The following is a 63,091-nucleotide window of genomic DNA, read 5'->3' on the forward strand; positions in this document are numbered from 1 at the left end:
CGACCTGGCCCAGCAGTGTCCCAGATAGCAGTGAGAATGCAGTGCTCAGCCAGATGCCACCGGAAGAGGGTGTCACCACGTGATCCTCCCCTCTGCACCTGCTGTGCTGTCTGAACTTGCTTTTTACTTTTATTGAATAATTCAAGTCCATGAAGGCAGTGATCTCAGACAGTCCAGGAGAGGATCCTTAGAGAGACAGAAGCTGAAAAGCAAATGTGGGCAGACACAGCAACCTCGTGGGTCTGGAGGTGGGGGTGGGGTTGGGCAAAACACTCTTATGTGAATCATGCAACTTGAGTTTGGAATTATTTGAAATTTAAAAATATAGAGAGATGGAAGGGGGGAAAAGATAAGTGAAGGAAACCTACCAGCAGTAGGCTTTGTTTCATTTTAAAAAACAGCATTGTGTAATTTCATACATGATCGATTCCTAAATCCTGGACTTTCTAGTACTTCAGAGCAAGCCTTTCTGATTAAACTAATTTCCCAAACCTGCTTTGCGAAAGAAAATTATTTCCATTTCACAGATGGAGGCGGTCAGCATGTGGCAGGGGGAAGGCAGAGGGAAAATGAGAGGACTGTCAGGGCTGACCCCTCAGAGGATCTCATGGGGTCACCAGGGGTCTCCTGGGAGCACTGGGGGATCTCTGAAAGGGCCAGATAGCCCCAGAGATGGGGTGGGGGGACTGTTGGGGTGGGGGCCACTCTGGGATTCTGGGAACTCATGTAGAGATAGGTCCTGGTGCTTCCGGAAGCTTCCAACATTGTTTGGAGAAACGAGGTCATGAAGACCCACCTGTCCCTCCATCTTATACAGGAGGGGGAGGACCCCCGAGCCTCAGCCTGGGCTCCCCAGGGCTCCTGGCAGCAGTGGAACCCACTCTGTGATCCTGGGCAGTCCCTGCCCACTTGGAGCCAGGACAGTGCAGGCTGTGAGTGTGGTTGGTCCCAGGATGGAGCGTAAGGTGGGGGCTGTCCTCAAATAGCCCCATGTTACCCGCCTTATCTGGGGTCCTGGTTAGGACTCCTGCCCGCCTCTGGGCACTCAGCTCCTGCCAGCATCAGTCAGGGCAGCTCCTGGCACATCCGAGGAGGCACAATGCAGGATGGCTGGGATGGCCCCAGCGGGCAGGTTTCCACATACATTCTCAAAGACAGCATTGAGGCTTTGAAAACTCCATGAGAGAGCTCATGCCCATCCCGGCTGGAGGCCTTTCTTCCGTCCTGCATCTTCTCCTTCATTTGTGTGTTGGGGGGCAGCAGAAAGGACCCTAGCTGGCTCAGGTGTCAGGGCTCCCAAAACTGACAGGGAGCAGGGGTGCTGGGGTAGGTGGGGTCCCCTGCTCTCCACCTCTGTCCCTCCAGTCCAGGCCCCCATGCTGGGAGGGGGGGTCACACTGACTGTCACCAGCTGGATCAGCCTCAGCAGGTGGGACGGCTGCCCCCTGGGGAGTGGGTGGGAGGGCTGAGCTACTTCCAGGAAGGGTCCCTATGCAGCTCTCTTCTGAGAACCCCCCATTGCCAGGGCTCCAGTTCTATAACTGGGTCCCAGGGCCCCTGCCCTTCCTTGTCAAGGGCACCCACACACGCCCTCCTTGATCTCAGGTTTGTGTGAGGTTGGGGCAGGGCGGCCGTTCGTGCAGAGCTGGTTAAGTCAGAACAGATGGCAGTGTCAGGCCTTCCCGGGATCGAGGTGAATGCCGGGCTCAGAGCCCAGCATCTCCTGGCGTCGGTCTGTCCAAGCCAGGCGGTGCCCCATTACAGACCCTTTGGCTCCTCCATCTGAGGCTCGGGGTCTGGGAAGTGGAAAGCAGTCCCCCGGTCCCAGGCAGGGTGGTGGGCTGTGTGCCTGTCCCCTCCACGGCAACATGGGCTGCTTCCTGTCTGTGGGGTGCGGGAGCCTGTCTGGCCCCAGCCTCCCTCGCTGTGATGACTGTCCTCGCCAGGGATGCAGGAAGTTGGGCTTTGCCTTTGTCTGAAATCTCCAAGTAATTAAGGAGAATCTACTTTCCGGTCATGGAGCTGGAGGAGAAAGACAGGTATTGCTGTCTTCAGAGGCCTCAGGGAAGCTGTTGGATCTGTCATCCTGGGGAGGCTGGGGGAAGGTGGGGTCCCCGTGGTCTGAGCCTGGACACAGAAGCCCAGTTCCCTGGGTGTACCAGGTGGAGGAGGGGCTCAAGGAAGAAGCCCATCCCTGGCCAGCTGCCCCCATGGCCTTGGTGCTCTGGTGCACTGTGGTTCCTCCCAGTTCCTGAAATTCCTGGCACATCAGCCTGCCCAGCCTGAGACAGTGAGTAGCGATACTGTGACTCCTCTGGGGGAGATTTCAGCACTTGTCATGTTTTCCCAAGAACCTGACACATCACAACTGACTCACGAAGTCCTCAACAGATACAGCCTTCCCTGAGGCCCCACTGGGGGCTGTGGGGGAGGTGCCTCTGTTTCCTGGTCGGGAGCTTCCCCAGAGAAGCAGCCACAAGGGGGAGCCCCCAGACCTGGGGGTGGCTGCAGTGGACGTGGAGCTGCCCCTCTCTCCTGCCTCCTCACCTGGTCCTCCGGCCAGGATGCTGGGGGTGCTCAGTCACCCTGTCCCACCCCCCATCCCCCCCATTCCTCTCCCACTGCATCAGCACCTCCCTGTCCCCCATCCCCTCCCAGCACTTACGTCCCTACCAGGCCCAGCTTTCCCTCCTGCTGTGTCCTGATCTCTGACCTCCCAGCAGACTTAAAAGAAAATGCAGAATTTTTTTATTCATGATTGTTGAATCCAGCTGGTGTGCATCCAGGTTCCCACTGTACACTCTCTCAGCCTTTCTATATGTTTGACATTTTTCATCATAAAGAACTGGAGAATATAAATAGTGTTTCTATGCTGATGAAGATGATTTTTATAAAAACAAAAACAAATAATCACTACATGGCGAAGAACATTCTGGCTACAAAAGTCCATGTGGAGAAACCACCCATTCCCTCTGCCTGGAAGCTTGGTTTTCCATCTGTAATTCCCCTAGTTAAAGAAAAAAAAAAAGCCCAAATGGAAGCCCACTCTGTCTGCTGCTGACCCTTCACTTACTTTTAACACAACCATTGATCATAAATAGGCTCCATTTCAGCCCATATAGATTTGCCTCATTTGGCAAATATTTGCTGAATGCCGGTGATGGGCCAGGTCGGCTCCTACCTGGAGAGGCCAGGGGTGGACTGGGTCCCTCTGCTTGGGTGTCTGAGTGAGGAACACCCCAGATGTGCAGCTGTCCTGCCCCAGGCTTGCTCTGTACACCATGAATGCTAACAGCTGGAGCAGATTTTGCTGCTGCTTGGGTCCTTGGTGCAAGCCCCTGCTCCCCCACCCCTAGATAGGAACTATTGGCATTCCAGCACCATCTCCGAGGGGTCCTTGGTGGAGCCCCCAGGACCCACAGATGTACTCACTCCCCCCCGACCTGCTCCGGGCTCACCCCCAAAGACACCTGGCACCCTTTTCTCCAGCTGCATCCTGGAACTAGCAGGAGTGTGTGTACATGGCCACGTCTTCCCCTGCTGCCCCCTCACTGCTGACTGTGCTGACTCAGGCCTGCCCTGCCCTCCAGCCATCATCCTCGGGAGTGCGGTGGAGAGCAGGGCCTTGCTGGTTTGGGAGCTCAGAGGTGTCCCCTCCCTGCAGATAGGGAGCCAGAGACACTGTCCCATGTCCCTGGTAGCCCCCAATCCAGATTCAGGATGCCACCAGCTCAGGACAAAGCAGGTGACAGCAGATCAGCACCCAGAATCAGTCAGCGGTCCCTGCGGGGAGAGTCCTGGGGTGGCTGAGTCAGCGCCCCATCCGTGGCTGGTGGCCTTGTGGAGACGCAGCCCCTGCAGGCTCACAGGAGAGGGTTAACTCAGGGCTCACGAGCAGGCTGACCTGCACAGCAGGCTCACCACACAGGGTGCAGGGACACATTGCAAAAGTTTCTATAACAGCAAAGAAACGGAAAAGAACGTGGGTATGCAGGAGCTGTAGTGAAGCACACAGCAGGCTGTGTATCAATTCCCTGATTCCCCAGCAGCCATAATGATGACCGTGACATGGCAGCACCAAATAGCATTATTTACCACCTCGTGTTTTGCGAGGCTGACGGTCCCTCTGCTTGGTCCTACAGGCTAAAATCACAGGGTTGCCCGCTGGGCTCCACACGGGAGTCTCTGGGAAGAAGCCAATGCCCTTCATCCAGGCTGGGCTCCTGAGGCCACGCTGGACCCACTTGGGAGTCCAGGAGGCTCCCCTCACCTTAACCTCACCTGCCAAGTGTCTCCGCCTGGGACCTGGCTCCAGGAAGCAAGCCTGTCATGGAGGGACCTGAGCTGCAGAGAGAGGCAGAGGGCTGGGTGCTCACAGAAGGGCCAGCCGGTCACTCATGTCCCTGTGGGGGCTGCCTCCAGGGAGAACCAGAGGGGAAGAAGGCAAGGGCCACGACGTGGTGTCTCTTCATCAGTTTTGCACCTCTTTCCTGCTGCATGGTGTGCATGTACCACCTATTAGAAAAATTGTTCATATATGTATGAAAAAGGTGTGTTTTAAAAATTCATGTCTGACTCTTCTGCAACCTCATCGACTGTAGTTTGTCAGACTCCTTTATTCATGGGATTTCCCAGGCAAGAATTACTGGAATGGGTTGCCATTTCCTTCTCCAGGGCATCTTCCTCATCTAGGGATCAAACTCACTTCTCCTACATCTCCTGTATCGGATTCTTTACCACTGTGCCATGTGGGAAACCCTTGTCACATATAGTTCATCCTAAATCTACTTGGTAATGGGGGTGACTGTCTGTGTTAACTAATTGGCTTTTTCCAAAAGGAAAAAGACACCTCTAGCGTCTCTATAGCAGGAGGTAGTTTGGGGCCAGGTTTCTGCCTCCACAGGGGCTGGGAGAGGGGCGCCATTGTACTTCGTGACTGCATCCAAGACAGAGATCGCTCTAAGCCCCTGAGGAACACAGACTGGGCTGGGAGCTGGCAAGAGGCTTATTCTGCTTTTAAAGAGAGGCTTGTTCCTCTCAAAGGGAAGCATGATATCAAGCTTTCTAAAATAAACACTTGAAGAAGGAGTGGGGGCACTTTTTCCCTGTTTGCACCAGGGAATTTCTGTTTTCTTTTTCAGTGGCTATTCACCCACATAGGGGCCAGCATGAAGGTGTCCGGCTGGCCCTCTGCAGCACGCATGGGCCATGCTGAGATCATGGGGGTGCTCAAGGCACCAGAGGTCCTGACTCTCGTCAGGACACCAGATGGTGTCTGGGGGACCCCAGCCTGCCTCTTCTCCAGCCAGACCACCGCCCCCCCCCCCCCCGCCCCCCAGCCCCAGCTCTGCACAGACTCGGCGCCTGTGAAATGGCTGTGCTGACAGTTCTTTCCTTGGGGGTGCAGCTGGGGTGAATCCACAGGTGCACGGAAGATTCTGTGGTCATGAATGGGCCTAGGATGCACTTGAGGAGGAAGTGGGGCACATGGGGGCAGCAGATAGCCTGCTGCTCAGAGGAGGAGTGGTTGGGGTGGGGGGGTGCCGGCAAGTTTTAGCAGCAAGTGAGCAGTAGGAATGGGGTGTCCTAGGCCAGGCTGGGACCCCTAAAGGTGGGTGGGAGATGGTCAGGATCCTTTGTGGTCACCCTCCTGGTCACAGATGCCATCTTGCTGTGGAAGAATCTGCCTCTTTAGCTTCTTGGGGCCCTGAAGGCTGAGGCCGGGGTATTCTGGCTAGGGTTGGGGTGGGGGAAGGAGACTCGCAATCCCAGGGACCCGAGGGTGGAAAGCGGGCCTTAAAATTCACCCCCTTATACACTGAGATTGGATTCCCGTACCTGATGGTGTCTGGGGGACTCCAGGCCCCTCTCCCACCAGTAAACTAGGACCAGTGAGGGGGCATTTCTTGGCCCTACTGGGACATTCAGCAGTGGCTAGTCCATGCCAAGCAGGCCTGAGAAATGCTGGGTAAGTGCTGCATCCCAGGCCCCCTCCTGGAGCCCTAATGCAGGGGGTTGAAGGACCAGAGAGACAGCTTGTTAGTGGTGTTGGGGCTGCACGGGAGGGGACTGGGCTGAGGACAAGCTGGCCTCCACCCTGAACCCCTGACCAGCAGCTCCCTCCGGGCCAGGTGCACACAGTAGGTGCTTATTAAATGTGTTGAGTGATGGAGACAGGTTCAGACTGGCGTCTCGGCCTTGGGGACCATTCTCAGCTGTGGGGGGTCTGTGTGGGTGGCACTGGGTCTCTTCAGCCCCGGGGTCACCTAGGGTCAGGGGTCTAGGCCATCAGGCAGGAGTCACAGAGCTGCCCCCTAGCCCTGCAGGAGTGCCTCTTTCTAATGTAGACATATGGCCAGGCTGCTCAGAGGAGCCTGGCTGCCGGGAGGAAGGATCAGTGATGAAGGGTAATGTGGGCTGAGAGAAGTGACTGATGAGGATGGACAGCCTGCAGTGCTTGCCACCTTGCTGGCCCAGCTCTCTGCTGGCCTCCCATCCCAGCCCTGCAGGACACCCCTGAAGGGCTGTCCCATCTCTGAGCTCCCAAGGGGTCAGTTGAACTCTGTTGAGACACAGCATGTCCTATGCTTGGACTCTTGGGGACTTATTACCTGCACAGGAGGGTTGCTTTTAGAAACATCTGAATGTCAGAAATTTATTTTAACTTTGTGTTGAAAAAGCCTGGAGGTAACAACCTAGAGGGGTGAGATGGAGAGGGAGGTGAGAGGGATGTTCAAGTAGGAGGGGACATGGGTAAACCTATGACTGATTCATGTTGATGCTTGGTAGAAACCAATGCAATACTGTAAAGCAATTATCCTTCAATTAAAAATAAATAAATTTAATAAAAAAGAAAAGAAAATTGATAACCAACAAGGACCTGCTATATAGCACAGGAAACCCTGCTCAATTTTATGTGGCAGCTTGAATGGGAGGGGAGTTTGGGGGAGAATGGATACATGTATATGTATGGCAGAGTCCTTTTGCGATGCACCTGAAATATCACAACACTGTTAATTAGCTATACTTCAATATAAAATAAAAAGTTAAAAAAATTTTTTAAATAGATTAAATAGAAAAGAAAGAGGGAGTGCTGTGTGCACTGACATGGCTGTGGTCATGTGTGTATGTGCATGTGTATGCACGCACATGCATGTGTGCACATGTGTGTACGAGCATGTGCATGCATATATGTTTGCATGCATGCACACATGCACATGTGTATATGTGCATTTATGTGCAAGTGTGCAAGTGTAAGGATGTGTGCATGTATGTGTATATGTGTGTATGAGGGTGTGCATGAGTGTACACTTGCATGCATATATGTATGCACATGTATATATGTATGTGAGTGTGCACATGTGTGCATGCATGTGCAACTATGTGTGCATGAGTACCTCCATGTATGCACAGTATGTATGTGCATGTCTATGTATGCGTGTATATGTGTGTATGAGAGTGTGCATGTGTATATGTCGGCATGAGTGTATATATGCACATGTGTATATATGTGAGTGTACACACATGGATGTGTGGTGTGCGGGTATGTGTGTATATAAGTATATGCATATGAGCACAGCATGTATGTGCATGTGTGCATGTATGTGTATATGCGAGGACATGCATATGTTTGCATGTGTGTATATGCATGTATGTCTGTATATGTGTGTTATGTGAGGGTGCACATGTGCATATGTTTGCATGTGTGTATGTAAGTGCATGTGTGTGTGTCATGTGCGTGGTGGTGTGTGTTCTCTTCAAGTACCAATGTGTTTATGTGGTTGCACATGGTGGTGCCCTGGGCGGTGTTCTTACCCATCTGCCAACTGTGGTCACCTCCAGGTGGGACAAAGCTGAGGCTTCACTCTATACTTTGTATTTTTTCATATTATTTCAATTTTTCACGAAAGAGTGAATAGCTTTTATAATAAAAGATAAAGGTTTTGCATCTTGAAAGTTAGTGTGTACACAGCAAGCTAGATGGAGTGGGGAGGGCTCCTGTTGGGGAGCAGGTTCAGATACCCTCTGCAGACCTCCCTCCTACTCCATCCAGGGTCCACTTCTCTCCCCAGAGAGCTGAGCTCACATTCCTTGAGGAGTGAAGGGAGGTAGGGTGGGGGACCATATAGAGTCAGGGCCCAGCTGGACCCAGTGCAGATGCCCGCACACTCCTACCCCCACCCCCATCCCCACCCTCACCCGGAGCATTCTTGGCTGTGGCAGGCAGCTCCCTTGGTTTCTTTGTAGCTTTTCTGGGGATCTCTGAGGGTGCTGAGAGCAGAATGAGGGCCCCCGTGTCTCTCTTCACTCCAAAGAGGGGAGGGGAGGTGAGACTGAGGGGCCCAGGTGGTGGTCAGGAAAGCAGTGTCCAGGTGCTGGCCCCCACCCCTGGCCAGAGCCAGACTGCAGGCTGAGAACTGGCAACCTCAGCCGACAAATGAGGCCTGGGAGGCGGAGGCTGGTGCTGGCTGGGTGCATGTGCGAGCATGTGCATGTGAATGGTGGGGGTGCACATGTGTGGTGGGGGGCCCTCCCAGGTGGAGTGCAGTCCTTTCCCAGCCCCTCACTCTGCCTCTCCTTCTTCCCTGACCAGCCCCCCACCTTCCCCTTCTCCCAGTCTCTCCTTCATCAATTCATCCTGGACATGGTTTCCATGGTGTTCTGATAGAAATTGGAATTCAAATCATAATTGTGGGAAGTGGTGGGGGGCATGTGGGAGGAGGGAGGGGATGGGAGGAGGGAGAGGGAGGGAGGAGGAAGAGGGTGGGGAGGAGTCCGGGGGGGGTGGTGGGGAAGAGTTTCCCTTGTGCTCAAGCAGCCAGCCACTGGATGCTTTTTTCTTTCTTCAAATATATTTCAAAATGTATGGAATTCTCTCCCAGGCCCTCCTCCTGTTGCCTAGTGACAGTGATGGGGCCAGAGGTGCCTTCCTGTAGGAGAGTGGATTCCTCCCCCTTCCCTGTGCTGGAACAGGGACCGCAGCTCAGAAAACCTGCAGGAGGCAGGGAGGGGCTTGACCAGAGCTCTGGCCCTATGCGAGAGTGGCATTGAGGGTTTGGGCCTGCTGCCACTGACCTCAAATTTCTCTCCTCATGACTGGCCTGAAATTCTACTGTTAGAGTTTTATTCCTCTGGCTATTCTTGTAAAATGTCAACATACCTATTGGAGCTTGCCAGTGAGAGCGGGCATCCTGAGACTTCCCTGCTGATGGGGTGGATGGCTCATAAGCACAGAGGACTTGAAGCTCACACCTCAGCCCTGTGTCCATTAAGATGGGGAGGCTTTGAGGAAACCAGGCTCAGAGGGGCAGTTGGCAAGTGAATGAATGAATGAAGGGGAGTGTGGGGAAGGTGGGGAAGACTGCTGGCCAAGGAGACAGAAGGGAAAGACAGAGGCTGGCAATGTGGAGAGAGGCTTTCCATGTTGCCCACCCCCTACCAGGTTGGGGTCCCCAGGGACTCTGCTGCTGCTGTGAGATGAAGGCAGAGCAGGGGAAGAGGAGAGGGCAGGAGCCCTTCTGTTGGAGGATGGCCTTGGCTATGTCCAAGGACAGACGAGTGCCCCTCCCTGGCCCGGCCCCCACCTGCTGGCCCCCAGGGAGGAGCCAGGCTGGTTAGAGGGGCCATGGAGACGAGGGTCAAACAGTCACAGGGCCCCGCACCCCCTTGGATAGGCCTTGCCTGTGCCCAGCCCCCATATCAGGACACTGGGTGGCAGGTGTCGCTACACAGCCAATGTGGACCCAGGTCTCCACATTCAGGCCCCGTGGGACCTCGTGCTCAGGAGGGGCCCCTCACAGGCTGCTGCTGAAAGCTCTGGGGGCAGACGGGACCTGAGCTGGGGGTCCTGGCCCCCAGTCCCCCAGCTCTGGGAAACGGGACCAAAGCACATGGTTTTTTTTGGTAAAAGGGCCAGCAGAAGGCTGTCACCGACACAGTCACTGTCTGATGAGTGAATGAACGGCTGCTGGCAGGCCTGTGGGGCCCCTCTCCCATGTGGGGGTGCATCACAGGCCCTCAGGCTCCTTTACTTCTTTATTGAGGGGGTCATGTCCCCCATGTCACTGCGGGACATTAGGGCGGTTGGGCAGTGCATACCATGGGGTTTCGCCATCACTGGTGACCAGGCTCATGGGCACTGGGCCCTGAGATGGGACATGGACAGCACACAGAGCTGGCCTCTGGCATTCCACAGTGACCTGACCAGCAGCTGGGGTGGTTCAGGAGGGTGTCTGACAGCACACAGACCCGGGTCCCCACTGACGTGAAGTGGGCAGACAGTAAGGTGTGCCCCCAGGAAGGTCTCATCTCATTCCACGTCCTCTCCGCCCCTACCTCAGGGAACCGTCCTTCCATCATCCAGGCTGGGTCCTCCAGAGCTGACATGTCCAGCTCTGGCCGAGTGGGTGGAGTCACCACGCCCACTCCTCAGGCAGGGAAACCGGGGCTCGGGGAATTGCAGTGTGCGCATGGTCCAAGGAGGCCAGAAGGGTCTGAGGGTCTGTCAGAAAGAGTCCAGGTCCTCCGCCTGAAGCCAGCACCTGGGACCAGACTCAGTCTTTGCTGAACTCTGATGCCCACTCACTGAGCAGGGCGGGGGGCTCCCCTCTCCCTGTCCAGAACAGGCGCCTGTGTGGGAGTTCTGGGCTGGCCTTGTCCTCTGCGCCCATGGCCGCTGTGTCACGGCGTGGCTGCCTGCTATGGGGACCAGCTGTGGGCTGACTCTCCTGGCCTGGTTCTTGCTGAACAGCTTGGGGGAGGGTCACGTGACCCCTGATCCATAGCAGAGCGCAGATCTGACATGCCCGTGGACACTGCAGCATCTAACTGGCTGTTTCTGTGGACGGAGGCTGAGACCAGACCAGGAGTGACTCTCAGATCCCGAGTCAGTGCCACCCATGTAGTCGTCTGCCTGTCTGACCATCGGTCTGACTGTCTCCCTTCTGGGCCGATGTATTCCAGGCCCAGGGAGGACTTGCTTTTAAAGGTCTATGTTTCACTTCTGGTCTCTTGGCCACTCATAGTCCAGCTGGTCCAGAGCAACTCTCCCGGGGCTGCCTTCCTCTGGCTCAGGGCGCTTTCCTGGGGCTGGGCCGTCCTGTCTGGGACTGGCTCCCAGAGACCAAGGAGGCGCCTGCCATCCTGGGCATCTGAGCTGGGCCAGGCCCGTCTTCCCGCATGATGGACGAGTCTCAGTCTCTGCCTGGCTGCTGGCCAGCAGGTGGCCTGTACCCGTGGTTCTTCCTCCTCACCTGCGGCCCCAGGGCTGGCATCTCTTGGAGACCCAGCCGACCCTCCTCCACCTCGGGTGTCCACCCTGAAGCAGCTCGGAGCCAGGCTGCAGGAACTCAATTGGACAGCAGAAATGAGGGTGCATGGCAATGCCCCTGTCCTGGCCTGGGCCGCCAGGACCCCGCGGCCCTGGTCTTGCTTCCGCAGAGCCAGGATGGAGAACTGGAAGGCCAAGCCTCCCAAGGTGTCCCTGCAGGGCTTTGCCACCTTGGCCGGGGGAGGACAGGCGAGGAGGGAGAGGCCCAGGGCTGGGCAATGGCAGGCTGACCTCAGCCCTCTGGTGGCATCAAAGCTTCCTGTGACACCACCTTGGAGGGGGTGTCGAATGCCTGCTGCAGAAGGGGCTAACTTGGTCTTGAGCTGACTGGAGGTGTGACAGAGGCCCTCGGCGGCACCAGGCCAGTGGTGGTCCTGCCGGCCAGGCTCTTTTCAGCGCCAGCTCTTGGGGTCATTGCCCTCCAATGTCAACTGGGCTGCCCAATGGCCTGCCTTGATCTGCCCCTTTCATTTTTTTCTCCCTAAACATCCATTAGTTTGAGAACAAAGAAGACTGCCTATCACCCAACATGAATTTCTCCTCATTAAAGGCCATTTTTGGATCTGGGAGGAGAGCAATCTCTCTTGCTTTCAAAGAGGAGAGGAGGGGGGTGGTGGGGAGAGAGGAGAAGCTGAAAAGAAATGGGGCCTCTGGGATATGGGTGCCGGGTCCTGGACCTTGGATACCAGGGAGCAGGCCCTGGAATGACTCCCTCTAGCTCGCAGGTGCTGGGTGGATGGGGGTGGAGGCTGAGTGACTCCATCCTGGTCCCCTCCCAGCTCCCTCCCAGCCTGCCCGGCGCTAGTACAATGTCTCCCGGGTGACGTTGCTGGAGAAGGTGTGGTTGCTGGACACGCTGTTGGCCTTCCTTGAGAAGGCTGGCCCCCTCCTCCTGCGCCCCGCCAGGGGACAGAGACAGACCAGGGTGGACAGGAAGATCTGGCGGAAGTTGGCGGAGACGAGGTTGTAGAGGATGGGGTTGATGGTGGAGCTGACGTAGAAGAGGGCGTTGGTCAGCATGTAGAAGTAGTGGTAGAAGTCGTAGAGGAACCTGGGGGGAGAGGACGCTCAGGTCTGTGGGCCCAGACACACAGGGTGGCCCTGGCCAATGTGGGGATATTTCATAATAACCTCCAGGACTCTGGTTTCTCTTGAGAGGTTGTTCTGTATACACTCCTGCCCAGCACCGGTCAGCTGAGCTGCTGAGCTGAGCTGCGGCCACCCTCCCAAGCAGGGTGTTCAGCTTACTTGGGCCACAGTCTCCACCTTTCCCTGCTGCCCCGTGGGCGTGCCCTTCCTCTGCAAGATCCCAGTCTCCCCAGGGCTGCCAGGCTCAGCTGGGGCTTGGCCTCAATGGAACAGCCAGGGTAGAAGCCCCTCCACACAGTTCAGACAGTTGTGCACCTCACCTTGACTTGCTTGCCTGCATGCACAGGGACCTCACTCCCTCACCTGGCAGCCCTGAGTCTCAGAAACCCTGTGTTTGGGGCTATGTTCCACGCCCTGCACCTTCTCCTCATTCAGCCTAGCTGTGCCCTCCCCAGAGGCTCCCTGTCACTTGGAAGAGCCCATGACCCTTGACCTGGAGCCCGCTGTGCAGAGGAGCTCACCCAGCAGGGTTCAGACTGCCATCATGGGAAGGCCTGTGCCCAAATGTCACAGTGTGGGTGTGATGTTCTTGGAGCCCCAGGTCCTCCTGGTGGATGACTCCTCCAGGCTGGGGGTGGGGGTGGTCCAGGGGCCCTGATGGTTGCTGTCTCTCCACCCACAGCCAGCAGGGCCAGCCCTTCCTTTCGCTCTCCAGACTCCCCCAAACCTGCTGACCATCTTAGGACCTGCTTTCCTTTTCTGAAGCAGCTTCCAGGGGTTTCTGTCCCATCACAGCCTGCTGGGGGACACTGACTCTCACCCCTACCCTGAGCTGCCCCTCTCAGTGCCCCACCCCCACCTGTTTTGGGGAGCACGCCCCCGTCCTGAGCCTCACCCCCTCGGCCCCTGCCTCCTGTACTCACGGGGTCCACTGTTTGTCCGAAATGTAGCAGAACATGAGGCGTCGCACGTGGTAGGGCAGCCAGCAGACCACGAAGGCGATGACCACGGCCCCTGAGACATGGAGACACTGACCTCAGAGAACTGGAGGGAGAGGTCCTGTGCCCACGGATTGAAAGACCTAATACTGTTAAGATGACTGTGCTACCCAACAGATCTACAGATTCAGTGCAATTTCTGGGTAAGTCCTGATGACATTTTTTGTAGAAGTAGAAAAACTCATTGGGAATTTCAATGGATGCTGAATAGCCAAGACAGTCTTGAGAAAGAACAACGCAGGAGGACTTGTCCTTCCTGACTTCAATTCCCCCCGACAAAGCTACAGTCATCCAAATGGAGTGGTACGGTTACAAGGACAGACATATAGACCCATGGGTCAGAATGGAGGGTCCAGAAATAAGCCCTCCCAGAAACGCTCAAATGATTTTCTATTAGGTACCAAGATCAAGGTGGGAAGGACTCTTTTCAACAAATGCTCTGGGAAAACTGGATCCCCACATGTAAAAAATGAAGCTGGACCCTAATCTCACACCATCCACAAAAATTAATTCACAGTGTATCAGAGATCTAAACATAAGAGCTATGAGTATAAAATTCCTAGAAGAAAATATAGAACAAAATTTTCACAACAATGGACTTGAAAATCATTTCTTGGTGATGGCACCAAAGACAACAAAGGGAAAAAATAAATAATTTGGATAAAAATTTAAAAACTGTGTATTAAAGGATACAATTGACAGAGTGAAAAGACAACCTACAGATGGGAGAAAATGTTTGCTTCACACCTGATAGGGATTAATATCCTGGATATATGGGAAACTCAATAACAAAACTCAAGCAACCCAGTTCACAAGTGGGCAGAAGATTTGAACAGACATTTCTCCAAAGAAGAGATGCAAATATGCAATAAGCACATGAAAAGATGCTCAACACCACTGATCACCCAGGAAAAGCAAATCAAAACTACAATAAGATACCACCTCATATCCAATAGGATGACCATTATAAAAAACAGTAAAACACCAGAACATAGTAATTTGGGGGAGGATATGGAGAAACTGGAACTTTTGTGCACTGTTGGTGGGAATGTAAAATGGTGCAGCCACTTTAGAAAATAGTATGGCTGTTTAAAAGTATTTCTTAATTCAAAAACTTAAACGTGCAATGACCCTGTGAAAGTACTATGAAAGTGAAAGTAGCTCAGTTGTGTCCGACTCTTTGCAACCCGATGGACTATACAGTCCATGGAATTCTCCAGGCCAGAATACTGGAGTGGGTAGCTGTTCCCTTCTCCAGGGGATCTTCCCAACCCAGGGATCAAACCCAGGTCTCCAGCATTACAGGTGGATTCTTTACCAGCTGAGCCACAAGGGAAGCCCAAGAATACTGGAGTGGGTAGAATATCCCTTCTCCAGCGGATCTTCCCAACCCAGACATGACCATGTGATTTAGCAATTCTACTCCAGGGTATATACACACATATATATATCCAAAGAACTGAAAGCAGGAACTCAGATACCAGCACCTCATAGCACTATTGGCAGGAGCTGAAATCAGTGGAGGATGGATAAACATGTGGCCCTTGCATCCAGTGGAATATTATTCAGCCTTAAAAAGGAAGGAAATTCTGACACAGGCTACAAGGTGGATGAACCCTGAGGCTATTACATCACGTGAATAAACCAACCAGTCACAAAACCCACAAATACTGTATGATTCCACTTATATGAGTTCCCTAGAGGAGTCAAATTCATAGAGACTGAAAGTAGAAGGTGGTTGTCAGGGGATGGAGGAGTGGTGAGGGCTTGCTATTAATGGGAAGAGTTGCAGTTTTACAAGGCAGGAAGGGATGGTGGTGATGGCCCCATAGTGATACAGTGTCTATACAGGTGCCAAACTGTGCACTTAAAAATGGTCAAAATGGTAAGTTTTATGCTGGGTATATTTTACAAGAATGAAAAAGAGAGCAATAAAAAGTCAACTGCTTGGGAAAGCTTGGGGCTGACTGTGCTGTCTTGGGGAAGAGAAAAGTGTGGTCCCTGAGGTAGTGTCATTGTCTTGGGGTTGTAGAGGCATCTGTGGGGGTCTTGGGTTTGGGGCCCACACCCTGGCTGCTGTCCTGACCCCATAGGCCCTGGAGACCCTCACTGGGGGGTCTCCGGAGACCGCAGGCCTGGAGTGGGGAGGCCCTGTCAAGGGAGCCGCCTGCTGGAAGCAGCAGAAAACAGGGGTTGGAGGCACCAGGAGTTCCAGAAAGCCTGCCCACACACAGCAGATACAGATGCTGTGGTCTTGCCTGCTGGACACTGCCTGCTGGTCACCTGAAACCAGGTTGCAGGGAGCCGAGTCAGGCCAAGGGCTAAACACGCCCGAAGCGCCTCACCCATCAGTTACAGGACACAGATGGAGGCAGAGAAGATCATATGTGGGAAATATTGGAGTAATAAACAAACAAAATGAATTTTACCTGTTTCTTTTTACTGTTTAAAAACATGATTATTGGACCATTTAATATCTCATATGGGGCCTGCAGGCATCATGTTCCTGTTGGGTAGAGCTGCTGGGACCTTTTCCTCTTACGACCAGTGGCTGCAGACGGTGAGGGGCCAGCAGCCTGGGGCAGAGCAGGAGATGGGAGGGTGGCTGCTGGGGCTGGCGGAAGGTGGGGGTGGGTGCTCTGGGGGGCTGAGTGGGCCGGGGCTGCCTCAGGAGAGTGGGGAGGGGTAGGTGGTTTTGAAGACCCTTCCTTATGATGCCACCTGCAGGCCCAGACCAGGCCAGGGAACAGATGGATGGAGGCTGGACCCTCACAACCCACAGAAACAAAGGGTCCACTCCATGTGACCCTTCAGGACTTCAGGATGCCCTGTTAGAAGCTGTGAGGGGGGACGGAACCTCTGGCCTTTCTAGCTGGCACTCGACTGCCTGGCATGCACGGGGACCCCAACTCTGCAGCCCCGGCTTTGTGAGCAAACTAACTGATTTAGAGCCATGACGGAGGCTTGTTAATTGGTGAGTGGGTGGACGAGTGAGTAAATGAAGAGCAGCCCGATCCCCAGAGGAACTGGCACTCCAAGCCTCAGCCTGACATGCTTGGTTCCCCAGGTCTCTAGATCTCCCTGTTCGTGGTACCGAGCTTGCCCCCACACCCACCCCAGGGCCCAGAAGTTACGTACGTAAGACCCGGACGCCGTGGCGCAGGGCCTGGACCCGGCCGGGCTCGATGGACATGTTGAAGGAGCTGTGCTGGTCCCCGACGGTGCACACCTGGCCCGGCTCAGCGGCTTGGCGGACCATCACGGTCAGCTTGTTGGCGATGACGGTGTTCAGGATGGAGATGAGAACCATGGGGAACACGAAGGACATGAAGGTGTTGATCTGTGAGAGAGGGAGGAGGGTGGCTCTGAGACCTGGGTGGGGATGCGCCCTGGGGCCCACCTGTCTGCTGGCCCTCAGAGAGACAGAGGAGGGTGTCCCTGAGCCCCAAGCGGGGATGTGCCCTGGTGCTCGCCCACCCACTGGCCCAGGTTCAGCGGCTGGATGTGGGAGTCGCTGGATCTGCCCATCTCCAGGCCAGCTCCGTCTGCTGGCTTGAGGGTTCACGGACTCTCTGCCACCTCAGGGAGCCCCCAGCACAGGGCCCAGTCTGGGGCGTCCCGGCTGTGGTGAGGGTCTAGGCTCTGCATTTCCAGGTCTGGACAAGGATGCGGCCCCACCTGACCTCTCTTCAGCATGGCCCACCCAGTGTCCCTCATCCTGCACATGGACAGCTCACATTAGGACACAAAGCAAGGACCCTCCCTACTGCCCCACCCCCTACTGCCTCTCAGTGCATTGAAGAGCACTTCCTGTTGGCACCTCCATCTTCGGCGTCTCTCAGCCTCTGGGGAGACCGAGTCTCCAGGTGCCGAGGGTCTTGCTAAAATCACCGGCTCAGATGGGAACCTGAGCTAGGGCCTGGCCCTTTAGTGATACTAGGCTGAGACCCACCTTCGCAGGCACCTGCTCAGCCCGAGAGGCTGTGGCCTCTCTGAGAAAGTACTGTTGTTCCCAATAGGGACACAAACCTCCAGTGGATGTGTGTGACCCTGACCAGTGATGGGGAACAGGTCTCCCATGGTCCTGAATCCGCCATCACCTCCGGTGGTGGTGGTAGTTTAGTTGCTCAGTCGTGTCCAACTCTTGGTGATCCCATGGACTGTAGCCTGCCAGGCTCCTCTGTCCATGGGATTCTCCAGGCAAGAACACTGGAGTGGGTTGCCATTTCCTTCTCCAGAGGATCTTCCCAACCCAGGAATCAAACTCGGGTCTCTTGCATTGCAGGCAGATTCTTTACCTTCTGAGCCATAAGGGAAGTCAGGAGAAATACACTCTGGTGTAAAATCACACATGGCTCTGTCTTTTGAGTGCTCAGCCCCACCGAGTTTGGGGGACAGGTCTGGAGACTTGGACAACGAGGGGCTGGTGAAGCCGAGGGGCAGCTCTGGGCTGGGGGCTGGGTAGGGGTGCAGGCCCAGGAGACAAATCAATTCCCATGAGTCACCACAGCCGGGTATAATTTAAACAAAATGAATGTACCCAACACAGATTTTAAATGTCAAAACATTTGAAATACCACACCTTGCTGAGCACAGACAGTGAAACAGCCACATATGGGGGATGCGAGCGGTGGACCAGGGCCCAGGCTGGTGGGTTGTGGGGTCTAGCCTGAGGCCCCAGCAGATCCCTGAGTTGGAAGAAGTCCAGGCACTGACCCTGACATTCCAGGGTGGGGTGAGGGCCCCACCACTGCAGCCCCCCAGTAGAGGTTTGAGGATGAGGCTCGGCCAGCAGGGGCTTCCAGAGTGGGTGCCTTGCCTAGGCTTCCCTTGCCCCTCCAGCCTGGACTGTGGGGGTCCAGGGGTCTGCCTCGTTTTGCCAGGGTTTCCAGCACAGATGGGGGCTCAGGCTTCACCCAGTTCTGCACTCTACACCCCACTTCTGGGAACAGGGGAGCAGCCCACTCCCAGCTACAAACAAAGAGGAGTGAGTCTGCTCTGCCCTGTGCAAACCATCCAGGAAACACTGGAAGTGCATCCACAGGAGAGACAGAGGGGGAAGGAGGAGCAGCCGGGCCTTTCCTTCCAGACAGAGATGCCTGGGTGTGGAGGGCTCAACCTCAGCCTCATCTGTGCGTTTGTCCCAATGACACATGAGACCATGTGGGGACAGAGAGGCAGACTCTAAAATTCAACTGGAAAAAACAATATAAGAGTGGCCAGGACAGTTCTGGAGGGAAGGATGGTAGGTCAGCAGGGGCAGGAGGCCTTACTCACTATAGGAGATCACTAACAGAGACGGTACAAGATTTGCTTGGTGCAAATAATTCATGGGGGCAAGAGAGGCCCGAAATGTTCCCAAGGAGGCAAACATGGTAGATGGTGGAGGTGGCGTCCAAGTGGTGGGGGAAGATGGTGACAGGCTGCAGAGCTGGGGGTGGGCACTCAGGGCCTGCTGCATCTACTGCCCTTTCCCGGGACCTCCTTCTGCTGCCCAGGAACCCCCCACCCCTCTGGATTTCTGACCAATGGGCACATTCCGTAAGGCCCAGTTGTGTCCTCTTTGGACAAATGCAGGGTGCGTGCTCGCCTCTGCACCAATCATGCTTGTCCTCTGAAGATCAGCCCCAGACCTGATGTTCAGGAAAGAGATCTCATCTCTTGTTGAGGGTGGGAGGCTGCTGAGTAGGAAACTGCTTTTGTGGCCCTTGGTGCTATTTTCTCACCTGTGAGGGAAGGACCTGACTAACAGTGAAACCCCCACAACAGGGGAAAGGAAAGCACCCTGGGGACACTGAGCTCCTGGATCCAGCTCTGCCTGTAGTCATTCTTCCCAGAATTTGAGTCCTTCTTGTGCAAAATAAATATTCCTTTATTCCCCTTAAGACAATCCGAATGAGTTCCTGGAACGTGTACCCTGACTCACAGAGATCTCACACACACACACACACACACAAAATCAAGATCAAGCAAAGATTAGAACACAGAAATAAAAGCTACAAGTCTGCTAGGAGAAATTATGAAATTTTAACTATCATGATATACTGTTGGAATTTAAAAAAAAAGTAGTTTAGGCACAGCTGGAAAATTCTGCTATAAAAGTTAAGTGGTGGAAAAAAAATTCTCTCAGTCCCAGGAGAAATTCCGGTCCCACCATACCCTCCAAACACTCCTACAACTATGGCCCTGGCCTCCTGCCTCTCTCACTTCAGACGGTAGGGTGTGGAGAACAGGGACCAGATCCCCGCCCCAGGGAGCCAGGAGGACACAGTCTGCAGAGCTGGAGGGCCGGGTCCTGGTGCAGGGCCACCCCAGAGCCTGTCTTTTCTGAGATGGTGGCCAGGCACACTCTGCCACATCATGAATGACCACTGGGCAAGCTCCAACCACACCGGGCAACCTGCTTGGGGGTGGATGGTCTTCTGAGTGACATGTTGAGATGATTCCTTGCCCTACTCCTCCTCTGGGGTCTGCATCCCTGAGCTGAAAACTCCTGAGTCGGGCAGGACCACCAGGAAGCTGCAGGACCCCTGACCTGTCCACTGGTTAGCTTTGACCTCAGGTGGTCCCAGAGGGGCATGTTGGCTTCAGCGTTCTCATCACCAACAGAGACAATGACAGTGCCAGGCTCAGGACCAGAAGCAGAATTCACGCTGGGTTACCCAGGACTAGGGCTGCAGCCTGGGGCGAGAGGGGGTGGAGTGGGTGCTCTGAGGCACTGCCCGAGGACTCTGGACCTGGTCTCTGCCCTCCAGCATTTGCAATTTTGTGAGGGACAGAGAGTGAAATGGTTAAACAATAACAAGAAAGTGGAACAGGACACAAGTCTTATCTGGGAGGGGAGGCTCTCCCTGACCTGCCCACAAACAGGTACAAAGTGCCAATGGGAAGCACATGGCCTGGCCCGGCCTCTGGCCCCCCAGAGCCCAGGGTCCTCACATCAAGACAACTCCTCTGCTGCCCCCTTCAAGGCTGTTGTCCTGTGCACTCTTTCTCTGAGGAGCCATAGCTGGTTTTATGCCACCTGTCTCCCCCTAACTGATCCCACTGTGTTTAGTAAAGAGCCAGCCTCTGGACTCCCAAGCTTCACAGCTCAGCAAGCAGCCCGTGGTGAGTGGGAAGGTGCAAAACACTGCTCAGGGTGTTGGCAAAACCCAGCAGCTTGTGCAGCAGCTTCTGAGGCTGCGGGGGGTGGGGGAGGAGGAGAGAAGGGATTTCCTGTCTGAACTTCCACTGTGGAGCCGCTGGGATGGCCTCTTTGGCTTGGCAGAGGTCACTCCCAGCAGGCGACCAGCTCAGCCAGGCCCAGGGTTTAGGGACCACCTCCTTCTAACCTTGGGGAACGAACCCTCCTCACCCAGCAAATGCTGAAAGTCCCTCCCCCATGTGTGTGCATCCTTGTTAAGTTGCTTTAGTTGTATCCTACTTGTGTGACCCTATGGATGGCAGTCCACCAGGCTCCTCTGTCCATGGGATTCTCCAGGCAAGAATATTGGGGTGGGTTGCTTTGCCTTCCTTCAGGGGATCTTTCCAACTCATGGGTCAAACCCATGTCTTCTGCATTGCAGGAAGATTCTTTACCATCAGCACCACCTGGGAAGCCCTCCCCTCCCCTCAGCCGCTGCCAAAGGCAGAACAGTGATGTAAGTCACCCAGGGTCCCTGTGTGTCACCATCACTCAGCACAGCCTTGCTCAGAAAGCAAGAACCCAGAACATCTTCAACACCCACTGCCTGGGCTTCTTGATGTTATGATGTATCCACACAACAGGGCGCTGTCAATACAGAGTGACCGACAGGGAGGGCCAAGGTCATGGTGTAGTGAGGAGAGCAAGAACAGAGCAGCTGGCATCTGTGGGGTAAGATGCCAGCTCTACACCAGGTGGCTCCCTGGAGAGAAGCCTAACAGAGGCCGACCTAGGGAGAGGACTGGGTGCTGGGGGCTCCAGGCATGTCCTCTTGGCCTTAAATGAAATTAATGAATGGAATAAACGTGTATCCTGTGACCACTGCCCAGGTCCTGCACCCATGGTGACACGCCAACCACACACCCCTCTTGCCTCCCTGGGGCAGGATATTGTAGGTGGAGGGGACCAGATTTCAGCACATCCACTCTCACTTCAGGGGCAGGACACTGGGTCTGGGATGGCAGAAAGGTCCTTTCAGGTGACACAACCCATAATCTTCTGGGGCTGACACCATCTAGGGTGACTGCCCTCCATCATCCCTCATCTCAGTGGCTCCCAGATACTCCAGATATTGCTGGGACCCCTCCAAGAGGGTGCACAGTCCACAGCAGACAAGTCTGGGAGAGAAGACAGACCAACATTGAAGCCTGCTGCCCCGTGGGTCAAGTCAGTGCTGACCGCAGAGCAGAACATCTGAGCCTCCCCCAGAATTGCCTGTGCTGCTGAGGCACCAAGTTAGTCATCTTAGTTCCTAAAAGGGCACTTTGGGGAGTGGGCTCCATGGATTGGGTGCACCTTGGGCTTAACTTGACTGCTCAGCCACTGGTCTTGCTTCTCACAGTGCAGTCCCTCACTGTTAGGTGGTTCCAGTAACAGAACTTGGCTCAGTATAAAAGAGGACATTCTAAGTCCCTCTAACTTCCACTTTCTAGATGATACATATCATAACGCTTGACAGATGCTTTCCACCAGCCAGACCCACGCTTAGCACTGTGCACATGGAGTATGCATGGAGAAACTACTGCTATTCTCATTTTACAGAAGACAAAGCCCAGACCCAATCTGACCTGCATCCCGGCGCTCACCTGCATGGTGGGGCTGGTCTGTGAGCAGAGAATAAGTGAATGGAGCACCCACTGGTGGTGGGCAAGTGGAGGGACTTCATCCTCATCCACAAAGCCTCAGGGGGGGACATGCCCCAACCCAGATTCCCAGAGGGGACACTTTGGGTAACTGCAGAAATTTGAGCACACCTTCTAGTGCAAAGGCCATGACTCCTTCCAGGACTGCACCTCCATCCATCACTCTCTTTCTTTGGCCTGCCCTTTACTCCACCCTGGCTCTCATGCATGTCTTCTGGCTTAGAATTTCTGGGAAAGGGTGGACCAGGGTCACCAGCGACTCAGAGTGGACAGAATGCTTGAGCCCCAGAGAGCCTCGGGGTTCAGCACCACGGACAGTGCCCGTTGACCACTGGCCTGGTGGGGGGAGAGACTGGAGAGATTGGGGAGGGGAGGGCCTGGGTGGGGGGAATAGGGCCAGCTGGGGGCAGGGGCCATCAGGAACACTCCACACTGTCCTCACTGCTCCTAAACTCTTTGTGGCCTCTGATGAGGGGCAGATGAGCAGCCTGTAACCTCTACAGGAGCCTCACCAAGTGCCCTGCTGCCTATGCAGGCAGCAGCTCTGTCTGTGTGTCTTTCCCCTCTTGAGCGCTGGAGCCACAGAGACATGCTACCTCCCCCACCCCCCTTCCGGGTAGTCACATCCTGTCTGCTCCTGGCTGTGCTGCAATGATGGCACCAGCCCGGCTCCAGGAGACCCTCAATTGGATTAGGGAAATGGCCTCTCACCACCCCTGCCCCTCCACCCCTGCTGGGTCAGCCGTGCTCATCCTCGAGGGGAGAGGAGGGGACCCCTGCCCTCAGCAGCACACAGGCCAGATCCTGGGGCCTGGACTTGGCTGTGAGCTGGTGGGGGCTCATTCATCACTCTGGGTGTGGAAGCTGGGGTGGCAAGTCACATTCCAGTGATTCCAGCCCCTCTCAAAACTGCTTCAAAACCATCTGTGGGCTGGATGCCTGTTTGCCATGTTTTCAAACACCTCTTGGCTAAAAAGCCCACAAGAATATTCAGACCAGTGGGATGTCTGCTGATTAACCACCAACAGGGCTGTAAAAGTCCTTGACCAGGATGGGCACAGGGCAGGGGGTGGAGGTCTAATCCCGGGCCTGGCCCCCACCTCTGTGCATGTGGGCAGGAAGGTACCTTGGTGGTCACCTGGGCATCTACATGGAATCATGTCTCTTGTCCCCACCCACACCTCACACCACAATGGCAACAAAGTCTGCCTTGCAGGGCTGCTCCCAGACAGTAAGAACTGGCTGCTGTTTCCCCACTATCCACACACAAGCCCCTGTGGTCATTGCCAAGCCTCCTGTTTGAGCTTTCCTGCTGTGTGGGACCACAGCTTGATTCAGGATTACCAGTGGTGCCGATGCTACACATGTTTTGGAGGCTCCATGTGCGCCTTGAAGGAACTTAGCCATCAGAGAACACTCTTGGCTCCAGGCCAGGAAAACCTGGGGGCCTGGTCTTAATTGAGAGCCTCTAGGGCCAGTGGACATGGGGAGTGGATTTCTGGGGAATTGAGCAAATTCCCCAGCTATGCTGGAGAGTGAGTCCTGTAGCACCAGGCACCGCTGTGCTGTTGGGACCGGGGTCCAAGCTGGTGTCAGTGTATTCCAGAAAGGGATTCCTAGGAAGGAGTGGTGTCCCTGCTGCAGGGCAACTGTCCCTCACCTAGTCCTCCACCTCCAGGGGTGGTGAGAGTGGCCCTACCTTGAGTTCATTGGCAGCTGATTCTCCAGCCCCACAATTTTTAGTGTTTTCTGGCCATGTAATTGTGTGGGCAGCTCAGCAAATATCCTGTTCATTTCCAATTTCAAATTACCACCCACTGACGTGTGGTCACTGCGCTCCTTGTGGACATCAGGCTCTGAACTCTGAGTCTCGGCTGCTCTCAATAGAATTAGAGCTCTGTCCTTGCTTAGGGCAATCTGATTACGGTGGACTCGGAGCCGAGTGGCCGGTGTCAGGGAGGGGGCCTGAGAGCGGCCATCCACGTCCCCCGAGACCCCACTCAACCAGCGTTTGGCTCTAGTTTTCTCCCAAGCTGACCACCCCCTGGGAATGGGGGGCACCCTGTGCTCTGGGCTTGGCCCTGGGAAATGACACAGGGGTCCCCTCAGCCAGGCCTCCTGGGGCTTCCACCTGGATGGCTGTGATGAGGAGGGAGGGTGCCTTAGAAGAGATGGTGGGGTCCTGCACTCCCACCCCACTCAGCCCCCACCCGTGCAGGTGGGCCTGGCTGCCTCACATCAGTGAAGTGAGAGAGAATAGCCGGGGGGGCTGGCCGGCATCCCAAAGTTCATTCCCCCACACCTGTATCTGAAGACCACTCTTCCCCCACCCCCCAAGAGACCCCTGGCTGCATGACCACATGGGGTCCACTGTGCTGTCCTCCTTATGGCGATGCAGGGCCCTCTGCAATAGGGAGCAGGCTTGGCTTTTGCGTGTTGTGGGTGGCCCAGGCACGCGTGGCTCCCCGCCCTTTGCATGTGTATTGGGGGGATCCTGAAGGGTGATTCCTGTTTCTAGAAGCAGAGTGAAGATCAGAGCCACCCAAGCACATGCCCTTCTCAGACCGGACCTGCCTCCTGCCTGTAAACACAGGGTGGCTGGTCCACCTGGAAGATCAGGGGATGGAAGCAGACCAGGCTGGTCCCCAGCTGCAGAAGGACCCTGCATGACCCAGGCCCTGGGTGCCTGGAGCACTGTTGACAGTCTGAGCCTGAGGGCCGGGGCCGGGGTGGGTGCTGATTGGTGCCCAGGGGAGCTTCGCTCTCTTGAGAGCCAGGCCAGCAGCTCACAGGGACTGTGAGAGGCTTACTGATGCCCCACTCAAGGCTCATCAGCCCTTTCTTTCCTCGCAGGAACTTGAGGTGGCTGTGACTCAGGCTATTACCTGGAGATGTGCCCTGGGCAGCTGGCCCCCTCCCAGCCCGGGGGCCATGGATGGAGGAGCAGGGACAGGCTTTGTGTCTCTTCTGGAATGTTCCAGCACCCTCCTTTGTTTACCTGCAGTTCCTCTCCTCAACCTTTCACGGGCCCTCACTCCCTAAGCAAGACTTCCCTGGTGGCTCAGATGGTAAAGCGTCTGCCTACAGTGCAGGAGACCTGGGTTCGATCCTTGGGTCAGGAAGATCTCCTGGAGAAGGGAATGGCAACCCACTCCGGTGTTCTTGCCCACCCCCACCCCCTCAAAAAAAGGGGGCTCCACAGAATATTTTGGAGAAGGGAATGGTAACCCACTCCAGTACTCTTGCCTGGAAAATCCCATGGATGGAGGAGCCTGGTGGGCTACAGTCCACTGGGTCACAAAGAGTCAGACACGACTGAGCGACTTCACTTTCTTTCTACCCCCCAGCACTGACAAGAAGTCCTGTGAAGACAGGGGGAAATGGTGGGAATGCTGGACAGGGGTCATTTGTGTCATTTGACTGGGCTGTCTGACCCCAGAACTTGGGGACTGTTTTTTAAATTTCTTCATAGACTCTGGTCCTAGGAATAGGTTGCCAGCAGCTGGCTGGCCAGGAGGGGACTGGTTTTACAAATGAAATGGATACTACCTGTGATGTCCCACCCTTCCAGTCACACTACACAGAAAGGGGGGTGGGTGGGAGGGTGGGGGCCTTTTGCTTGTATTTCCTATGAACCAACAAATCTAAACTGTGGGTCTGACTTGAAAAACCAGCAGCATGTAATTAAAGCTTGATAGAGGAGAGCTGGCTGCTGAATGAGCTTAAGTGACTGTGAAATCAACCGTGAGAGGGGACCGCAACAGGGGCCCATGCAGCTGAGCTCAGGTCGAGATGAGCACCAGGTGTCCTGCAAGGGGTCCGTGCTGTGACGGGGTCTGAGTGGTCCTCCCTCGAGCCCCCAGACGCCAGTCATACTTCAGTGGGTGTATTGTGCATGTGTGTCTGTGTGTCTATGCGTGCCTATGTGAGTGTGTGTGTGAGCTGCATGTGTGCACAGCTGTCTTCCATGTCTAGTCCTGTTCAGCCCTTTGTTGCAACCAAGCGGGACACTCTGAGGTCTTCCTGAAAGGGTTAGTTGCTCAGTCATGTCCGACTCTTTGTGACCCCATGGACTGTAGCCTGCCAGGTTCCTCTGTCCACGGGATTCTCCAGGCAAGAATACTGGAGTGGGTTGCCATTTCCTCTTCCAGGGGATCTTTCCTATGCTGTGAGCAAACCCTCATCTCCTGCATTGGCAGGTGGATTCTTTACCACTGAGCCACCAGGGACACCTTCCTGAGGCAAACCCCTCACATCCTCTGCTTTAGCTCATCTCTGAAGCACCAGATAACAGTATCTGATGCACATTCCCAAGTTGTGGCACAGATGCTGAAACCAGATGAAGATGGCAACTACTTGAGGACCTCACGCTCGTAGCCCCCAAGCCTCCTGGAGCTGGAGGACTGATAATCTGAATCCCAGTGACCCCGCTCCGGCACCTCCCCACAACCAATCAGAGAATTGTGCAGGAGCTGATCACACACCCTGCAACGCCCACCCCTTCTCTCAGCCAGCCTTTAAAATGCTCCCCTGAAATCCATCAGGGAGTTCAGGATTTTTCAGCACCAGCTGCCCTGGACACTGGGTTTGGTACCAACAGTAAACCCTGCACTTTCCTTGTCACTGGACTGGCTTTACTGTATGTGGGCGAGGGGACCAATGTGGTTTGGTGACGTTGGCTCACGAAGACCCAGATGGTGACTTCAGTGACAGAAATGCTTCATGACTGAGGCCTTGGCCTCCCCCTCAAGTGGCCTCTGAGAAGGCCATCAGGTTCCAGCTGTCCAGCTGCTGTGCCTCAGATCCTGAGCAGACCCCATGCCCCCCAATCTGTGTCACCACCAAGGGGACATGTTTCTAAACAAACTTCCGCTCAGCCGACATGGGTCTCCCTCTGTGGAGGGAGGAGAACAAGCAGATCTGGCTGATAGCAGGCTCTAAAAATTAGACTCTGATCAAGAGGGCTGTTGAACATGGAGTCCAAATTTAGTGTTTAGACCAGATACCTTTGAAGAAAGCTGAAGAAAGCTCTGAGCCAGAAATGGGGTTTGACCAGAGCCTTGGCTCCCTGGACACATGCCCCCTGTCCCCCAGGCGGGATTTGGTTCTGCAGCCTCAGCCTCATGGGCCACGATGGGGTAAACAGTGCTCTCTTGCCTGTGCATTCATTTATTTTATGTCTTTTACCCTCAGTTCAGCCTCACATTAATTAAAGTGTGCATGGGACGACAGACTTGAAGGGGGCAGCAGAGGCGTTGTCTTGGCATGAGGACCCTGGGCTGCAGGGGGTCAGGGGCCGGGCCAGGCCATGTGCTCCCCATCGGCGCCTTGCACCTGTTTGTGGGTAGGTTGGGGAGAGCCTCCCCTCCCAGACAGACTTGTGTCCAGTCTCACTTTCTTGTCATTGTTTAACCATTTCACTCTCTGTCCCTCACAAAATTACAAACACTGGAGGGCAGAGACCAGGCCCGGAGTCCTCGCGCAGTGCCTCAGAGCACCCACACCACCTCCCACCCCCAGGTTGCAGCCCTACACAGCCCTACACAGAGGGGTGACTGCTCTGGGCTGAACGTGTGTCCCCCAATCCACCCGCTGAATCCCAGCCCCCAAGGCGATATGTTGGGAGTTGGGACCTCCGGGAGTTGATGAGGTCATGAGGGTGGAGCCCCATGATGGGCTTAGAGGCCCCAGGGAGACCCTGCCCTCCCACCCACTGAAGACAGCAAAAGGACATGATCCTTTTTTTCCTTTTCTCCTTCTTCCCCTTTTTTCCTTTTCACTATTTTAAAATTTTAATTTTCTTAAACTTAGTATATATTTTTCTATATTTATTCCTTTGTTTGCCTTTCCTACTATTCTTTTCCCCTTGCAGTTAATCTTCAATGTATATAAATCTTCTTTATCTACCTCTATTTAACTTTGCATATCTATTCTTTCTTTCTTTTCTTTCTTTCCTTTCCTCTCAACATATTTGTTAGTTTTGTTTTCATTGCTTTATTCCCCACTTGGCACCTTGCTTTAGTTTTGTTTTCCAGTTTGTGCTTTAGTTAGTTTTGTTCTTAACTGGTAAATATAATTTTTGATTTCCTTTGTTTGCTGGGTCAATCTATTATACTTTATTTTTATTGGACTGTTTTGACTTTGCTCATGGGTGTATATGTATATGTGTATATTCCATTATTTTAATGACTATTTGCCTGATTTTGTAACTGCATTTGTCTGGGGTTCATCTTTGGTTTCTTGTTTTTGCATATCTGCTTTAATCTCACTTACTGCCATAACAAACCACTTGTTGAATCTTTGTTCCTGATGAGAGATCAAGCCCTGAGCCTTTGGAGTGGGAGCACTGACTCCAAGACCCTAGACTACCAGAGAACTAACCCTAAGGGGTATCAAATAGTGAGAACTCACACAAAGGAAATCACTGTAATACAAGACCAGGCATCATCCAGCCACGATAGCACCCTGTGCAGGATGCCTCATCTGAACAACAAGCAAAATAAAAATACAAACCCAGTCATCAGCAGATAGGATTACCACCTCACTCAGCCTTGCCCATCAGAGGAAAAACAAACAAACAAACAAACAAAAACTCAGCACAAATTTCACCCTATATGAAGCTTACACAAACCACTGGACCAAACTTAGAGTGGAGAAACCAAAGGAAGAAAGAATTCAACCTTGAAGCCTGGGAAAAGGAGATCTCAAACACAATAAGTTAAAAAAAAAAAAAAGAAAAATGAAAAGGCAGAGAAATACTACACAAATAAAGGAAAAAATTAGAAACACATAAGTCTGAATAAATGAAGAGGAAATAGGCAAACTACTTGAAAAAGAATTCAGAATAATGATAGTAAAGATGATAAAAAAAAAACCTTGAAAGCAACATGGAGAAAATACAAGAATCAATTAACAAAAGCCTAGAAGAATTAAAGAATAAACATAAGAGACAAGCAGCATAATTACTTAAATTAAAAATACTCTAGAAGGAATCAATAGCAGAATATCTGAAGCAGAAGAACGAGTCAGTGAGCTGGAAGATAAAATGGTGGAAAAAACTTCTGAAGAGCAGAATAAAGTAAAAAGAATGAAAAAAACAGGATAGTTTCAGAAACCTCTCAGACAATATCAAGCACACCAGCATTCCAATAATAGAGGTCCCAGAAGAAGAAGAGAAAAAGAAATGGTATGAGAAAATTTTTGAAGAGATTATAGTTGAAAATTTCCCCAACATGGAAACAGAAATAATCAATCAAGTCCAAGAGACACAAAGAGTCCCATACAGGATAAACCCAAGGAAAAACATGCCAAGACACATACTAATCAAACTAACAAAGAATAAACACAAGGAAAGAATGTTAAAAGCAGCAAGGGAGAAGCAACAAGTAACATACAAGGGAAATCCCATAGGCTTAACAGCTGATCTTTCACCAGAAACTCTGCAGGCCAGAAGGGAATGGCAGGATATATTTAAAGTACTGAAAGGGAAAAATCTACAATCAAGATTACTGTACCCAGAAAGGATCTCATTCAAAATTGACGGAGAAATCAAAAGCTTTTCAGACAAGCAAAAGTTAAGAGAATTCAATACCACCAAACCAGCTTTACAACAAATGTTAAATAGACTTATACAGTCAAGAAATACAGGAGAGGAAAAAAGATCTATAAAATCAACACCAAACAATTAAGAAAATGGCAATAGGAACATATATATCAACAATAACTTTAAATGTAAATGGATTAAATGCTCCAACGAAAAGACACAAACTGAATGGATACAAAAACAAGACCTATATATATGTTGTCTGCAAGAAACCCACTTGAAACCTTAAGACTTGCATAGACTGAAAGTGAAAGGATGGAAAAATATATTCCACACAAATGGGAAGCAAAAGAAAGCTGGAGTAGCAGTACTCATATCAGACAAAATAAACCTTAAAGTAAAGAAGATTACAAGAGATAAGGAAGGACACTACATAATGATCAAGGGATCAGTCCAAGAGGAAGACATAACAACTGTAAATATCTATGCACCCAACATAGGAGCGCCTCAATACATAAGACAAACACTAACAGACATAAAAGGAGAAATTGATAGTAACACAATAGTAGTAGGAGACTTTAACATCCCACTCACATCAATGAACAGATCATTAAAACAGAAAATTAATAAGGAAATACAAGTCTTAAATGATACATTAGATGAGATGGATCTCATTGATATCTTCAGGGCATTCCATCCAAATGCAGAAAAATACACCTTCTTCTCAAGTGCACATGGAACATTCTCCAGGATAGACCACATCTTGGGTCACAAATCAAATCTCAGTAAATTTAAGAAAATTGACATTGTATCAAGCATCTTCTCTGACCACAATGCTATGAGACTAGATATCAATTACAAGAAAAAAACTGTAAGAAACACAAACACATGGAAATTAAATAACATGTTTCTAAATAACCAATAGGTTACTGAATAAATCAAAAGGGAAATAAAAAAATTTCTAGAGACAAATGACAATGAAAACATGACAACTTAAAACCTATGGGATGCAGCAAAAGCATTTCTAAGAGGGAAGTTTATAGCAATACAATCCTACCTCAAGAAACAAGAAAAACATCGAATAGACAGCCTAAGTTTACACCTAAAACTACTGGAAAAAGAAGTAGAACAACAACAAAAAAAAACCCCAAAATTAGTAGAAGGAAAGAAATCATGAAGATCTGAGCATAAATAAATGAAAAAGAAATGAAAGAAACAACAGTAAAGATTAATGAAACTAAAAACTGGTTCTTTGAGATGATAAACAAAATTGACAAACCTTTAGCCAGACTCATCAAGGAAAAAGGAGAGAAGAACCAAATCAACAAAATTAGGAATGAAAAAGGAGAGGTTACAATAGACAATGCAGAAATATAAAGAATTGCAAGAGACTATTATGAACAACTATATGGCAATAAAATGGATAACCTGGAAGAAATGGACAGACTTTTAGAAAAGTTCAATCTTCCAAGACTGAACCAGGAAGAAATAGAAATTATGAACAACCCAGCTGCAAGCACTGAAATTGAAGCTGTGATCAAAAATCTCCCCAAAAATGAAAGCCAGGACCAGACAGCTTCACAGGAGAATTCTATCAAACATTTAGAAAGAGCTAATGCCTATCCTTCTAAAACTCTTTCAAAAAATTGCAGAGGAGAACACTTCCAAACTCATTCTACGAGGCCACCATTGCCCTGATACCAAAAACAGACAAAGACAACACACAAAAAAAGAAAACTACCGGCCAATATCACTGAAGAACATAGATGCAAAAATCCTCAACAAAAACAGAATTCAGCACCACATCAAAATGCTCATACACCACGATCAAGTTGGGTTTATTCCAGGAATGCAAGGATTCTTCAATATACACAAATCAATCAATGTGGTATACCATATTAACAAATTGAAAGATAAAAACCATATGATAATCTCAATATGCAGTAAAACCTTTGACAAAATTTTTCATCACCCATTTATAATTAAAACTCTTCAAAAAATGGGCATAGAAGGAATCTACCTCAACATAGTAAAGGCCATCTATGATAAGCCTACAGCAAACATTTATTCTCAATGGTGAGAAACTGAAAGCATTGCCCCTAAGATTAGGAACAAGACAAGGGTGTCCACTTTCACCACTATTATTCAACATAGTTCTGGAAGTCCTAGTTACAACAAGAAGAGAAGAAAAAGGAATAAAAGGAATCCAGATCAGAAAAGAAGAAGTAAAGCTCTCACTGTTTGCAGATGACATGATACTGTACCTAGAAAACCCTAAAGATGGTATCAGAAAATTACTGAAGCTAATCAGTGAATTTAGCAAAGTTGCAGGATAAAAAATCAACACACAGAAATCACTTGCATTTCTATTTACTAACAATGAGAAATCAGAAAGAGAAATTAAGGAATCAATCCCATTCACCATTGCAACAAAAAGAATTAAATATCTAGGAATAAACTTACTTAAGGAGACAAAAGAACTGTACACAGAAAATCATAAAACACTGTTGAAAGAAATCAAAGATGACATAAACAGATGGAGAGATATTCCATGTTCCTGGGTAGGAAGAATCAATATTGTGAAAATGACTATACTACCAAATGCAATCTATAGATTCAATGCAATCCCTATCAAATTACCAATGGCATTTTTCACAGAACTAGAACAAAAAATTTCACAATTCATATGGAAACACAAAAGACCCCAAATACCAAAGCAATCTTGACAAAGAAGAATGGAGCTGGAGGAATCAACCTTCCTGACTTCAGGTTATACTACAAAGCTACAGTCATCAAGAGAGTATGGTACTGGCACAAAAACAGAAATACAGACCAATGGAACAAGATAGAAAACCCAGAAATAAACCCATGCACCTATGGATACCTTATTTTTGACAGAGGAGGCAAGAATATGCAATGGGGCAAGGACAGCCTCTTCAATAAATGGTGCTGGGGAAACTGGACAGCTACATGTAAAAGAATGAAATTAGAACACTTCTAACACCATTCACAAAGATAAACTCAAAATGGATTAAAGATCTAAATGTAAGACCAGAAACTATAAAACTCTTAGAGAAAAACATAGGCAGAACACTCAATGATATGAATCAAAGCAAGATCCTCTATGACCCACCTCCTAGAGTAACAGAAATAAAAACAAAAGTAAACAAGTGGAACCTGATTAAGCTTAAAAGCTTTTGCACAGCAAAGGAAACTATAAGCAAGGTGGAAAGACAAACCTTGGAATGGGAGAAAATAATAGCAAATGAAACAACTGACAAAGGATTAATTTCCAAATATATAAGCAGCTCATACAACCCAATACCAAGAAAACAAACAACCCAATCAAAAAGTGGAAAAAGACCTAAACAGACATTTCTTCAAAGAAGACATACAGATGGCTAAAAAACATGAAAAGATGCTCAACATCACTCATTATTAGAGAAATGCAAATCAAAACCACAGTGAAATATCATCTCACACTGGTCAGAATAGCCATCATCAAAAAGCCTACAAACAATAAATGCTGGAGAGGATGTGGAGAAGAAGGAGCACTCTTGCACTGTTGGTGGGAATGTAAGCTGATACAGCCACTATGGAAGACGGTATGGAGAGTCCTTAAAAAAACTAGGAATAAAACCACCATATGACCCAGCAATCCCACTCCTAGGCATATACCCTGAGGAAACCAGGGTTGAAAAAGACACGTGTATTGCATTGTTCACTGCAGCACTATTTACAATAGCTAGAACATGGAAGCAACCTAGATGCCCATTGACAGATGAATGGATAAAGAAGTTGTGGTACATATACACAATGGAATATTACTCAGCTGTAAAAAAGGAATGCATTTGAGTCAGTTCTGATGAAGTGGATGAACATAGAACCTATTATACAGAGTGAAGTGAGTCAGAAAGAGAAAGATAAATATTGTATTCTAACGCACATATATGGAATCTAAAAAAATGGTTCTGAAGAATTTATTTACAGGGCAGCAATGGAGAAACAGATATGGAGAATGGACTTATAGACACGGGGAGAGGGAAGGAGAGGATGAGATGTATAGAAAGAGTAACATGTGGAAACTTACATTACCATATATAAAATAGATAGCCAACGGGAATTTGCTGTATGGCTCAGGAAACTCAAATAGGCGCTCTGTATCAACCTAGAGGGGTGGGATGGGGAGGGAGGTGGGAGGGAGGTTCAAAAGGGAGGGGATATATGTATACCTATGGCTGATTCAGATGGTAAAGCATCTGCCTGCAATGCTGGAGACCCGGCTTCAATCCCTGGGTCGGGAAGATCCCCTGGAGAAGGAAATGGCAACCCACTCCAGTACTCTTGCCTGGAAAATTCCATGGACAGAGGAGCCTGGTGGACTACAGTCCATGTGGTGGCAAAGAGTCAGACATGACTGAGTGACTTCACGGCTGATTCATGTTGAGGTTTGACAGAAAACAACAAAATTCTGTAAAGCAATTATCCTTCAGTAAAATAATACATTAGAAAAAAAAAAAAAAAAAAGGACATGGTCAGTCCCAGTACCTGGAGTCTGGTAGAAGCCTCCAGTCTGGTCCATCAGAGCAGATGGAGACAGTTCCCCAGGGTGACCGCTCCAGGGAGGGATGGGCAGGGTGGCTGCCATCTGGGGAGGCTCCAGGGGCACAGCCACCATCCCATCCTCGAACTGTGGAGGAGGGTGGGGGCCGACAGCCCATGGGGCGCTTCTCCCTGCAGTGGGCATCTCGTCCTAGGGCCACTTTGTCTTCATCTTTTCTCCAACCATGCGAGGAACTAAATTCCCCCTCCCAGCCCTGCACTTGTCACAAAGGCATAGTCAGTTCATTTGTTAGACTGGGGGTGTGTCAAGCTGCTGACACTGGGTTTTGATGCAGAAGTGAGATCCAGCTGAACTGTGGCATCCTGGCACGGAGCAGACAGGCTTCCAGAGGCCCCACCTCCTGCCTGCAATTATGGCAATTTGCATAACTGTGAATGGGGCTGGCCTGGGTTGGCGGGGTCTGTGCGGAGCACCAAGCAGGCACAGGCCTCCCTGTAGCCCCCAGTAGGCCAGGTGGGCAGTGGCGCAGCCCCAGAGGATGGAGAGGTCAAGAGTGAGCTATTCCCTGGGGCATGGTGTGTGTCTCTGAGTTCCTGTTCCCCCCACCCCACCCCCAGCTGGCTGCCCAGGAACTGAACGCAGCGCTCCCAGTCACTCACACACTGAACAGATGAGTACATGCTCCCCTTCACCTCTCTCGCCCCGGCCACCCTAACGGTGTGGCCTGTAAATGATAGAGTCAGTCTCTCACAGCTCTGGGGGCCACAGGGTGAGACCAGGTGCCAGTGTAGATGGGCTTGGGGGAGGCTGCCTTCCGTGTTCCCCTGCAGCAGAAAGAGGGCGGGGACTCTCTGGCCTCTTATAGGGGTGCTAATCCCATCACGAGGGATGCCCCACAAAGGCCCCACCCCTTAAACCATGACTAGGGGCAGTGATTCAACATTGGAATTTGGGGGGACACTTTCAGTCCAGAACAGCTGGCAAGGGGAGGGATGAACCATCTCCACACGGGGTGGGTGGGGGCTCTAGTAGCAGTGGGTGGGGGAGGCCTGGGCAGACTCTGGAGAATGGCCCCAAGTACACACGTTTCCCACATGCATGGACAGGCCACTTCCTCCCCGCTGGTGGCAGCGTCTGTGGCTGAACAGCCCAATGGAACAGCCTGGCTTGTGCCAGCCACAAATGATTTACAATTTTCCAGTGGCTACATTAACAAAGTAGAAACAGGTGGAAATAATTTCATTAATGGATTTTTATTTAACTTAATTTATTCAAAATATTACCATTTCAACAAGCAACCAGAATAAAAAGCACGAGTGAGGTGCTGTTGTTTCTGCTTCCTACGAGCTCTCTGGAGTCACGAATGTGTAGTTTTCACTGAAAGTCCCTGGGATTCAGACTGGACTCTGCATTGCAAAGGGCAGCTCAAGGCTTTTATGAGAAGCCCTGCAGAGCAGTTTCCAGAAACGTCCACCCCACAGCCCGTGATGCCTGCACCCCCTCCCCAGGTCCCACCTCTGGCCTGCAGGGGAGAGAGAAGTGCAGCCTTCAAACCCCAGGGTCACCCCTAAAATGGGATGTGTCAGAACCTGCACAAGGTCAAGTTAGTCATTCATTTAAAGGGAGTCATGAGCAAAGTTGTGCTAAAAGATGAAGCCACTCAGCAGGAACTGTGGGCAGGCAGCCCCTCTGGGGGACACTGGAGGAGCAGCAGGGACCCCAGGATAGACTGTGTCTGGGGCCACAGCGTCCAGAAACAGACCTTGGCCTTCTCCACACCTCAGGAAGTGTCCAGATGCACTAAGATTTCCAAGGAGGGGGGAAAAGCCACAAGGTGCGCCCCAGGAAATCTCGCTGTCCTGCCCTATCACCTGCCCAGCTCCAGAAAGGAACCGGAGTTATGCCAAGGAGCTAAACCCTGAGGACAGGGTGCTGGGAAGGGTGGAAGCACCCAGGAGAAGAGGCAGACTGAGCAGCTTCCCTTCCCCCCACCCCTGGCCCCAGTCTCTTTCTCCATAAACTGGGACAGTGGGGACAGCACTCAGCCCTGAGGGTGGCCGTGGGGTGGGGGAGGGGTCCGAGTCAGCTCTCAGAACTTCATCAGTGATGCGGGGAGTTGGGGGCAACCGTGTCTGGGCTGTCACAGTGCCTGACACACACCAATCACAGCTTTGTCACAGTCCTGATCCCTGTGGGAGGTCTGCTTACCGCGCTCAGAAGCTTCGTCATCACCTGAGACCCGAGTTGAGAGCCTCCATCAGAGGGTGGCGGACCCGCCCTCTCAAAGCCTGGACCACCTGTCACATCGCTAGGTAAGAGGCCCTGAGCTGGTCAACAGCAGTCACACTTTCTAGAACTTGTCCTCCCCACCCAGAACACTGGGATGGACACAGACTGACTCCAGTGGGGACCCCGGGGGGTCCCTGCCCAAGACGGAGCTCACGGACCACAGAGAGGAATGCGGGTCAGGGGTGGCTCATGAGGGAACCCACCGCCTCCTTCTCCCCAGATTTGTGCTAACGTTTATCCCCAGAGCTGAGGCTTTGAAGGGTGGTCACACAAGGTGCCTCCCAGCAGCCTCGCAAGGACAAGGACTCAGACGTAGACTCGGACATGGAGACTATTTCCCTGTTACAACTGGTAATCAAGATTCATTTTCCCTGACAGATCTTATCCTGAAAAGACATCCACACTGTGTTTATGACATGTAAATTACTTGGGATTTGCAAGTCGATTACCTGCATGAATATTCACGATGCTGGATACCCAGGCAGGTCGTGGCTCCCAGGACACAGCCCGCCTGGGTCCCCAGGCCTCTCACAGTGACATGACAAGTCTGACAGATGCCCGCACAGTCACCAGAGGTCACTGTCACCTAGACATCAGCAGGGTCTGCAGGCCTGGAGCCACCTCACTGTGACCCCGACAGGCAGGGGAAGAGATGCTGCACCAGGGAATGGGGTGGGGGCACCCTTGCCCTGTTGATTGACCTACTTTCCTAAATTAAAGGTGGCTGCGTGGGGCTCTGGCCAAGACCCAGGGCTCCCTTGGCATTGGCCTGGTGGTGGGAGTGGGACAAGGCTGTAGCCCTCCCCCGGGATGTGTGCACTCCTGGCTCCTTGTCCATCTCTGACACTGGATGGGGAGCTCTGAGGTTCTCTCCCCTGTGACCACAGGCACTGCAGATGGCTGGGGCAGCTGGTCTGTGAGCTGGACAGTCAGAGGGAGCCTGGGGTCCACATTCAGGCCTTCTTTGGCAGCTGCAGGGCCCAGCCAGCCCATGGCTGACCAGCCCAGTGATGGGCCCTGTGCACCCTCCTGCTTGTGAGGTAAAAACAGGTGCATTTGCCCAGCAGGTCAAAGGCCCAGCAACGTGGGCATTGGTTAAAGATACTCCTTTTGAACCAAAGGAAAGTGGGTTTGGGTTGGGCTCAAGCTGGACTTCCTGTTTTAAACTGTCTTAACTGCTAAAGCTGGTTATGGAAGGAAATTTGGAAATTTGCATGAAGAGCAGGGGGCTGGCAAGTGGCCTTTATCTCTAAACCCTGACATGGGAGCTCCCCGCCAGGCACCAGTGACCCACAGATGCCAGTTCCCTGCATCCTCACCATGGTCCAGGTGGGGAACCAAGGCAGAGAGGTCCCATCACCCCGTAAGCAGGTGTGGGTGGGGTCGTGTGTGCAGGCCACCCTGGCCAGCCCCTGCTTGCCAGTAACACCCAAAATGAAATACTTTAGTTATACATCTAACTGTGTGTGTACTGGATCTATGGAAGAAAAATTACAAATCAGAGAACACCTAAATCAATGGAGAGAGTCCATGTTCATGGACACGAAGACACTACTGTTACTGTTTCAATTCTCTTCATCTATAGATTCAACTCAACACCATCAAAACCTCAAGAAGTTATTTTGTAGATATCAATGAACTGATTCTAAGGTTTAAGTGGAGAAGAGGTGAAAGACCCAGAACAGCGGACACAACATTGAAAGAGAACAAAGTTGGAGGACTGACCACTGGCCTCAGGATTTCCTATGATGTCATCAGTTCAACCTGGCACAATAAAAACACAGGAGAAAACCTCCATAATACACAAAGAACTCTCTTGACTCAACAGTAAGAATTTAAAAATTGGCAAAAGCTCTGAACAGGCACTTCATCAAAAAATACATAGATGACAAAATAAGCATAAGAAATCAAGGTGCTTAACATCCTACGTCATTGATGGTGGTGGTGGGGGTTTAGTTGTTAAGTCATGTCTGACTCTTGAGACCCCATGGGCTATAGCCCATCAGGCTCCTTTGTCCATGGGATTCTCCACGCAAGAATACTGGAGTGCCTTGCCATTTCCTTCTCCAGGGGATCTTCCTAACTCAGGGCTGGAACCTTCCCCTCCTGCATTGGCAGGAGGATTCTTTCGCCTGAGCCACCAGGGAATCCCTCCTAAGCCATTATGGAAAGACAAACCAAGACAAGAAGATACAATGTGAATGGAGATAGATACAATGTGAACTAGAGATATAATGCCAAGAGAGATACAATGCGAATGGAGATACAATGTGAATGGCTAAAATAAAAAGGAGGACACCACAAGCTGGAAAGGATACAGAGCAGCAGAAACTCTCATTCCGCTGGTGGGGATGCCACATGGGATAGCCATTGTGGAAGAGTTTATCGTTTCTTATATAACTAAACATACTCTCACCGTACAATCCAGCAATTGTGCTCCTTGGTATTTACCCAAAGGAGCTGAAAACGTGTATCTACACAAAAGCCTGCACACTGAGGTTTATAGCAGCGGTATTCACATTGCCAAAACTTGGAAGCAACCAAGATATCCTTCAGCAGGTGAATAAATAAAAACCATGGTGCTTCCAGACCATGGAATATTATTCTGCACTAAAAACAAAGGCATTATCCAGCCATGAAAAGACATGGAATAAACTTAAGGGCATTTTTAAGTGAAAGAAGCTGATTTGAAAAGCCTATGGACTATGATTCCAACTCTTTGTATGACATTCTGGAAAAGGCAGAAACATGGAGATGGTAAGAGATACACACTGCTTCTGGGCAGAATTTAGACATTTAGAAACAGTGACCAGGTCCCCTTGGTCCCCAGTCCCTGCTGCCTTCCTTGGGTGCCCCCACTCCTGTGGTCACCTTCCTCAGGACACATCCAGTTGCATTTAAAGTGGGCACAAATTAGAGGCTGAGGAAACTGAGGCATGAGGGCTCAACATCCTGGCTGAGGCCCAGGGTGAGTTCTGAGGCCCTCAGGTGCCCACTGGGGGCCAGGACACAGAGGTCTGGATGAGTGGGAGCTTTGGGTGGGGAAGCTGGGGTGCCTGGTCCTCTGGGCCATCCCCAAACTCATCACCCTGAGCTCCACCCTGGCCACTGAGGTGGGTCACAAACCCAGTGAATGCTACTGCCAGTGGCTGTGCCTGGGTGGGGACCTTGGACACAGTCCCAAGCCCCAGGGGCAGAACAGGTGTCCTCCATGGGGCTGGGGCTGACGGCGCCACAAAGGCCGAGGTGACTTGCTGCAGGTCCTGGCCCTGCCACAGGCTCCATGTGACCCAAGTCACCCCTGACTCAGAGATGTCCACTATGTGGGCCACAGCCCAGCCCCCGCCTTCCAGCAGGACCATCTCCAGGTAGCTCAGACTCCAGTGCGAGGGGCTGAGGCTGGACTTCTCCTGTGCCCCTTGCCTGCCATGCCTGTGTCTCCAAGGGCCTAATGTTTCCTGACTGGGCCCTCCTAGGGCTGTGGGCAGAGCAGAGAAATTGGCCTGGGTGAGTCCATGGGCTGCAGCCTGGGAAAAGCCATGGAGAGTATGTCTGGGCACCATCACATCTCAGCACTGACTCCCTGCTGGCCAAGAGCTCCCAGGCATGGAAGGATGATGACCAGACAGCATCTCTCTGACTGCAGTTGGGAGGGGAGGACACAGCCCCCTCTCAAATTCCAGTCCCAGGTGCCCTCAGAATAAAATCTACCCAAAGTCCTCTGCTGAGAGGCATCTGCATCCTGAGCCCCAGGCTTTGCTGTGGGGAATGTGAGTGCAGCTGCCAGTGCCCGGCCCAAGCATCTGCCGGCCTGTCCAGGTGGGCCTGGGGGACGTGCCTCTGTTCTGAATGAGGAACAGGTGTTTGTCTCACAAGCACGACTGCCTTACAATCTGCTCGGCAGAGAAAGCCCAGCCTTCTAGTCAGCACGCTCGCCCTTCACGGATGGTTCTTTTCTTCTTTCTCTTTGTGAGCAAGACACTCACACAGAAATAAACTTCCACCGTGCACACCTATCTTCTGTAGAGCTCTGGTCCAGCCCAAGTGGAAACGGGTCCAGGGATCGGCCAGCAATTAAAACCACCAATGCCTTCAATTTTCACTGAAATAGAAACAGCTTTGCAGAGGGAAAGTTGAGAAACGAGCCCTCTGCTGTTTTTAGAACCAAACGTAAAAACCTGCAGGAGCGAAGCTGGGGTTGAACGGAAGCTTTGCGCACTGCTGCCTTGAGCATCCGTCTGTCTGTCCACCCTCAGAGGAAAGCTGGCAGTTTGCCAACCAGGCCAGATGCCGGGGAGTCAGGGCTGCCTTATTGGACTCCGCCCTCGTTACCCAAGAGCTGTGAGGTTAGGGGATGGAGAGCCTCATGGAGGAGAAAACCCTGGGGCCCTGCTGAGCAGTGGAGGGAGGCGAGAACATCACAGTCAAGGAGCCCGAGCCTCCATCCTACTGGATCAAAACTCAGATGCTCAGAAAATCTGGGGGCAGCAACCACCCACTTCCCCAGACCTGAAAGCTTCTTGGCCCTTCCTCTAGGAAGCCCTCCCTCCAGGAAGCCCTCCCTACTTCAGGAAGCTGACAGTGCTTGAAAGTCAATGTCACTCTTCCTTTTCCTCATAGGGAGTCCTGGGAGAGCTGTAAAGAGCCCAAATGGCCCCGTTTGGGGCCTGAATGAGCCATGGAGTTTGGGTAGTCCTGGAACTCTGCTTGGCCTGGCACTGTCTGCTCTGACAGAGTGTGAGAAGTGTAGGGCACTTGGGGCAGGGTTGGCCCCGAGTCAGTCGCAGCACTGGGGGACCAAGGGTGTGGCACCCAGCTGCTCTGTCCTGTGGCCTGCTTTGCCCGCTCTCAACCAGGAGCCAGGCCTGGCCAGTCTGAGACAACATTTTCCCCCAGACTCCGGGAAGGACCCAGGGGAACTGAGAGGAAAGAGGGCAGGTCCCTGGGCAGTGCCTCAGTTCCCTGCTGGCCCTCGGGAAGCTCCTGCTGACCAAGGTCTGCCCAGGCAATTTGCCTGGATTCCTAACATCCAGGGGCCATTTGAGCTTTCAGCCAGAGACGATGACTGGTCCAGGATCCACCTCTTCCAGCTGAGGTGCACCCTCCAGCTGCCCTGGACACATGTCCTTGTAGAAATTCTGTCCAGCTGCCCCATCTGTGCAGCCTGCTGGAGTCACCTTGTTGCTAGTCAGGGGCTCAGAGCCACTGCCCAGCGGCTGTCCACAGGAAGGCCCAGAGCTGCTTTGCTGAGTGCCGGCAGGCTCGTGGAACGAAGCTGGCTCCGACCTGCTTGCTGGATGGGCTCTATCACAGGGAAGGAAACTGTGTTCCAGGCGGTGACAGCCGTGTTTATGTTCGGGGGCAGAGACAAGCTGTTTGCGCCGCACTCCGGCACCTGAACCCACCTGTTCCCAGCAAACTCCAGGCTGGGGTGGCTGTGATCCCCTTGCCCTCCCAACCTTGCTGCTCCAGACTCATGGAGATTCAGGGACTGTGCCCACAGGCTCGGGTGCCATGCTGGGTGCGGCAGAGGGCAGAGGGAGCTGCAGAGAGAGAGACAGCCCTAGGTGACAAGTCTTTGGGGAGATGGAGACATGTGTGCACAGAGGCCCTGCACTTGACTCCGGGCTAAAGGGGCCTGCATGGGCTCTTGTGGGGGCTTGACATGACCTGACCTGGCTTCAGGAGATAACTCTTCTGGTTGGAATGAGATGGTCTCTCTCTGGGACTCCAGGAGCATGCAGCGCCTGTGTGACCAATGAGCACGGGTGACCCTAAGCCCTCTCCTTCCTGACAGTCAGTCCTCACAAACACCAGCACCCACTCCTTCATCCTGTTGATGGAGCGGGGGATCGATCGGCTGCACCAGAGCATCTGGTTTCTAAAGCAACCCTAGAGTGACAATGTGACACCCAAAGGCTGTCAAAAGTGAAAAGGGTCACAAGCATCATTCAGCACCCATCTCTCCTGTGGTAGCAATGGATGAGCAGACTCCCTGGCTTGTGGGAACCCTCACTGTTTGTAGATAAGCAGGCACTTGACCTCAGATCCATGAACTGACTAACCCCATGATGTCTGTGGAGGGTTCTTGTGTTCCAGGGGCCACACTGCATGGGACAGTCAGGAGCTCCTGGGACCCACATGCGGGTAACTAGGGTGACCAGCTCCATCTCTCAGAGGGGCAAGAAGTGCAGAGAAGGGGGTCACATGGGGCCCCTTCGGGCATTCCTTAGTTGAGAGCCTGCACTCCTGGATTCCGCTCTCTGACAGCGGCTATTTCTCCAGGGCAGGAGAAACAAAAACAAGTTTAATTTATTGGTAATAGCAGTGGAAGTCCCAAGGCAGCTGGGGCCTGAGCCACTGGCTCCTGGACACCGGAGCCTCCCTGGAGATCTATTTCTGTCCTGGCATGCTGGTGCTGGATTCTAAATAGTTCCTGCACCATGACCCCAGCTCATAGTTTCTGAGAGTGTGGGGGAAGCTGACCCAGGGGTGCCCCATCCCTTTTGAGATTTAGTGGAAAAGGTCAGGGAAGGACTCCATTAACACCCCTAGAAAGGGCTGCTGCTACTGCTGCTGTCACTTCAGTCGTGTCCGACTCTGTGCGACCCCATAGACATCAGCCCACCAGGCTCCCCCATCCCTGGGATTCTCCAGGAAAGAACACTGGAGTGGGGTGCCATTTCCTTCTCCAATGCATGAAAGTGAAAAGTGAAAGTGAAGTCACTCAGTCATATCCGACTCGTAGCGACCCCTTGGACTGCAGCCTGCCAGGCTCCTCCATCCATGGGATTTTCCAGGCAAGAGTACTGGAGTGGGGTGCCATTGCCTTCTCTGAGAAAAGACTGGAATTGGCTCAAATGATTTAAATATCATCGGGGTGCTGGTGACCCCATCCCCTGGGCAACTGTTTGGCAGCTCCTTTCAGGCCCTGTCTGGTCAAGCCCAGGGGCAAGACGGGGTGGGGGGGGGAGCTCTTGGCTCTTCAGGGGGCCACTAGGGCCCCAGGGAATGGAGCTGGGGTTGGGGGCCTTGAGGCAGAGCCACTGGGAGCCCCCCGTGCCCAGGTCAGGGAGCCTAGTGGGGAGGGAGGGTGCCTACACACTGGGTTGTAGGGTGTTGGGGAACTGTCCACAGTCTGGCCTCACTGCCGCTGCCCCCTTTCTGGCTCACCCTTGGGCCAGCACAGCCTTCTGATCAGGGTCCCAGCATCCACACCTGCCCCTCCCAGCCGCCCCACACAGCAGAGCCATCTCAGATGCCAAGTCCCAGGAGTAAACCCAGGCTTGTTCCGCACATGTGTCCCCTCGGGCTTCACATGGCCACTTGGAGACAGCATGGATTCTGACCCAGGTTCAGAGGCCCCACAGAGGTGTTAAAGTTTTCACACTTGGAGTGGAAAGGATGGACCCTGGAGCCACAGACCTCACCATAACCTCTTTGCCATGGCTGGCTCCCCACATTTAGCCCCCTCGACCATCACAGGCACCTGTCCCTCACTGTAGGTTCGTGCGTGGTCATCGAGTCAGCCTGAGCTCAACTTTGGCTCATCACAGTGTCAGACAGGACCAAGCTGGGACAAGTCAGCATGCTCCAGCAGTCAATGAGAAGAGTTTTCAGCCAAGGAGCCACCGGACAAGGACTGAACAGGTAAAACAACTGGCCAAGCCTGGTGGAGGATCCTGAGGCTCACCTTCAGAGGCCCTTTCCATTCCAGGCCTGCAGGTGTAGGGAGAAAGCAATGACAGAACCCATGTGTTCGTGGTCCCAACTGCACAGGGTCACCACGGGGGTCAAATGAGAATATCTGTGAAAGAGGATTTGTGGCCTGCCTGACCTGTGTCCTCTTCCTCCCCCAGCCCCACCCCACCCAGGACCACGTCCTTGCAGGGAGGTCAGAGAGCATCTCCTCTGCTGGGACACCAAAAGCCCCATCCTTGCTGGTCTTGGGACTGTGCTGGGCCCTTGCACTGGAGGCCTGTGAGGTCTGCGTTCAGCCCTTCCTGCTCCAGCATTCACCTCGGGGCCCCTCACAGGCCTGAGCTGAGATGACCCGGGCAGGCAGCACACAGGGGCCAGCCCTCTGTCCAGGAGAGCTGGCCCTGATCCCACTTTCTGTCTCTGCCCTTGAGAGTGGGGTCTAGTGGGGTTATTCGTGGCTCCCCATCCTAACCCCTGGATCCTATGAATGGGACCTTATCTGGAAAAAGGGTCTCCACGGATGCAGTTAAGGATCTCAAGATGAGATCACCCTGGATAGGGGTGGCCCTAAATCCAGTGACAAGTGTCCTTAGGAAGAGCCAGAGAGGAGAGATGTGGACACAGGAGAGAAGTCATGAGAAGATGAAAGCAGAGATGGCAGAGAGGTGCCATGAGCCCAGGACATCTGGACCACAGAAGCTGGAAGAAGCAGGAGGACCCTCCCTGGGAGCCCCTGAGGGAACCTGCTCTGCCCACACTATGATTTGGGAGCCCAGCCTCCCAGCTCTGGGAGAATGGATTTCTGTGGTCTGTTGCTGCAACCCCAGGACCATCAGCTCATGAGACCATGGGGTTCCCGCAGCTTCCGTGACAGGCAGATGCATAGAAAGTGTTTGGGGTTAGAGCTTTTTTAAAACATGAAGATCCGCCCTGTGTGGTTTCAACTGGAAGCTTTCTGAGCGCCTCTTAGCTGCTCTCCAGCTCTGACATAAAAGTAGGTATTTTTAATACACGAGACGGCGTCTCTTAAACAAGCTGTCAGGAAAATGAATTGCAGGAAGTTTAGAGGGTGTTAACCCTGTCTAGGTGCCCTGCAATTATCCGTGTTGAGTCTGCAGGCAAGTGTGACAGGGTGGGGGCTCAGAGGCGCCTTACTGTTGCAGAGCAGCTCGCCTCGGCTGGGGTACGCTGTCCGCTTGCCAGCTCGCTGTGGCTGGCTGGTGTTTTTTCCCAATCTTCTGGGCCTCTGAGTGCGCCAGGAGCCCACTGTCCTCTGGGCCCCCATGAGACTTGAGCCCCCCTGAGCCCTGGCCTGGGTGCGGCAGGTGCCCCCGTCTGCCCCTCCTCCCCAAACCCCGGGCAGCCCTAGGCAGAGAAGTCGTCCCCTGGGGGTGCTCAGGTCCACCTCAGCAGAGCCGGCAGTCGGGCTGGGCAGAATCTGGTACCCAGGCATTGAGGCAGCCTGTGGGGACAGAGGGGCCTTCAGGCCAGCCGTACTCCCTTCTGCCTCCAGCTAAAGCCATAAGGGCATCAGCAAGGGCCATGCCACAGCTCAGCTGCCTGACCCCTTGCTCATGGGGCTCTCCATCCTGCCTCCTCCCCTGGATGCTGGTGCCTGAGCTCCTGACCTACTGTCCAGGGAGACAGGCAGGCCACTGGGAGATCACCAGGGGGTACTCGACTTCAACTTGGCCCTACCTCCCCCAGGCCCATCCCTGGGGTGGGAAGAGCAAAGGGGTGATGTCACAGGGCTCCCCACACTGATGACAGTCCAGAGGGGGGTCCCCGGACTGCCTGTCCAAGTAGGTCCCAGGGATAGAGAGATCTCTGCCCTCATCTGACACACCTTCCTCTTAAGGGTCCCCAGGTGGGGCTGGCGGCAGCAGGAGCAGCCAGTATGTCCAGATCAGCAGAGCCTGGGAGATGGGTCAGCACAGATGTAACTGCTTCTCCCTTGTCCCCGGCAATAAATAGTGACCCTGGACAGTTCTTCCGACCGTGCACATCCTGCTGGGCACAGAGCCCAAAGTGGACTGAGTCACAAAAGAGCAAGTATTCGATATCGGCTCCAAGCCAGCATGTCCTGGATGACTGGACAGACAGGGCTCCCCAGTGACACAATCCAGATGCACTTTCACTCCCTCCCAACCCTTGGGAGCTGGAGGTTTGTGGTCCTGCCAAACAATTAGGAAACAATGCTCTGGGTGACAATATCCAACAGCCTGCTATGAGCTCTCACAACTTAGTAATTTCTGAACAAGGATGATTGCAAACAACCCCAGGACTCTCTGAACTTCAGGACATTGGAAGTGGCGTGTTTCTTCAAACAGAGGAACTGTCTTTGAGTCACTCGCTGAAGAATGCTCTTAACCTTTAGATGTGTCCACAGAGAGTTATTGAAATTTACAATAAGCCCACCTTTTAACAGACAAAGAGCTAAAAATGTTTAAGTCCAAATAATGTTGCACTTTTTCATAAGCCTTAGTACAAAATTTACTCAAACACTGAGGCTGTCTTCCACTTTATGTTTCTAGGATAACAATGTTTCTTTTTATGTATTCTTTTGCTACATTGTTTTAATAATCTCTTTGAACCAAGTCTTTTATCATAAGCTGCCTCAGATATTTTTGAAAGTAGGCAGTGTTTAAAATCCACAGATGATTTCTACTTGGGGCACTGGACAAGCTCGACTGTCATAAACAACTATAAAACTGTACACAATTTGTCAGGCGATTGTTTTCAGACACAAGACAAACTGCAGTGTGCAACCATGGCCCCCGAGAGCAGGAGTCACAAGATGGGGTCTGCTGTCACCCAGCGCTCTATTTGGGGACACTTTCCTCGTTGTGACATTAGGAACTGGGGTCTGAGCAGAGCTTGGCTACTCCAGCTGAGGAGGCAGAATTCAGAGCTTAGGGCTGCAGGAGTGGCTTTAATCTGCAGATTCAGGTGCTGGGGGGGGGGACCTGCATGGTGGGGTCCTCAGAAGCCCACGGGGGTCTCTTGTAGGTTCTGGGCCGGCTGTGCTGTGTGCACACACTGTGACCTTGATGGGCTTATGGGAGGGTGGCTGGCATCCTGGCTGAGCTGGAAGAGAGAGAAGTCTTCCTCACACACCAAGCATCCCACTGAGATGCCAGCAAGTCCACACCTTAGGAAGAAGGACCATGCCCTAGAGTCTAGACCCACCCTAACCAAGCCAAAAACCAAATGGACAACATCCCCAGAAGAGACTGAGTCCAGTCGCAAGTCCTCCCAGTGTAGGAGGGTGTGGGCTTTCACTGATGAGGTGTAAACCAAGCCTACACATGGAGCAAAGGATTGGACAAAACCCAGCAGCCATTTGTGATAAAACTCTCAGCAAACAAGGCATAGAAGGCAACTTTCTTCACCTGATTAAAAAAAAAATTTTATTAAAAGTTTAAACTAAAACTCTCATATTAGTCCCTTAGTTGTGTCTGACTCTGCAACTGCATGGACTGTAGCCCATCAGGCTCCTCTGTCCATGGAATTCTCTGGGAAAGAATACTGGAGTGGGTAGCCATTCCCTTCTCCAGGGGACCTTTCCGACCCAGAAATTGAACTCAGGTCTGCTGCATTGCAGGTGGATTCTCTACCATCTGAGCCACCAGGGAAGGCCTCAAACTTAATTATAAATACTAAAGACTTCCTCTCTAAGATCAGTAACAAGGCGTGGAAACTTTCTCTTCTACCCCTATTAAATATCATACTAGACGTTGTAGCTAGACCAATAAGGCAAAAAAAGGAAATTAAAGATTTGGAAGGGATGAAATAAAACTTCCTCTATTCACAAACAACATCTCTGTTGACATAAAAAATCCCAGGGAATGTACAGAGGGATTTCTAGAATTAATACATGTACTTATCATGGTTGTAAGATATAAGGCCAATAACTAAAAATCAATCACATGTATGTATACTAGCTGAAAAGAATAAGAAATAGAAAAAATTTTAAAGTACATATATATATATATATATAATTCCCCAAACATGAATAATTAGATATAAACATAACAAAATATGTGTAGGATCTATATGCTGAAATCTACTACCATTGAAAAAAAATCAAAGACCTAAATAAATGCAGTGATGCACGTTGCATATGGATTGGAAGGCTCAGTGTTAAGATGTCAAGTCTCCCCACATAGATCTATTAGTATAGAGGAACATAATCCCAACTGAAACCCCTGCAGGCTTTTTTGTAGGTACTGAAGGCCTGATTCTAAAATTTATGTTAAAAAGCAGGAGAACTAGAGTAGCCGAAACACTTTTGGAAAAGAACAAGGTTGCTCTTGTGCCATTTGTACCACTTGAAAGACTTCCTATAAAGCTGCGGCGATCAGGAATGTGGGACTGGGGATGGTAGAGGCACAAAGATTAAACGGACGCATGATAGTCTGGATATAGCCCCAAACACAAGGTCAGATGATTTTTTATTAAGGTACAAGAAAACTCCAAAGGAGAAAAGATCATCCTTTCACAAATGGTATTGATTATTTCGGTAAGTATATGCAAAAATTACCTATATCTCACATTCTATAAAAAAAATTAACTCAAAATGGATCATAAGCCTAAAAGTGTAAAACAAAGAACCATACAGATTCCAGAAGATGAAAAAAGAAAAACAGCTTTGTGACCTTGCATAAGCTGCTGAAATTTTTGACAAGTTAGGTTTTGTCAAAATTCCAACCTTTGGCTCTGTGACCTGCATCTTCAGGGAAATACAAAGACAAGCCACAGAAGGGGAGAAAATATTTGCAAATCACATCTCACAAAAGACTTAGATGCAGAATATATCTTTAAAACTCTCACAGGTCAACAATAAGAAAACAAACAACCCAGGACTTCCCTGGTGGTCCAGTAGTTAAGAATCCACCTTCCAAGGTGGGGGATGCAGGTTCAATCCCAGGCAGGGGAACTAAGATCCCATACGTGGTGGAACAACTAAGCCAGAGCATCGCATCAAAAGATCCCACACACCGTAACCAAGGCCCAGGGCAGCCAAATAAATAAATAAATACCTTAAAAAAGAAAACAACTCAATTTTAAAAATAGGCAGGGATGTCCCAGGTGATCGAGTGGCTAAGATTCTGTGCTCCCAATGCAGGGGGCCAGGTTCAATCCCTGGTCAGGGAACTAGATCCCACATGCCACAGCTAAGAGCCACATGCCGCAACTAAAGATTCTGCATTCCACGCCTAAGAGTCAGCAGAGTCAACTAAATAAATATATCTATATATTTTTAAAAATAGGCAAGCTACAGGAACAGACACTTTTCCAAAGAAGACAAACAGATGTCACGTAACTGCCGGAAAAGATGCTTAATATCATGAGTCATCAAGGAAATGCAAATTACAACCCCAGCAAGATACCACTACACACCTACAGAATGGATAAATGAAAAGCAAAAAAAAAAAAAAACCCAAAAAAAAACCAGACACTGACAGTGCCCGGTACCGGCTGGGACGTGGAGAACTGTCTTTCTACCACGTTGCTAGTGGATGGTCAACATGGCACATCCACTGTAGAAGGTCTGGCAGCTTCCTCTGAAGTTAAACACACTTCCTGTGTGACCCAGAAATCTGACTCTCATGTTTACATGAGAAAAATGAAACCATGTGCTCACACATCGGCCTGCACATGAATATTTGCATCAGGTTTCTTTATAATCGCTCAAAACCAGAAACCACCCAAATGTCCTTCAAACAATGAGCAGTGAACATGTGGTGGAGCATCTGTACAGTAGAGCACTCCTCCACACACAAAAGGAACACGCTACTGACACGGGCGATGGCACGGGTGAATCAGGCATTACATGCTCTGAGAAAGCCGGGCTCAGAGTATCAATTTACCTGGCATCAGAGGGGGGGTTGAGGGCAGGGGGTTGCAGAGACTCCTTTGTGTGACAGGACTGGGCTCTATCTTTGGAGGCAGTGGTTACAGGCTTCTCTGCATTTGTCAGAAGTCATAGATGTAAACAAAGGCAAAGGATTTTTATTGGATGTAAACTTTAGTGTTAGTTGCTCAGACCTGTCCAACTCTTTGCAACCCCATGGACTGCAGCCCACCAGGCTCCTTGGTCCATGGAATTCTCCAGGCAAGAATACTGGAATTGGTTGCCATTCCCTTCTCCAGGGGATCTTCCCAACTCAGGGAATGAACTCAGGTCTCCCGCATTGCAGGTGGGTTCTTTACCATATGAGTCACCAGGGAAGCCTGGATGTAAACTTAAGCTAAGAAAGAAGACAAATGGATCTGGTATCTAATCATTTTCCCACCTTCTCCAAAAGCAGCCTGGTCTGGGTCATCTTGATCATGCACGCAGGCTTCCTAACCATCCTCCTGAGTCCCCACTGTGTGAAAGAGGCAGGGAGAACAGTTGTCTGAAGTGTAAGCCACATGGCCTCTTGCTCAGAGTCTCCAAGGGGCCCATTTTCCCAGGATAAAGGATGTCCTGTGTCCTCAAAGCTATGGTTTTTCCAGTAGTCATGTATAGATGTGAGAGTTGGACTATAAAGAAAGCTGAGTGCCAAAGAAACGATTCTTTTAAACTGTGGTGTTGGAGACGACTCTTGAGAGTCCCTTGGACTGCAAGGAGATCCAACCAGTCAGTCCATCCTAAAGGGAGTCAGTCCAGAATATTCATTGGAAGGACTGATGCTGAAGTTGAAACTCCAGTACTTTAGCTACCTGATGTGAAGAACTGACTCATTTGAAAAGACCCTGATGCTGGGAAAGATTGAAGGCGGGAGGAGAAGGGGATGACAGAGGATGAGATGGTTGGCTGGCATCACCGACTCAGTGGACATGAGTTTGGGTAAACTCCGGGAGTTGGTGATGGACAGGGAGGCCTGGTGTGCTGCAGTCCATGGGGTCACAGAGTCGGACACGACTGACTGAACTGAGCTGAACTGTGTCTTCCATGATTACTCGTTGCTTGTTGCCCTGCCCTGGGCTCCCCTGCTCTGGCCATGTCACCCCAGCAGATGCTGTGTACTTGCTGTTTCCACTCTGGAACCTTCTTCCCCAGATGTTGTCATACCTGCCCTTACCTAAGATCACAGCCCCACTGCCTCTCCTGTTCACTTGTACTTAATTGTGTTGCCACTTGTCTTGTCTTCTCTGCTGGGATGCACACCTTTTGGGGGAGGTTCCCCATAAGGCCCTCTGTGTTTGGCATGTGGTGCTGGGTGAGTGGGTGTGGAAGGGGGTGAAGGCGGAGGTTTCATCACAGAAGACAGATGGGGATTCTTCAAGCACATGGTGCTGCAGATCGCTAGCTCAGGGGCCCTTGGGCAGCGAAGGCTTTTCGGGGGAGCTGGACAGATGCTCAGTCTGGTCCCTGACCCTATAGGTGTGAGAACAATGCCAGGCTTGGGGGTTTCTGGGGTCTCCTGCAGGACCTTGCCATGTGCACACAGACCCCGAGATGGAACTGGGTGTGACCATGGGTTCAGCTCCAAGCTCTGGGCAGGGAAGCCTTCTTGGGGGCAGAAGGCTCTTGTTGCCCCTAAACGTGCAAATCAGAGAACCTGTCTCTTCTTGAAGCTGCCTCTGCTGTGTGGGGGTGCCTCAGCCCTTGATCATGACAATTATGTCACCTACAGCTGGCAATTGAGGAAACTGAGCCACAGAAGGTCACATCTCTAGCCTGGCCCTGCAGCTGGTCAGTGGAGAAGTTGGCACTTAACCTTGGATCCTGGACTGTCAAAGACAAGAAACCCCAAAAGACCCCCTCCCTAGCAGCTTGGGTGCACTGGCCCAGCTCCACCAGGCTCCCTGGTCCTCTCCCCCTCTGGCTCCAGCCCTGGGGGATGGAGCCACCCCCACAGGTGCCCGTATGTGACATCCCTAAAGGGGGCAGGGGTCATAGCACATGGGTGCTTCATCTGGGCCCCTTGTGGGAGCAGAAGGACAAGGCAGGGGTGGGCCTGGCTTGGATGCCCTAATCTTCTCTGGGCCTTGGTTCTCTCTTGGGGCCCAAGGAGCTTGGCTGCTTTCTTTGAGGGGCTGCACTGTCACGGGGGATGGTGGTGGCCAGGCTCAATGCCAGGGTGCTGCCAGGTTAGAATGGGGATCTTGGGGAGCAGGCAGCCCCCACAGCTTTGAGCTCGGTACCATGGTCCCCCCAAGAGGGCTGAGCATCTGCCTGGCTCCTGGGATGAGGGGGGGGGGGTAGGATGAGCAGCTGCCTGGGGCATTCAAGTTCCCCAGAAATGACCCTGGGACCCTTTGGTACTTTCCTGCCCAAAGGCACCCCCCCACCCCCCAAGAGGACCTGGCACCCAAACTGCCTTCACAGGGCGAAGCCATGGACTTGGCCTTTAACCTCTGAGGGACTCAGGGAGACAGTGTATATTCACCAAAATCATCCTTTATCTAAGTCCTGTGAGTTTTGATAATGCTCCATCACAGAGCTGGCAGCACCCACAAGACACAGAACATGCATTGCCCATCACCAATACCCCTCCCCTCCCTGCCCTGTGCCCGTCACTTTCCTTCCAGAAAGTCACATGACTGGAGTAATACAGTTGGAGCCTTTTAAGACTGGCTTCCTTCCTTGGCACAGCACATTCACTCGTGACCACCGCATCTCCACCACATCTTAGAGACTAAGGCAGGCTGGAAATCCCGTCTGACAGGGGTCTGGAGCAGCCAAACCCTAGACACACAGTCGGGGCTGGAGGCAGGGGCAGCTGGTCTCCAGTGGGGACACAGTCTCCCTCAGGGACAGTGGGGAAGTCCCCATCTGGAGATGCGTGGTAAATTTCACATTATGTGTGTTTCACTAGGACAGAAAAAAAGGAACAAAGGCTTGTGATTCCTCAGATAACCAGACGGAAGCCTGGCTGCCTCTCTGGTGGTGGGATGGAGACTTCCAACCACCTGAACAGGTTGACACCCTCCTCCCCTCACAGGCCCTGCCCCGCCCAGCACAATTGTCCTGCTGGGGCCCATGGGCAAGCGTACCGTGCTGGCACCAAAGCTCCCGGCTAGAGTCCTGGTCCCCCTGAGCTGAGACTCTGGACACGAGGGATGGGCTGCGGTCCCCAAGCGTGTGGGTGTCTCCTGGGATGACTGCTCACGGGGGTCCCTGCCCGACTCGCCCCAGACTCTGTCCTTGTACAGAACCACAGCACAGTCGCCAAACCAAGAAGTCCCACTGCATGCCGGGACATCACTAGTGAACCAAGGACTGCACCCCTACTGTCTCAGCAGCAGCATCCTTTCTGCACCTGGGTCTGATGGGAAACCTAGCCTGGTGCTTAGGGGCCATGTCTTCAATCCCCTTAATGCAGAAGAGCCCCTTGGCCTGCCCTGAATTTCCATGACCTGGCATGTTGTGAGTGCTGGGCAGATGCTTCTTGGGGAGGAGCCCCATTCTGAGCAGTGCGTCCAGCAGGAGGCACCAATCTTGGGGGCACATTTTTGCCTGTTTCCCCAACACAGCATCACTCTCCTGGGGCCCCGTGACTCGCCAAACTTCAGCCACAAGTGTCAGCATCACCGAGGTGAGCTGGCTGCTGGTGGAGGAATGGGAGAGCGATGGATGAAAGGGGAGCGAACAGGTGGATGGATGGGGGCGGGGGGAGAGGGCACAGCGCAGCTGGTGGTACAAGACAGAAACACGGAGAAAATGATCCATGGCCTGATTTTATTGGAACCAATTTTCTTCCACTTTGTGGAGACAGGTCTCGGCGGCCTCTGCCTCCGCAGATCACGTCAGACTTTAATGGCCTCGGTGCTCAGGAGGCTGCCCAGAGTCAATGTGCCCCTGGACACGAGCCCCTCCTGCACAAGCCACACCCAGGGCCAGCCGCCCCTTCTGAAGCTGGGCCCAGCCCATTGTGAGGAGCAATGCTGCCAGCACTGAATGTGAAAGAGGCCATCTGTGAAGGCAGATTACAGGGGTACCCCACTACCACCCTCTGTCACCCTCGGCCTCACTGCTGTCACCAGGGCCGCAGGTCCTGGAAAACAGTAACAATGAAGTGATGACCCAGAGCCCTCCCCATGTTGATGCAGGCCTGATGGGTGATTCCGGGAGAGGCTGCTTTAATGTGGCCTTGTGGGCAGGGGGTGGATCTCCAACAAGGGTACACAAGCCCTGTGACCCCTAATTCTCCTCGCCAGGGCACCGTGCATGCAGAGGGGCTGCTCCGAGCTGAGGCATCTCTTAGATACCTGCCATCCCTGCTCCTAGAGCAACAGGTCCCGGGAGGGGGACATCCACATCCCCCCACCCCTACCCAGCATTGGGAAGATCTACTCCCCTCTCTTGGGAAGACAGGATCTACTAGGGGATGGAGATGTGGCAGGGGGAGGGAGATACCACTGCCCTGTAGGATTGAATCCAGTCCCCTCTGGGGCCCAGGGGAGGCACTGGACCATCCCAGGGCAACGGGGTAGGCTCCTCGGGCTCCACCTCCCAGGCTTCCCTGTTGACCAGGGGCCCAGGATCCAGGGCCTTTGCTAGCCCCAGAAAGCCCCGTCCTCACCATGAGCTCCTCTCACCCTGTCCACTCCAACCCCTCTTAGAAAACTCCCAGCTGTATCCAGCAATGACAGCTCCAAGTTGCTCAGAAATCTCATCACCAAAGCACCTCATTTCTAAACACACTTCCGTTTGCAAGTGTCCAGGATGGAACCTCACAGGGGTGGACAGCCGACAGGACTGGTGGGAGACACTTGGGCTGGGAGGGGGCCCCAGTTTTGGAAAGAGTGGTCATTTTGATTGGCCCACTTCTCCACACTTCCCAACATAGCCCATGACAGGGAGACACATGGATAGGTGCCCAGCCCCTCTCTGCATAGATGTCACTGTTTAAAACAGTAGACATTGGCCCAGATTTGCCAAGTGGCCCAGAAGCCCACGTGGGGAGCATAAAACCCCCTGGGAACCTCTCCTGGGATGGTGGATGGTGCAGAGGGACGAGGTGGGAGGGGGCAAGGCCAGGGCTGAGCTTCCCCATGAGGAATGTTCCTTCAGGCACACGGAGCAGCACATAGGAGCCCAAGGAGCCTCGCGGGAGTGGTTGGCGTCAGAGAGAAGTGCACCTCTAATAACCCGCCCATCAGTCTTTCCCAAGCACATGGCTGAGGCCATCAAAGAAAAATGGAAACTCTGCTCTCTGAGGTCTCGGAGCCAGCAAGTGCTGAGTAAATGCTCAGCAGTGTTATAGCTGCAGCCACAGATGCGGTCCTTCTGTAGTGCGAGCTCCACAGACACTTGCTTAGTGGACGAGTGACCAGAACACAGCCCGGGCCACATCAGCATGGCAGCCTCCCACCAAAAGGTTCAGGCAGGGCCCTTTGGGAAGCCAAGTCAAGTTCCTGGGGCATCTGAGCATGTGGCACTAACAGAGGGTGAGAGTGCTTAAGGGGGGTTCCCTCTGCTGCTGTGTTTTCTTGATGATCCAGCCCCGGCTGCTCCTGGCCCAGCCCCCAGGGGTCCAAGGGGGCAGGGGTCTCAGGGGAGCATCTCCCAGGTGGGCATGACTGACCTGCCCCACCTTCACCGCCAGATGTCGTGGCTGCTATCTCCCAACTCCCCAGCCCCGGCACAGCCTGCAAGACCCCAGAGGAAGTCGGAAGGTAATTCCCACTCTGTCACTGCACGCACCTTGGTTGCTCCTGCCTGCAGCGCCCGTGACTCATCTTCCTGCTACGCGTGGCTGCCGGGGGCCACCTGGAGTCAGGGCAGGCGAGGAGCCTGGAGCTTAACTCTGCCCACTGACTGCATCTCGGTGGTGGCCTGTGGAGGGTCAGTTGCAGCCCAGAATAGATGTGTAGATGGCACGTTCCCCACCCCCAAGCACGCCAGCTCCCAGAGCCCGGCACCCCTGTCATACTCAGAGGCAGCAGCATGGGTTCTGCTGAGAAGCTGTTGATGACTTGGGCATGAAAGGACAGTCACACAGGACAGCCAGTCTCTCTGGCTACACCCACCCCCACCTGGCTCAGTCCAGACCCTCCTCTCCCATCCCACTCCGAGGTGGAGGGAGCCCCTGCCCTTTCATGGTTACCCACATCCTGAGGTAACCATGCCATTCCAGGTGGTATCTCTGCCCTAACTTGCTCTGGTGGACACCCTGCTCCCAGGCCAGGGCCCTGCCTGAGAAGACTTCTCCCTGGGGTCGGAATCCCCCTGCCTGGCTGAGCCAATGCCCAGGGAGGTCACCCACCTGGGTCCCCACAAGCTTCACCCAGACCCTCTGAGGGCGTTGGTCACCTGACTCCAGGCCCTCCAATCTGCCACCAGGCCCAATACCTTAGGATTTTCCAGCAGAAATAACATCACCACCACCACCAGTGAGAGTGCCTCTGACTGCTTCTACCCACCAGGAGCCAGACAAGGGCTTCCCACACCTTCTCTTTTGAATCTTGTACCTTCGGAGACCAGGGCTGTGATTGCCCCCATTTCACAGATGGGAAAACTGAGGCTAAACTAAGGAACCAGCCCAAGACAGCATCAGGCCAGGAGACACTGGTGGAACCGTCTGGGATAGGGATTCTGCTGTAGAGGAGAGGGACCACGCCTGTGGGGAGCACAAAGCCTTTCAAGAAGCTGATGGGAGGGACTCTCTCTGGAAAGAGGAGGACACCAGCACACACATTTACCTTACATCTCAGGGACTCTGGGGACAGCTGAGGCCCACCCATGGAGCCTTGGCTCCAGAGTGGTCGGTAATCTGGGGTTCCAGCCCCTTTAATGAAAGGAGGGGATGAAATAAGTGGGGCTGAGGCCTGGCAGCCCTGGGGCGAAAGGTGAGAAGAAGCGGGGGGTCAGGCTGCTCTCAAGTCCCCTGCTCCTCCCCCATCCCCACTCCTTCCCAGCTTCATAGGAATAAAATTTCTTTGGGTCATGAAATTTTCTCCAACTTCCTGTACCCAGAGGACACACAGACAGGAAACTACATTTGGGATGAGGCACTGAGGCTTCCCTGAGAGTCCACCTTGGACCCTTGCTCCCAGGGGAGATCCCGGTCTGGTGCCCTCTGACTCCTGCCCCCGCCCCCCGAAGAAGCTGCTCACCTGGATGACGGCCTTGACTGTGGCGGTGCCCACAATGGGTGTGCACACCAGGCCTCCGGGGTGCTGGCCGTCGGCGCTGCGGTTCTGCTGGCCCATGGTGAAGAGCATAGGCACGGCCAGGAGGCCGGAGGCCAGCCAGACGGCGCTGATGAACTTCTTGGTGCGGCTGCGGGACATGAGGGTCTTGGCCTTGAAGGGGTGGCAGATGGCCAGGTAGCGTTCCACGCTCAGGCTGGCCACGTTGAGGGCAGTGGCGTAGGTGCAGGCGTCGCGTAGGAAGTAGTAGCCGCGGCACACGGCGTCACCGAAGGCCCAGGGGTGGTGCACCCAGATGAAGTTGTACAACTCCACAGGCATGGCCAGCAGCAGGATGAGCAGGTCGGACAGTGCCAGACTGCCCAGGTGGTAGTGCACCGTGCTCTGCAGGTTCTGCAGCGACTTCTTGCGCGCCAGCGTGAACGCAGTCACGGAGTTGCCCACCGTGCCCACCACGAAGAGCGCCAGGTACACGATGGTCACCAGCACCTTGGAGTAAATGTCCGTGTTCACATCCAGGTCGCTGCTGGGCGCCGCTGGTACGGGCTCCGACAGGTTGCCAGAGCCATTGCCCAGGCCGGGAGCCAGGACCGCCCCCTCCAGCACCGACGGCGGCTGCGTGAACGGGTCGCCGGTCAGGCCGACCCAGGGACCGGGAGACGCCGAGCTGTTGAGACGCATGTCGGACGCGCGGGGCGGGGTGCTGCTGCGCTTCCCCGGGTCCGCGGCTAGAAGCCGGGGCGAGAGTGGGTGCGACTCAGGCAGGGACAGAATAGAGGGAGCCCGAGGGGTGGGCGTGAGAGGCCGAGGGGGCGCGCCGTCGAGCCGGGGAGCGCCGACCCGGTCCGTGCCAGCCTGGCGCGCTCGGCGCTCGCACTCACCGGGGGTTGCTGCGTCCCTCCGGGCTCCGCGCTTTCCCGGCTTTCTCCGAATGCCCGATCCCACGGTTCCTCGGGTCCCCGGGCGGCAGAACCGGTTCTCGAGGAGAGCGCCCAGCCGGTTTGGGCTTGGGCTGCGCGAGGCAAGCCTGTAGAGCCGAGCGGAGCGCACGCCCGGCTGCCCAGCGCGCTCTCTTCTCGCTCGCGCTCTCCGCGCACCTCGCTCCGGGCACCTCCCGCCGCGCCAGCGCCCTCCCGGGTTCTGCGCCTCCACTGAGCCGGCGGCGACGGGAGCGCCCAGCCGTGGGGGGCGCTGGAGGGGAGAGAAGGCGGCCCCAGCCACTGTCCCCGCCCCGCAAGGGGGCAGGGCTGGCTGATCACCCCCGCGCACTCTCAGGGACCATCTGGGCTGGAAGGTGCGCCCCAGGGAATTGGGATTCCAGCGAGGTGCGCCAGGAATATTGGCTCTTTCCAGGCACCCTCCTCAGGCAGCTTCTTTCCCGGGTCTCCCCAGCTTCTTATGCCCCACTTCCCCAAGGGAACTGCCCCCGGGTCGCTTCCAGCCCGCCCAAGCAGTGGGCTTCCTGCTGAGGTAGGGGGATGCCCTTTCTTCCTGGGATGCCAGAAGCTGGGCTCCCAGGGGGCTTTACTCTAGCACAAGTAACTGGGAGAGGGGGTGACTGAGGCGATCAGAAAGCAGAGGATAAAGCACCACCTGCCTCTGTGCAGGGTGGTCTCCTGCACCCAGCACCCTGGGGTGGCGTGTGCCGCTGTGGGTGCAGGTGATAGGGTCCATGCCTGTCATCACCACCTGCACGTGGACCATCAGACGTCATCCTCAGGGTCCAGCCTGGCAGGATGTAGAGGGACCTGGCTGCCTGGGAATCAGGAACAGATACCAGAGGGAGCTGAGGGAAAGGGAGCTCTGAGGAAAGGGGGTGAGGCCGAGCAGCCAGACTTCAGACCAGTTGGGGGAGAAGCTCGGGCTCAGTGCTTAGTCTCCAGTTCCCAGCTGGCTCTGGGCTTCTCTGCTCCACTGAACCCTGATGTTCCCACCACGGAGTCTTGGCACATAAGATATGTGCTTAAAAATGTAGCCTCGCAGGAAACACAGATGTCCTTTTGCTGGAGGCCAGCACAGTGAGCTCAGAGGCAACAGGAGTGGTTTCAGCCTGCTGCTTAATATCTAGGTGAGTGTTTTAGCTTCCCCGTACCTCTGTTTAGTCATCTGTGAAATGGGTACACAGTTCAAATCGATGTTCCCGGGTCCCTGTTGTTCTGGATGCTGTTGGCGCTGCAAAAGGCAGGCTCTCAGTGGACACCTGTGGAGTGAATGCTTTTGTGCAGACCGTGTGAGGATTTCAGAGGGTGTGAAGCTGAAATACCTGGGAAAACAAAAGTTGCTTTAACTTCTCCAAGTTAGCCCAGATTTGCTCTCTGGAAGGCGAGCCCATAGGTTCAGTGAACTGGTCCTGGGGTTGGGAGTTGAGTGTCCTTGCCACAGAAAGCAGTGCCGTGTCAGCCTGTGTTGGCCCCTGGAGGTCATCCTGAACCCATGGGGACATGGGGGTCTTGCCGTGGACAGTGGTATCCGGTCACCTCTCTTAAGACCCCCACCCCTCCCCCCAGAGGAAGGCAGCAGCCAGTGGCCACTTTGCCGGCCAGTAGCTGTTGCCACTGAGGATGCTCCTGATGGAAATGCGCTCTCACTTGGCTGCTTAAGCTCACTGTTTGGTTTTCACACCCCTGACCTTTCTGCTAAGCTGGGCTTCTTTGCGAAGATTTCTCTTCGAGCCAGCCTAGGAGCTTAAAAAATCATAAAAGGCAACTTAGCACAAATATTATGACAAGGCTTTCGCTTGAAACCACAGAGGAAATGTCACCTGGGCTGCCTTGCTGAACCGCATGGGTGGTGGGACCTTGTCTGGAGTCCCCAGTGTCTTAAAATCCTCTTTCTGTGAAGTGGGGAGCCTGTCTGGATGGCCCAGCAGCCGGAACCTTCCAAGTCCGAACTGTTTGCCTCTTTCGCTTATGATTTCCCTGGACATGTGCTTCCTGAACAGCTGGGACCCTTTAGGGAAAGCTTTGGTGAGGTGCTCACAGAGGGCGGGGCTGGTCTGCTGTGTCCATCAGTGACTGGACCACACCCTTGCCCAGGCCTAACTCCCTCTGAGCCTTGCTGGCCTCTCCCTGACACTCCACATGCTGTGTGTCTGCAACAAGCTTGCTTGTCCAAGTCTGCCAGGGCTGAGATGCGTTGATGAGGGGTCTGAGTTTCTTGGGGAAGCTGGTGTGTCGGCCAAGAGGGCAGCAGCAACTGGGTGTCTCCAGCTTCCTGGGGTTCCCAGTGTGATGTAGGCAGGGTGGTGTCCTGGCTGTTGAGCTGGGTGGTCACCTGAGCTTCAGGGTGAAGGTCAAGTCTGAGACACTGGAGGGAAGATGCCTGGATGACCACTGCCATGGGCAGGTATGTGTGGGGGGTCCTGGTTTGTTTGCTTTGCTAACTTCTCCCAGGCTCTGAGAGGTACCTGGATGTAGTGAGTGCTCAGCGGACTTTTGATAAACTAGTGAAAGAGATTAGATGATGAACAGCGAGACTGGCAACACCCCTGGTCTTTTCCAACAGGCTTCTGAATGTAAGAGGATGTAGCTATGGAACCCAAGACAGACCCCTCTGGGTTGCACCCCTGGGCCTGAAGCTATCGAGGGGGCAGGGTTATCTAACCATCTCAGGAGAGTGGCAGTCAGGATGAGGGGCAGAGGGTGTAACAAGGACTTTGCTTTCCTGGCTACAAGAATTCAGTCCTTGGAGTCCTGGGGTCACATCCTGTCTTTCCTCTGGCCCCCACATGGCCCTTGGGCAACCCTTATTACAAGAAGGCTTCTTCCTAAAATAAAAAAAAAAAAGAAAGGTTCACAGCAATACCTGTATCAGCTATCTATTTACCTACTGCTGCATAACAAAGGACCCCAAACTCTGTGACTTAGTGGCAAAAGAAACATTTTATTGTTATTAAGGTTATTATTAGGTTTCCCATGAGGCTACAGGTGGGTGGGGAGTAGTGTACATTTATCTAAAGACGCTAAGGATATGTAGTATGCGTAATTTGTAGAGTTTGGCTGTTGACTTCCCACCCACAGCCTGGAAAGTGCACATGTCGGAATGCAGAGCATTCCAAGGAGGATGTTAAAAATAGAGCAACATTTGTGTGAGAGCTAGTGAGTGGAGCGGGAGCGGCAGGTCTCCTTCGAGGCTGGGCACCCTCCTTGGCTCTCACATCCTTGTCCTTCATGTTTCCAGTCGTGCCTTAACCCTTGGCCCCTGTCTGGCTTTCTGGAAATTTGAGCTGTGGTCACAAGGAAGAGCCAGAAGATGGGGAGGGTGTGGCTGCCAGGAGTGTACCCTGCTGACCGTGGGCTCCAGGTCTATAAACCGACCAAACCTCAGTGGACCCGGTGTCACCAGGTCATTATGAGCACCATGTTTCAGGTGCATGACCACACGCCATGTGGAGGTGACTGCTCCACAAACTCTGGCTTTATCGCCAGTGGGCTAGATGAGGAAGAGGAAGGGCTGAGCTCCTGGGCCCCTGAGAGTTCGGGCATGGCTTTCATTCCCGTCAGTGGCAGGGTCCCTGTGGAGGTTGCATGAGGAAGGCTGAGTTCCCAGCTGCAGGTTGGGGGCTAGGTCTGGGCTCCACCCTCTAAAGCAGGAAGGGAGATGGCTGGGGGAGGGGTTCAGGCCGTGGGGACACCTCGGTTGCAACTGTCATTTCACCCCCCGGCAGCAGCACGGCCCCTTCTCCTAACAATCTAAACCATCTTGCCATGCACTTTTCTAGATTTATTGAGCAGAGCACTTGTACAAGCAATAGCCACCAACACTTGCAGCCGAGAAGGGCCTGACAACTGTGGACTCCACCTGGGGCGTTGAAGACTTCAGCAAAGAGACGTGTCAGGAAAGATGATGTTTTGGAGGAAAAAAAAGGGCATGTTAGATCATCTAAGGAGAAAGAGAAAATCTGATCTCCAAAACAAGCTTCCATGCAGCCCAGGTTCCTAAAAATTACTCCTGTGAAGGCTTTGTTATGGCATGCATTTCAGGCTGATCAACACAAAGAATGCTTTTTAGAATTTTCTTTGAAGTTGCAGCCTGACTTCTGGGGACCAGGTTTGAAACTGATAGAGTTATCCCCCCACCCCAAGTCCCCTGCCTTCCCCCTTCATCCCCCTCCCCCTCCACACTTGGGTCAGGCTACAAGGAGGGTCCCTGAGTACCCCCTCCCACAAAGGCATTTTCTTTTTGAGACTTTCTCTTGGGCGAAAGACAACAGCGCATCCGATGCAGAAGGACAAACAGTTCCATCTGCTCAGCTTTCAGAGAAAAGCAGTGTTTTGTCAGCTCTCCCCCTGGGAAGCTGAGTTTATGCCTCTTATAAATTTACCAATTTCTGGTTAGCTTTCCCAGGGGTGCTTGTGAACACACTTGTGACTTAAGCTGAAAGAGAAAGGGTCACAGCTGCCGGGCCCCTGCCCCCCGCCCCATGGGCCTTCCTTCTGTGGGGGTATCTCCCAGGGAGGGTGGTGCTTGCATAAACACGACTTCTGACAGTTCCAGCTCATCTTCCAGAGACCTGAAACCTGCGGCCTTTGTCTATACTCAGGAGTTCCAGTTGCCTAAAAGTACTTAAATAAAAAACTCATCTCCCATTTCCTAATGACTTCATACGAGTTCCAAAATAAAACCCGAGTCTCCTTAGTCATTCTTGCCTCGGAGCT

At 52.7% G+C, this 63,091-nt stretch overlaps 1 protein-coding gene across 1 annotated transcript; it reads right to left on the reverse strand.

The window, feature by feature from the left end:
• Positions 1–11,421: 11,421 nt before the first annotated feature.
• NTSR1 (neurotensin receptor 1) lies at positions 11,422–58,115 on the reverse strand. The gene is made up of 4 exons (XM_043480036.1): positions 57,399–58,115; positions 16,555–16,756; positions 13,342–13,432; positions 11,422–12,380 (listed from the first exon to the last, which is right to left on the reverse strand). Exons 1-4 carry the CDS (start codon positions 58,113–58,115, stop codon positions 12,131–12,133), a joined length of 1,260 nt encoding a protein of 419 aa, XP_043335971.1. The 3' UTR covers positions 11,422–12,130.
• Between the last annotated feature and the right edge of the window lie 4,976 nt (positions 58,116–63,091).

The sequence above is a fragment of the Cervus canadensis genome, chromosome 10 (genome assembly GCF_019320065.1).
Source record: "Cervus canadensis isolate Bull #8, Minnesota chromosome 10, ASM1932006v1, whole genome shotgun sequence".
Classification (NCBI taxonomy): Eukaryota; Metazoa; Chordata; class Mammalia; order Artiodactyla; family Cervidae; genus Cervus; species Cervus canadensis.

Bases quoted from the DNA above. Each gene is read 5' to 3' on its own strand.
- NTSR1 (XM_043480036.1), bottom strand. From the start codon at position 58,115: ATGCGTCTCAACAGCTCGGCGTCTCCCGGTCCCTGGGTCGGCCTGACC. The intron at 16,757-57,398 runs GTGAGCAGCTTC...CCTCTCTCACAG, and splicing joins CAGTCAAGGCCGTCATCCAG to ATCAACACCTTCATGTCCTT. The intron at 13,433-16,554 runs GTACGTAACTTC...TCCATGTCTCAG, and splicing joins CCACGGCGTCCGGGTCTTAC to GGGCCGTGGTCATCGCCTTC.